Below are 72089 nucleotides of genomic sequence, written 5' to 3'. Positions count from 1 at the left end.
TCCTTCACACATTTTAATCGATTTCATAAGATGAAAAGTTGTTTCAGGTCCGTAGAATTCATAATTTCAAGGGCAATGTCATAAGCCGTCATTTTCGTGTACAAAGCCTATGGGGTTATAGCCGGGGAGGGGTCAGAGGCAAAAAAAGCGTTCCGCTTTGAAGATAACTAAATTGATGTCAAGTTAAACCTATAGAAGTTGTAGTCTGATATCTCCTTCACACATTTTAATCGATTTCATAAGATGAAAAGTTGTTTCAGGTCCGTAGAATTCATAATTTCAAGGGCAATGTCATAAGCCGTCATTTTCGTGTACAAAGCCTATGGGGTTATAGCCGGGGAGGGGTCAGAGGCAAAAAAAGCGTTCCGCTTTGAAGATAACTAAATTGATGTCAAGTTAAACCTATAGAAGTTGTAGTCTGATATCTCCTTCACACATTTTAATCGATTTCATAAGATGAAAAGTTGTTTCAGGTCCGTAGAATTCATAATTTCAAGGGCAATGTCATAAGCCGTCATTTTCGTGTACAAAGCCTATGGGGTTATAGCCGGGGAGGGGTCAGAGGCAAAAAAAGCGTTCCGCTTTGAAGATAACTAAATTGATGTCAAGTTAAACCTATAGACTTTGTAGTCTGATATCTCCTTCACACATTCTAATCGATTTCATAAGATGAAAAGTTGTTTCAGGTCCGTAGAATTCATAATTTCAAGGGCAATGTCATAAGCCGTCATTTTCGTGTACAAAGCCTATGGGGTTATAGCCGGGGAGGGGTCAGAGGCAAAAAAAGCGTTCCGCTTTGAAGATAACTAAATTGATGTCAAGTTAAACCTATAGAAGTTGTAGTCTGATATCTCCTTCACACATTTTAATCGATTTCATAAGATGAAAAGTTGTTTCAGGTCCGTAGAATTCATAATTTCAAGGGCAATGTCATAAGCCGTCATTTTCGTGTACAAAGCCTATGGGGTTATAGCCGGGGAGGGGTCAGAGGCAAAAAAAGCGTTCCGCTTTGAAGATAACTAAATTGATGTCAAGTTAAACCTATAGAAGTTGTAGTCTGATATCTCCTTCACACATTTTAATCGATTTCATAAGATGAAAAGTTGTTTCAGGTCCGTAGAATTCATAATTTCAAGGGCAATGTCATAAGCCGTCATTTTCGTGTACAAAGCCTATGGGGTTATAGCCGGGGAGGGGTCAGAGGCAAAAAAAGCGTTCCGCTTTGAAGATAACTAAATTGATGTCAAGTTAAACCTATAGAAGTTGTAGTCTGATATCTCCTTCACACATTCTAATCGATTTCATAAGATGAAAAGTTGTTTCAGGTCCGTAGAATTCATAATTTCAAGGGCAATGTCATAAGCCGTCATTTTCGTGTACAAAGCCTATGGGGTTATAGCCGGGGAGGGGTCAGAGGCAAAAAAAGCGTTCCGCTTTGAAGATAACTAAATTGATGTCAAGTTAAACCTATAGAAGTTGTAGTCTGATATCTCCTTCACACATTTTAATCGATTTCATAAGATGAAAAGTTGTTTCAGGTCCGTAGAATTCATAATTTCAAGGGCAATGTCATAAGCCGTCATTTTCGTGTACAAAGCCTATGGGGTTATAGCCGGGGAGGGGTCAGAGGCAAAAAAAGCGTTCCGCTTTGAAGATAACTAAATTGATGTCAAGTTAAACCTATAGAAGTTGTAGTCTGATATCTCCTTCACACATTTTAATCGATTTCATAAGATGAAAAGTTGTTTCAGGTCCGTAGAATTCATAATTTCAAGGGCAATGTCATAAGCCGTCATTTTCGTGTACAAAGCCTATGGGGTTATAGCCGGGGAGGGGTCAGAGGCAAAAAAAGCGTTCCGCTTTGAAGATAACTAAATTGATGTCAAGTTAAACCTATAGAAGTTGTAGTCTGATATCTCCTTCACACATTCTAATCGATTTCATAAGATGAAAAGTTGTTTCAGGTCCGTAGAATTCATAATTTCAAGGGCAATGTCATAAGCCGTCATTTTCGTGTACAAAGCCTATGGGGTTATAGCCGGGGAGGGGTCAGAGGCAAAAAAAGCGTTCCGCTTTGAAGATAACTAAATTGATGTCAAGTTAAACCTATAGACTTTGTAGTCTGATATCTCCTTCACACATTCTAATCGATTTCATAAGATGAAAAGTTGTTTCAGGTCCGTAGAATTCATAATTTCAAGGGCAATGTCATAAGCCGTCATTTTCGTGTACAAAGCCTATGGGGTTATAGCCGGGGAGGGGTCAGAGGCAAAAAAAGCGTTCCGCTTTGAAGATAACTAAATTGATGTCAAGTTAAACCTATAGAAGTTGTAGTCTGATATCTCCTTCACACATTTTAATCGATTTCATAAGATGAAAAGTTGTTTCAGGTCCGTAGAATTCATAATTTCAAGGGCAATGTCATAAGCCGTCATTTTCGTGTACAAAGCCTATGGGGTTATAGCCGGGGAGGGGTCAGAGGCAAAAAAAGCGTTCCGCTTTGAAGATAACTAAATTGATGTCAAGTTAAACCTATAGAAGTTGTAGTCTGATATCTCCTTCACACATTCTAATCGATTTCATAAGATGAAAAGTTGTTTCAGGTCCGTAGAATTCATAATTTCAAGGGCAATGTCATAAGCCGTCATTTTCGTGTACAAAGCCTATGGGGTTATAGCCGGGGAGGGGTCAGAGGCAAAAAAAGCGTTCCGCTTTGAAGATAACTAAATTGATGTCAAGTTAAACCTATAGAAGTTGTAGTCTGATATCTCCTTCACACATTCTAATCGATTTCATAAGATGAAAAGTTGTTTCAGGTCCGTAGAATTCATAATTTCAAGGGCAATGTCATAAGCCGTCATTTTCGTGTACAAAGCCTATGGGGTTATAGCCGGGGAGGGGTCAGAGGCAAAAAAAGCGTTCCGCTTTGAAGATAACTAAATTGATGTCAAGTTAAACCTATAGAAGTTGTAGTCTGATATCTCCTTCACACATTCTAATCGATTTCATAAGATGAAAAGTTGTTTCAGGTCCGTAGAATTCATAATTTCAAGGGCAATGTCATAAGCCGTCATTTTCGTGTACAAAGCCTATGGGGTTATAGCCGGGGAGGGGTCAGAGGCAAAAAAAGCGTTCCGCTTTGAAGATAACTAAATTGATGTCAAGTTAAACCTATAGAAGTTGTAGTCTGATATCTCCTTCACACATTTTAATCGATTTCATAAGATGAAAAGTTGTTTCAGGTCCGTAGAATTCATAATTTCAAGGGCAATGTCATAAGCCGTCATTTTCGTGTACAAAGCCTATGGGGTTATAGCCGGGGAGGGGTCAGAGGCAAAAAAAGCGTTCCGCTTTGAAGATAACTAAATTGATGTCAAGTTAAACCTATAGAAGTTGTAGTCTGATATCTCCTTCACACATTCTAATCGATTTCATAAGATGAAAAGTTGTTTCAGGTCCGTAGAATTCATAATTTCAAGGGCAATGTCATAAGCCGTCATTTTCGTGTACAAAGCCTATGGGGTTATAGCCGGGGAGGGGTCAGAGGCAAAAAAAGCGTTCCGCTTTGAAGATAACTAAATTGATGTCAAGTTAAACCTATAGAAGTTGTAGTCTGATATCTCCTTCACACATTTTAATCGATTTCATAAGATGAAAAGTTGTTTCAGGTCCGTAGAATTCATAATTTCAAGGGCAATGTCATAAGCCGTCATTTTCGTGTACAAAGCCTATGGGGTTATAGCCGGGGAGGGGTCAGAGGCAAAAAAAGCGTTCCGCTTTGAAGATAACTAAATTGATGTCAAGTTAAACCTATAGAAGTTGTAGTCTGATATCTCCTTCACACATTCTAATCGATTTCATAAGATGAAAAGTTGTTTCAGGTCCGTAGAATTCATAATTTCAAGGGCAATGTCATAAGCCGTCATTTTCGTGTACAAAGCCTATGGGGTTATAGCCGGGGAGGGGTCAGAGGCAAAAAAAGCGTTCCGCTTTGAAGATAACTAAATTGATGTCAAGTTAAACCTATAGAAGTTGTAGTCTGATATCTCCTTCACACATTTTAATCGATTTCATAAGATGAAAAGTTGTTTCAGGTCCGTAGAATTCATAATTTCAAGGGCAATGTCATAAGCCGTCATTTTCGTGTACAAAGCCTATGGGGTTATAGCCGGGGAGGGGTCAGAGGCAAAAAAAGCGTTCCGCTTTGAAGATAACTAAATTGATGTCAAGTTAAACCTATAGAAGTTGTAGTCTGATATCTCCTTCACACATTCTAATCGATTTCATAAGATGAAAAGTTGTTTCAGGTCCGTAGAATTCATAATTTCAAGGGCAATGTCATAAGCCGTCATTTTCGTGTACAAAGCCTATGGGGTTATAGCCGGGGAGGGGTCAGAGGCAAAAAAAGCGTTCCGCTTTGAAGATAACTAAATTGATGTCAAGTTAAACCTATAGACTTTGTAGTCTGATATCTCCTTCACACATTCTAATCGATTTCATAAGATGAAAAGTTGTTTCAGGTCCGTAGAATTCATAATTTCAAGGGCAATGTCATAAGCCGCCATTTTGGTGTACAAAGCCTATGTAATTGTAACGGGGGAGGGGTCAGGAGGAAAATAAAGCGTTTCGCTTTGAAGATAACTGCCTCTGACCCCTCCCCGGCTATAACCCCATAGGCTTTGTACACCAAAATGACGGCTTATGACATTGCTCTTGAAATTATGAATTCTACGGACCTGAAACAACTTTTCATCTTATGAAATCGATTAGAATGTGTGAAGGAGATATCAGACTACAACTTCTATAGGTTTACCTTGACATCAATTTAGTTATCTTCAATGCGGAACGCTTTTTTTGCCTCTGACCCCTCCCCGGCTATAACCCCTTAGGCTTTGTACACCAAAATGACGGCTTATGAAATTGCTCTTGAAATTATGAATTCTACGGACCTGAAACAACTTTTCATCTTATGAAATTGATTAGAATGTGTGAAGGAGATATCAGACTACAACTTCTATAGGTTTACCTTGACATCAATTTAGTTGTCTTCAAAGCGGAACGCTTTTTTTGCCTCTGACCCCTCCCCGGCTATAACCCCATAGGCTTTGTACACCAAAATGACGGCTTATGACATTGCTCTTGAAATTAATAATTCTACGGAATTGAAACAACTTTTCATCTTATGAAATCGATTAGAATGTGTGAAGGAGATATCAGACTACAACTTCTATAGGTTTATCTTGACATCAATTTACTTATCTTCAAAGCGGAACGCTTTTTTTGCCTCTGACCCCTCCCCCGTTACAACCCCTTAGGCTTTGTACACCAAAATGACGGCTTATGACATTGCCCTTGAAATTATGAATTCTACGGACCTGAAACAACTTTTCATCTCATGAAATCGATTAGAATGTGTGAAGGAGATATCAGACTACAACTTCTATAGGTTTATCTTGACATCAATTTAGTTATCTTCAAAGCGGAACGCTTTTTTTGCCTCTGACCCCTCCCCGGCTATAACCCCATAGGCTTTGTACACCAAAATGACGGCTTATGACATTGCCCTTGAAATTATGAATTCTACGGACCTGAAACAACTTTTCGTCTTATGAAATCGTTTAGAATGTGTGAAGGAGATATCAGACTACAACTTCTATAGGTTTAACTTTACATCAATTTAGTTATCTTCAAAGCGGAAAGCTTTTTTGCCTCTGACCCCTCCCCCGTTACAACCCCATAGGCTTTGTACACCAAAATGACGGCTAATGACATTGCTCTTGAAATTATGAATTCTACGGACCTGAAACAACTTTTCATCTCATGAAATCGATTAGAATGTGTGAAGGAGATATCAGACTACAACTTCTATAGGTTTATCTTGACATCAATTTAGCTATCTTCAAAGCGGAACGCTTTTTTTGCCTCTGACCCCTCCCCGGCTATAACCCCCTAGGCTTTGTACACCAAAATGACGGCTTATGACATTGCTCTTGAAATTATGAATTCTACGGACCTGAAACAACTTTTCATCTTATGAAATCGATTAGAATGTGTAAAGGAGATATCAGACTACAACTTCCATAGGTTTATCTTGACATCAATTTACTTATCTTCAAATCGGAACGCTTTTTTTGCCTCTGACCCCTCCCCCGTTACAACCCCATAGGCTTTGTACACAAAATGACGGCTTATGACATTGCCCTTGAAATTATGAATTCTACGGACCTGAAACAACTTTTCGTGGTATGAAATCGATTAGAATGTGTGAAGGAGATATCAGACTACAACTTCTATAGGTTTATCTTGACATCAATTTAGTTATTTTCAAAGCGGAACGCTTTTTTTGCCTCTGAAACCTCCCCGGCTATAACCCCATAGGCTTTGTACACTAAAATGACGGCTTATGACATTGCTCTTGAAATTATGAATTCTACGGACCTGAGACAACTTTTCATCGTATGAAATCGATTAGAATGTGTGAAGGAGATATCAGACTACAACTTCTATAGGTTTATCTTGACATCAATTTAGTTATCTTCAAAGCGGAACGCTTTTTTTGCCTCTGACCCCTCCCCGGCTATAACCCCATAGGCTTTGTACACCAAAATGACGGCTTATGACATTGCTCTTGAAATTATGAATTCTACGAACCTGAAACAACTTTTCATCTTATGAAATCGATTAGAATGTGTGAAGGAGATATCAGACTACAACTTCTATAGGTTTATCTTGACATCAATTTACTTATCTTCAAAGCGGAACGCTTTTTTGCCTCTGACCCCTCCCCCGTTACAACCCCTTAGGCTTTGTACACCAAAATGACGGCTTATGACATTGCCCTTGAAATTATGAATTCTACGGACCTGAAACAACTTTTCATCTCATGAAATCGATTAGAATGTGTGAAGGAGATATCAGACTACAACTTCTATAGGTTTATCTTGACATCAATTTAGTTATCTTCAAAGCGGAACGCTTTTTTTGCCTCTGACCCCTCCCCGGCTATAACCCCATAGGCTTTGTACACGAAAATGACGGCTTATGACATTGCCCTTGAAATTATGAATTCTACGGACCTGAAACAACTTTACGTCTTATGAAATCGATTAGAATGTGTGAAGGAGATATCAAACTACAACTTCTATAGGTTTATCTTGACATCAATTTAGTTATCTTCAAAGCGGAGCGCTTTTTTTGCCTCTGACCCCTCCCCGGCTATAACCCCTTAGGCTTTGTATACCAAAATGACGGCTTATGACATTGCCCTTGAAATTATGAATTCTACGGCCCTGAAACAACTTTTCATCTTATGAAATCGATTAGAATGTGTGAAGGAGATATCAGACTACAACGTCTATAGGTTTATCTTGACATCAATTTAGTTATCTTCAAAGCGGAACGCTTTTTTTGCCTCTGACCCCTCCCCGGCTATAACCCCTAGGCTTTGTACACGAAAATGACGGCTTATGACATTGCCCTTGAAATTATGAATTCTACGGACCTGAAACAACTTTTCGTCTTATGAAATCGTTTAGAATGTGTGAAGGAGATATCACACTACAACTTCTATAGGTTTAACTTTACATCAATTTAGTTATCTTCAAAGCGGAAAGCTTTTTTGCCTCTGACCCCTCCCCCGTTACAACCCCATAGGCTTTGTACACCAAAATGACGGCTAATGACATTGCTCTTGAAATTATGAATTCTACGGACCTGAAACAACTTTTCATCTCATGAAATCGATTAGAATGTGTGAAGGAGATATCAGACTACAACTTCTATAGGTTTATCTTGACATCAATTTAGTTATCTTCAAAGCGGAACGCTTTTTTTGCCTCTGACCCCTCCCCGGCTATAACCCCCTAGGCTTTGTACACCAAAATGACGGCTTATGACATTGCTCTTGAAATTATGAATTCTACGGACCTGAAACAACTTTTCATCTTATGAAATCGATTAGAATGTGTAAAGGAGATATCAGACTACAACTTCCATAGGTTTATCTTGACATCAATTTACTTATCTTCAAAGCGGAACGCTTTTTTTGCCTCTGACCCCTCCCCCGTTACAACCCCTTAGGCTTTGTACACAAAATGATTGCTTATGACATTGCCCTTGAAATTATGAATTCTACGGACCTGAAACAACTTTTCGTCGTATGAAATCGATTAGAATGTGTGAAGGAGATATCAGACTACAACTTCTATAGGTTTATCTTGACATCAATTTAGTTATCTTCAAAGCGGAACGCTTTTTTTGCCTCTGACCCCTCCCCGGCTATAACCCCATAGGCTTTGTACACGAAAATGACGGCTTATGACATTGCCCTTGAAATTATGAATTCTACGGACATGAAACAACTTTTCGTCGTATGAAATCGATTAGAATGTGTGAAGGAGATATCAGACTACAACTTCTATAGATTTATCTTGACATCAATTTAGTTATCTTCAAAGCGGAACGCTTTTTTTGCCTCTGACCCCTCCCCGGCTATAACCCCATAGGCTTTGTACACGAAAATGACGGCTTATGACATTGCCCTTGAAATTATGAATTTACGGACCTGAAACAACTTTTCGTCGTATGAAATCGATTAGAATGTGTGAAGGAGATATCAGACTACAACTTCTATAGGTTTATCTTGACATCAATTTAGTTATCTTCAAAGCGGAACGCTTTTTTTGCCTCTGACCCCTCCCCGGCTATAACCCCCTAGGCTTTGTACACCAAAATGACGGCTTATGACATTGCTCTTGAAATTATGAATTCTACGGACCTGAAACAACTTTTCATCTTATGAAATCGATTAGAATGTGTAAAGGAGATATCAGACTACAACTTCCATAGGTTTATCTTGACATCAATTTACTTATCTTCAAAGCGGAACGCTTTTTTTGCCTCTGACCCCTCCCCCGTTACAACCCCATAGGCTTTGTACACAAAATGACGGCTTATGACATTGCCCTTGAAATTATGAATTCTACGGACCTGAAACAACTTTTCGTCGTATGAAATCGATTAGAATGTGTGAAGGAGATATCAGACTACAACTTCTATAGGTTTATCTTGACATCAATTTAGTTATCTTCAAAGCGGAACGCTTTTTTTGCCTCTGAAACCTCCCCGGCTATAACCCCATAGGCTTTGTACACTAAAATGACGGCTTATGAGATTGCTCTTGAAATTATGAATTCTACGGACCTGAGACAACTTTTCATCGTATGAAATCGATTAGAATGTGTGAAGGAGATATCAGACTACAACTTCTATAGGTTTATCTTGACATCAATTTACTTATCTTCAAAGCGGAACGCTTTTTTGCCTCTGACCCCTCCCCCGTTACAACCCCTTAGGCTTTGTACACCAAAATGACGGCTTATGACATTGCCCTTGAAATTATGAATTCTACGGACCTGAAACAACTTTTCATCTCATGAAATCGATTAGAATGTGTGAAGGAGATATCAGACTACAACTTCTATAGGTTTATCTTGACATCAATTTAGTTATCTTCAAAGCGGAACGCTTTTTTTGCCTCTGACCCCTCCCCGGCTATAACCCCATAGGCTTTGTACACCAAAATGACGGCTTATGACATTGCCCTTGAAATTATGAATTCTACGGCCCTGAAACAACTTTTCATCTTATGAAATCGATTAGAATGTGTGGAGGAGATATCAGACTACAACTTCTATAGGTTTATCTTGACATCAATTTAGTTATCTTCAAAGCGAAACGCTTTTTTTTGCCTCTGACCCCTTCCCGGCTATAACCCCATAGGCTTTGTACACCAAAATGACGGCTTATGACATTGCCCTTGAAATTATGAATTCTACGGACCTGAAACAACTTTTCGTCTTATGAAATCGTTTAGATTGTGTGAAGGAGATATCACACTACAACTTCTATAGGTTTAACTTTACATCAATTTAGTTATCTGCAAAGCGGAACGCTTTTTTTGCCTCTGACCCCTCCCCCGTTACAACCCCATAGGCTTTGTACACGAAAATGACGGCTTATGACATTGCCCTTGAAATTATGAATTCTACGGACCTGAAACAACTTTTCGTCTTATGAAATCGATTAGAATGTGTGAAGGAGATTTCAGACTACAACTTCTATAGGTTTATCTTGCCATCAATTTAGTTATCTTCAAAGCGGAACGCTTTTCTTGCCTCTGACCCCTCCCCCGTTACAACCCCATAGGCTTTGTACACCAAAATGACGGCTTATGACATTGCCCTTGAAATTATGAATTCTACGGACCTGAAACAACTTTTCGTCTTATGAAATCGATTAGAATGTGTGAAGGAGATATCAGACTACAACTTCTATAGGTTTATCTTGACATCAATTTAGTTATCTTCAAATCGGAACGCTTTTTTTGCCTCTGACCCTTTCCCGGCTATAACCCCATAGGCTTTGTACACCAAAATGACGGCTTATGACATTGCCCTTGAAATTATGAATTCTACGGACCTGAAACAACTTTTCGTCTTATGAAATCGATTAGAATGTGTGAAGGAGATATCAGACTACAACTTCTATAGGTTTAACTTGACATCAATTTAGTTATCTTCAAAGCGGAAAGCTTTTTTTGCCTCTGACCCATCCCCCGTTACAACCCCATAGGCTTTGTACACCAAAATGACGGCTTATGACATTGCCCTTGAATTTATGAATTCTATGGACCTGAAACAACTTTTCATCTTATGAAATCGATTAGAATGTGTGAAGGAGATATCAGACTACAACTTCTATAGATTTATCTTGACATCAATTTAGTTATCTTCAAAGCGGAACGCTTTTTTTGCCTCTGACCCCTCCCCGGTTATAACCCCATAGGCTTTGTACACCAAAATGACGGCTTATGACATTGCTCTTGAAATTATGAATTCTACGGACCTGAAACAACTTTTCATCTTATGAAATCGATTAGAATGTGTGAAGGAGATATCAGACTACAACTTCTATAGGTTTATCTTGACATCAATTTACTTATCTTCAAAGCGGAACGCTTTTTTTGCCTCTGACCCCTCCCCCGTTACAACCCCTTAGGCTTTGTACACCAAAATGACGGCTTATGACATTGCCCTTGAAATTATGAATTCTACGGACCTGAAACAACTTTTCATCTCATGAAATCGATTAGAATGTGTGAAGGAGATATCAGACTACAACTTCTATAGGTTTATCTTGACATCAATTTAGTTATCTTCAAAGCGGAACGCTTTTTTTGCCTCTGACCCCTCCCCGGCTATAACCCCATAGGCTTTGTACACGAAAATGACGGCTTATGACATTGCCCTTGAAATTATGAATTCTACGGAACTGAAACAACTTTTCATCTTATGAAATCGATTAGAATGTGTGAAGGCGATATCAGACTACAACTTCTATAGGTTTATCTTGACATCAATTTAGTTATCTTCAAAGCGGAACGCTTTTTTTGCCTCTGACCCCTCCCCCGTTACAACCCCCTAGGCTATGTACACCAAAATGACGGCTTATGACCATGCTCTTGAAATTATGAATTCTACGGACCTGAAACAACTTTTCATCTTATGAAATCGATTAGAATGTGTGAAGGAGATATCAGACTACAACTTCAATAGGTTTATCTTGACATCAATTTACTTATCTTCAAAGCGGAACGCTTTTTTTGCCTCTGACCCCTCCCCCGTTACAACCCCATAGGCTTTGTACACCAAAATGACGGCTTATGACATTGCCCTTGAAATTATGAAATCTACGGACCTGAAACAACTTTTCGTCGCATGAAATCGATTAGAATGTGTGAAGGAGATATCAGACTACAACTTCTATAGGTTTATCTTGACATCAATTTAGTTATCTTCAAAGCGGAACGCTTTTTTTGCCTCTGACCCCTCCCCGGCTATAACCCCCTAGGCTTTGTACACCAAAATGACGGCTTATGACATTGCTCTTGAAATTATGAATTCTACGGACCTGAGACAACTTTTCATCTTATGAAATCGATTAGAATGTGTGAAGGAGATATCAGACTACAACTTCTATAGGTTTATCTTGACATCAATTTAGTTATCTTCAAAGCGGAACGCTTTTTTTGCCTCTGACCCCTCCCCGGCTATAACCCCATAGGCTTTGTACACCAAAATGACGGCTTATGACATTGCTCTTGAAATTATGAATTCTACGGACCTGAAACAACTTTTCATCTTATGAAATCGATTAGAATGTGTGAAGGAGATATCAGACTACAACTTCTATAGGTTTATCTTGACATCAATTTACTTATCTTCAAAGCGGAACGCTTTTTTGCCTCTGACCCCTCCCCCGTTACAACCCCTTAGGCTTTGTACACCAAAATGACGGCTTATGACATTGCCCTTGAAATTATGAATTCTACGGACCTGAAACAACTTTTCATCTCATGAAATCGATTAGAATGTGTGAAGGAGATATCAGACTACAACTTCTATAGGTTTATCTTGACATCAATTTAGTTATCTTCAAAGCGGAACGCTTTTTTTTGCCTCTGACCCCTCCCCGGCTATAACCCCTTAGGCTTTGTACACCAAAATGACGGCTTATGACATTGCTCTTGAAATTATGAAATCTACGGACCTGAAACAACTTTTCGTCGTATGAAATCGATTAGAATGTGTGAAGGAGATATCAGACTACAACTTCTATAGGTTTATCTTGACATCAATTTACTTATCTTCAAAGCGGAACGCTTTTTTTGCCTCTGACCCCTCCCCGGCTATAACCCCATAGGCTTTGTACACCAAAATGACGGCTTATGACATTGCTCTTGAAATTATGAATTCTACGGACCTGAAACAACTTTTCATCTTATGAAATCGATTAGAATGTGTGAAGGAGATATCAGACTACAACTTCCATAGGTTTATCTTGACATCAATTTAGTTATCTTCAAAGCGGAACGCTTTTTTTTTGCCTCTGACCCCTCCCCCGTTACAACCCCATAGGCTTTGTACACCAAAATGACGGCTTATGACATTGCCCTTGAAATTATTGATGAGTTTTCTTTTTGTTTTCTTTGCTGATGAACTATGCAGTGTCCGGGAATGCGATCTATTACTTTTTCATTGATGGTTCAATACAACAAGTTATTAAATACTAACGCCATACACAACTCCTCTGGTAATCCATGAAAATTCGTAGCACTCGAAAAAAAAATTCAAATTTTAATATGTTATGTTTTATTTTCTTCCTTTACAGAATATGCATGATAAATGTTTATGTGTAAGCCACGCGTCAATAGTCTAAATACAGTCTGAATGCGTAATACATGCGTGTCGTTGTACATCCTTCTGTGATATATAAAAAGAAACTCTGTCTGTATGTGTCAATAACACTTATAACATTCATTTGAATAAATTTATCATGATTACGCTTTACTAAACATTTTGTAATCCTGAAGTAGCAAACCTCCAATTCCTCCTGAATTAAAAAAAAATAAATGAAAGCATAATGAGTGAAAAGCAAAGCCCAACAACCACTGCCAAACGTTATGTCTTGACATGCAACGGACAGAGATAGAGAGGGAGTGTATGTGTGTGTGTGTGTGTGTGTAATTTTCACACGTTTTCCGAGGTTTTCATTGTTTGGCGCAGTACTTGTCATCAGCCTTTCACCTGCCTTCCATTATTTTATTGTCTTCTCTGATTATACTGCTATCATCTTGCTTTAGTTTCATTTGTTTTGTTTATTTGTTCGATGCACCTGCGCAAGTTATCTATCGCAACAGTCGGTAAAAATCATTCATCCCGACAAATGGTACAGGGTCTACTCTCCATGCACATCATAGTTCTCCATTGATAAACCATATCCTGAGTGATGGCTAGTCTTTTACAGCTGACATCACATTTGATATTTCTAGAATTGACTGACGAATTATTCTGAAGGGAGTCAATATTCCTGTTTGTTTTTGTTCTTTACTTTGTATTCGTGTGACAATAGTTAGTGACATCGGTCTATGCGAGAAAGATGACGGAGCTTATGGTCGTCTTGTTTTTAATAACGAAAAGTGTTCCCATACTGGCCATATTTCAATTTTTGTTCACGACCGTACGCAAAAGAAAAAAACACACTTCATATTCTTTGTTGAAAATAATCATTATTATCATTACCAATTTTGTTGTGAAGCTTAAGTAAGAAAAGACAGCTGTGTTTTACATAATTGGTTGGATGAAGTGAGAGGTTGCTTAAAACCAAAGTACAAATTTAAGTATTTTGACTCTATATGTATCTATCAGCCTTGGAGATCGAGAGCTTGTAGGCCCTACATAATTTGAAATTCGCAAGTGGGGATGCAAAGCTAAACATGTATAATTATGTAAGTCCCATTTATCATGTACCAGAGTACACGTGCCATCCTCTGTTCTCCTACATGCGTCCATGTGAGGTATATTGTGCTAACAGCAGACTAAACAGCCAGAAATAAAAAAATGACAGTTCAGTCAAAGTGTTTCATACAGTATGTTCAAGTTACGTTGTTCGGCGATTATATGTTAAGACATAGCCGTCATGAGTCTGCATGTCATGTCATTTGTGTGGAAAAGGTAAGTTTTTTCTCATAAGAGGATCTGTTGGGTTTTTTTCATGAAAACATAATTACGATATTATCATCCTGTGCCAAGAAAATGTGTTTTGTGCTAATTCGACTGATAAAAAAATAAATTAAAAAAAACCTTGCCATCGAAAGTTGCTCTTTCCCGCATTAATATTTTACTTATCTCTGTGTGGGTGCACGCTCATTATTTTGTGTATATACGATGTAATCATGTGCGTATGTGCTTGTGTGTGTCGGTTGGTACATGAGAACCAGAGATCGTACACAGATTTCCATATTGTCTTGTCGTAATGAATACCGTTCATGTATGCTGGTACATTAATACACACACACACACACACACACACACACACACACACACACACACACATATATATATATATATATATATATATATATATATATATATATATATATATATATATATATATATATATATATACAGACATTATGTATATATATATATACATATAATATGTGGGGGGTCCACACGTTTTTCTATTATATCTTTTAATGAATTTCTGTAAAGGCCTAGTAGGCCCTATATAGTGGGCAATTTTGAAATATTTTCTTCAGGTCTGGGTTTTCTGTTTTTGTTTTTGTTTTTCTTCGAAATATTTACAACGAAAAACCTAAAGCCATTATCATCATAGAGCACATCTCTATCCCATTTCTGTTATTCATTTCACTGATTGTGTCTACAAACATAAACCATATTATGCTCGTGTGGATGGACGCGAGTTTGCAGTTGCATGAACAGGCTCTGTGAATAACTACAGTGTATCAAATCCATGTCTAGGTGAGATATTGAGACTGGCAGAAGTGTTAACGATAATAACAGCCACGATCTTTCTACAAATCCATTACGTGCCATTGTCGTCAAACAATATTGTCTCGTTCTCACAAGCGAAGACTTATTTCTGTTTTTTAAATCAATTTCACTACCTTATATTTAAAACCTTATGAAGACGTTCTCCTGCATTTATGATTATAATGTATACACATCTTATATTCAAAACTTAATTCAAAGTATTATGGATTGTTCTATGTCTTTCATTTTCTTTCTCTCTCTCTCTCTCTCTCTCCCTCTTAATATGTTTCTCGTCCAATTTATCCATGAAATGAATTCATAAAACTATGCCGACACTTGGCTGGTTAATTTTTTTTTTAAATAACGTATTCACAATGACATGCAAAACAGAAACTTAGCTGATCCCATGGACATACTAGACGAAATATAAGAGTAGCTGTATTGGTAATTGCTGCCCTAAATTAGAATTAGACTTAATCGTAATATTGGCCGAAATGCACGCAGCATTCTATTCCCGCGTGCGCACTTTTGAACGATGAGGGCCGTCTTCGACTTTCTATTTCATATTCCAAATGAAAAATAGAACAATGGAAAATAGGGGTCGGTTTTGTACTTTCCTCTGTCTATTGAAACGCAAAGATGGAATTGCTTTTTGAACGTGTTGTGTTTTCAATTAAATGTAGAAAATGGAAAAAATATAATTGAGGGGTTAAATTGCAGTTTGTATGTTCTATTTGAAAAAAAAAAAAAGGTAGAGCAATTTTGGTCAATAATTTTTGCTTTCTACTCGAGTGAAAAGATTGAGTTATCTAAATATACCGCGCTTCGAACTGGAAACTAAACGAATTAACTTGTATCCACATGGAAATCAGACATTGCCATTACACAAGATGAAATTAGATTCTTCATAAAATGTGACCAAAACGGGTTTAGTTGACCAAACAATCATTACACAAACTGCCCATAAACCGAATGAAAAATAGGCTACTGAGCAAATAAAAATAAAACAAACTGGTAATACACCAATAATGTTACTGAGATGAAAAAGAAACAAACAAACAAGTTGACAAAATTGTAATTACTTCATCATCGTGTTAATTTCAAACAAACTTTGTCAGAAGCGTCTTTGTATCGTTTAGCAGAAAATGAGGGATATGTAAGCTATCTTCATTGAATACAGTGTACATGTACCTCAATTTCAATAAATATGGTATATTATAATTCGATAGGGGGGGGGGGGATCATTTCTATAGCTCTCAGAGACGTTACCCGAAGACAGTGGGCTTTATATAAAGGACTATTGTCCCAGAACAACGAGTCATTTCTGACTTTTTATTGCTGCCAACTATTCATATATATTTTTTTTCCAATCTTCACAAACGTCGTCCATTGTCAAGACAAGTATTTCCTATCGAATTCGGACGGATATGGTGTCACATAAGAAGAACCATTTCTTCCAAGGGAACTTTTAAACAGTTACATGCAGATACACTATCTCCACCTAATTTCTCCGCCGGCCCTTTATGCTTTCCCTGATTTCGTTCAAACATTGACAGAAAAATCTTGATATTCATGTCATAATCAACGGAAATTAGGGAATTTTCGAGATGCCATGTTAATTGTATAGGATTTGAAGGCATTATACCACTTGACAAGACAAAAATAAAAGTGTGTCTATAATATCTTCTTCTTCTTCTTCTTCTTCTTCTTCTTCTTCTTCTTCTTTGTCTTATAGCTCCCAAACTCAGTTCTGACGCTGAATGGCCGTCGTACATATTCGCCAATCTTTGCAAACTCATCTTTTAAGTATTTGATATTTCCACAGAATGAGGGGTTGACAAGATTTGAAGTTAGAACACAGGCATTATTTATTGATTTCTTTTGAGAACTCCCTTAAACAGGTTTCTTCCATTTTTGCTCTTATTTGAAGGAAAACTGTCAGGTACAGATTTGGCATTATAACACATCCTGCAAGTCCATCTGTTCTTTAGTAAAAAGGGATAGTGCTTATTGTTATAATGTTCTTTTTTAACCTTAAGATCTGTACATTCGACCTGCTAGCTAATACCCCAATAACATCTTTTCTTCATAATTAAGACACCATGTTTAATGAAAAACCGATTACCCGTTCTTGAGCTGTTGGGAGATTACTAGTAAGATTAGGTCTGTGGTCTCCGCATATTTGGTTTATAGATTAACGTAAAAAATAATTGCTCTTTCAGAACATATGAAAAAAAAATGACAAGGTTGGCACGTATTTTGAGTCCTGTGAGAGGACGATTTTTGTTAATTTTTACACATTTCAGGTACCGGTACTTGACCTTGGAACTCGAAATCATGACCCCCAAATTTTGCATCGAGTGAAAGAAAGATCACTATCATTGAATGTCAAGTTATGACCCCATACATGTCCTTTGATCTTTGACCTAATGACCCCCAACTGACCCTAAAATTAAATTGTTTCTTTCGCACTTGGGCCAAATCATTAAGACACTTTACTAGTGCACATGGTGGAAATCCGACCACTAACTCTTGAGTTATTGGGAGATTAAGCACATTTTATGTACTTATGACCTCTGTGACATTTGACCTTTGACCTTAATTTTCGTGACTCCCTAAATAAAAATGGTTTCTTCCTCACTTCATTGTTAACACACCCTGAGAGTTTTGTGAAAAAAATGATCCGTTCTTAAGTTAGGCCCTATACTGCATGGGAGATTTAACTTTCTTAATCATTTTAAGATCCACTTGACCTTTGGCCTTCGCCCCCAAAGTGATATTTTTTTCTTACTTCATTGAGAACAAACCCTGGAAGTGTGGTGAAAATCGGTTCACAATTACCATTACGATCCGCCATGATCAAAACAGCCGCCATTTTCCTGTGGTTCTTGGCCGCTTAAAGCCACCATACATAGGCGATGTCGGCGGATTGTGCGCTCACTTCAGTAGGGAGTGCACGTATACCAGGCGAATGCGTGCGCGCCGATGATGCTCAGCGATCGACGAACGAGTCTCGGTACATCGCTGTTTTCTAGTGCATCTGACAATATTTGTGGTTGTAAATTCAATTTTGTACGCTGCATTTGATCTGTAATGACGGCGCTAGGAAGCTGAAACATGTAAGAATACCGTTAAACAATTTTTATGATCAAATTATATTGTTGTAGGGTCACAATTGTCTTGTGCCCCTAAACTCCAGGCGGGCTTTTAGTGACCTTATCACTTGTCAAACGGCGGTCCATACAGCAAGAGAAGCTCGCCAGCTGATCAGTGCGTGGTGGTTCATGGGATATCACCCTGGCATACGGCGAATGAGGTACCGATAATAGGGCCGTAAAGTGCACAATTGCCGAATGTTTGATCTATGCTCACGTAATATCTGAAAGCTTTATATTGCTGTTTAATTGCTTTGATATGCCACGTCAACGCATATTTCATCAACCAGAAATTTAAAGTTATAAATCAACCGTTGGTAATAGTACTTGAGATCTTACCCAGATCTTCCCATCTTCGACAAAAGGTACATGTACCCGGTATTTATGATATGAATTTGGACAGCTGCTGAGTGCTGTCAGTAAGCGGCCAGTGCATGTTGTATGATGAAGTAAATTTAGTCTTTAGAGTCATTATCAATAGTGATCACTGAGTCTACTCGGACCAGGTGAATGTTTCGAACCAGTTTCTGTGGCGGTGAATTTAATATGACCGTACAATACACTTTGGTATGCTGACTAGGTCTAGATTCTTAATTTATAGATCTATGATTTTGAAGAGTTTGTAGAAATGTGCTTTGACTGTTTGATGCATTTTGCTACAAGAACAAAAAGTTGCAATTATAGTGTTTTGCAGCCCAATTTTAGCAGCTAAGCCTATAAATCAATCATCTATTCGACATGTCCGTCTTGTGTTGATCTTTCTTCTTTCTTTAAGTGAAAGACACACACAAAGCCATCTGTAGCTGTAACTATACACACAGCACAGCGTCTGGTCGGGCTACTGTAGCTGGGCTGAGCAACAGCTAGGGAACTGCAACCAGCCTGAACATGAAAGAGTTTACATCTTTACAATGAGTGCTGCGGGGTTAGGCAGACACAGAAGCAGCCAGTAATTGGGGGTAGTATAGAAAAAAATAATGATAAAGCATTCTGATAGGAGATATGACAGATTCAGGATGGTCCCATCTTGATAATTACTGTAAAAGTGGAAATCTTTGCAGTACAGAAATTTCTGCACATTTCCCATGACCAGAAACTAGTGCGATGAAAAATGAAAGCATATGAATATTTTTTGTTAAAGTAACACAAAGTGGAATTAGAACCATGTTAAATTATCTTATCCAGCCAAGCACGAAAAATCACTTACGCAAAAATGTCCACTATTTACAGTTAAAGAATACTTTCTGAGGCAGATATTCCCACTTTGCTTTGGGAATGAAGCTACCACAATATTGATGAACTGTCACGTTAGATTTTAAATCAGGTCAAATTAAATGCAGAACCATACTCATTGATTAGGCACATGCATTTTCACTTAGGAATATCATGCCATATTTTGAAATAAATATTGAGAAACTCTTATATCTCTTTTTTTCAATGCAAGAATCATGGCAAGCCAATCATCGGAGGACCTCTCCGACAGGGACTTGACTCATCTCGCTGTAGAAATCAGCAAAGATCAGAGCAAGTTCTGGCTGCTTGGTGATGAACTGGGGTTTAGGATCGATGCCTTGGAGACCATGATGAAGGAGAGCAACGATAACGTGATGCGAGCAACGCTAAAACTTCTCACAAGATGGAGGACCACCAATCAAACACCCGACAGTGATCTCAGGTCTGATCTGGCAGTAATATGTGAGAAACAGGGCTGGAATAGAGCGATGAATTCACTATTGCAAGGTATGACATCCATGATATGGCCTTATCCTCATTTAAACTCCAGTTTCATTTTTCTCCTTTTTGTTTTTATTTCAAAAAATCTGTGAACACAAAATGTGCTTGATGGACATTTGGGATATTTTGGGAAATATTCCTGAAACTTGCTTCAAGCCCAGAAAAAGAGGTTTTCATGGTGTAATTGATGCTGCAATGTCATGTTATGTACATTATTTTAAACAATGTAGATTATGATAGAGGATTACATTTGTTTTTCTTTGTTCATGTGAGTCTTTTTGTTTCAGGTATAGGGTTGTTGTTTTGGTTACAGTAATTTGCTAGAGGTCCTTATATTTGCTGAATTTATATCTGATGCTTATCTGAGCTGAGTAGAGATAGGCCTATGTGTCTCTCAAGCATGTTGATTTTTGTAGATTTATTTCTGTTTTGAGCTGATAAATCTAACTGCTTGTATGTCTACTCTTCTTTGATGAAAAAAATTCTGTGAAATTCAGAGATACCGATTTAATGAAGTTAAAAACAAGATGTTGATATCGTTAATGAAGTTCACCCAGTGCTTGATGGATTATGTACTGTACTATCCAGCACTTTGATGCAACACCCCAAATGGTTGTTTTTCATGATTACTTTTAAGCTATCAAAATCATTTCTATCAAATGTAGTTCTCCCTATCTTATAATACATCCAGTCACGGAGGGGTCAACCATATCCAGCGGGAAGTACTCGCGTCTCACTGTCCAGGTCGCGTCCTCTGAAACTTCTTCCAGCGTCAGGAAAGACGACATCTTCCAGCGCCTTGAAGAGGAGACGGAAGAAAGCAGGAGCGAAATGATGAGCATGGTGACATCAGTCACATCATCCGGAGATCGAGAGAGTGTATCCGTTGCCAAGGAGACCAAATCGTTTGATAGCAGTGGACCTTCTGGTGTCCCAAGGTCAGGTGAGTTTGTAGAATGGGTAGCGAGAAACCTGCGATCTCATTGGTCGAGAGCTATGTGTTGATTTTTATTGGCCGCACGCTGAGTCACAGTGGTAAACATGTTATCGCGCATTTGTAGCAAGAGTACGCGTGCTTGTAACAAAGGTTCGCGCACTAAGCAATCGTTTGCGCACTCAGTACGAGACGCCTATTGGCTAAAACAACCGTGCATCAGTTTTTACTGATGCATGGTTGGCCATGCGTACAGTAAAAACTAATGCACGGTTGGCCATGCGTACAGTAAAAACTGATGCATGGTTTGCAGGCTCTCGTTTACGGCAAGCCAAAAGGAAATGCATCCAGTAATTTTGTCATCGGGTAACACGATAGAAAAATGGGTTTTTGGCAAGAAAATTACCCATTCTATAAATCAGATGATGCACATGTCTTTTCGTGTGTCAGTCGGAATACAGTGTGCATGCGGTAACTATGAAATTTAGCCTAAACCTACTCGGCTTCGCCTCGTGGGTTAAGCATTCCATAGTTACCTTATGCACACAATTCTGACTGACGCACTCAGACCTGTGCGTCATTTGTATAGTATCTGATATGCGCTTTGTGCCTCAAATCAGTAATCCGTTCACATTTACTCTCTTATTGTCTCACATGGATGGTTATGTAGGAATTTGGTGATTTTGGTTGTTGCATTGTAATTTCATGATTTGTAAGGTGACACGAAGAGAAATTTCACAGGAAGTGATGTCCAAGCAATTGTTCTCTCAATATTAAACTTGTGAAATGATCTACCTTGTATTTTCTACTGGGGGGGGGGGGGGGAGGACATGAAAAGATACAACTTGTACATGAGGTGTTGAGTTACATGTATGTTATTTGAATTTGTCAGTGATCTTAAGAGAAATAGAAATGATAATAACGATGATGATGATAATAATATAACGATGATATTAGAAATAGTAGTAGTAGTAGTAGTAGTAGTAATGATAATAATAATAATAATGATGATAATAATTCTGAACAGCTTAATTGCACACAAAAAGTAGCGATACTTGACCAAGCCTGTGTTGAAATATCAGTTAGCACCAGAGCTGGAAAAATGCTGTTTGCACCATCTTTTTGTGATAATCAATGATGATCATTAAATGATTATTGACCAGGGAAAGGAATTTTATTTACACAAATTTTAGTTGCATTGATGGATATTGATGATTCCTACATAACAATTATTCCTAAATAACAATTTATTCACCTCTCTTTTTTTTCCACCGGAACAGGTCAAAATTTACATAGGGTTCGTTTTATCAGAATACTGTAAAAGTAGATATTTTCGCGCGAGTAATATTTTGCGCTCGGCTGGATAAGATGGATTTTGTATGTTTTTAATTCCGCAAAATCAGGACATTAACTACTGGAATATTGGGCATGCAAAAATATTTGCATGCTTTTATTTTCGCGCTAGCTGCTGGTTACGTGGAATGCGCGAAAATTACCACTTTTACAGTGCGCCATTACAGCCAGTGCCTACTACTTGTCTGCACAAAGTGTACAGACAATGTTCAATATTTGAAATGATTTCCCTTTTGTTAGGAATTCTTCTGTATATTTCCTTCTTTTTTAATGGCCCAAAGACTGTATGGCCTCTTTGAAAAGCCAAAGGAAAGATTTTTGTTTTCAAATTTGTTGGAAGAAAGAAAAAAACAAACAAACTACATTTTGATACATTCTGCTTGACAACTAGCTACATAATTATTTCGATGGTTACTGTAAAACATGATATATTCGCGGCATGAAATTTTCGCGAATTGGAGCCGACAGCCGTTTTCGTGGCATGAAATTTTCGCGAATTGCCACTGGCGTTCAATGCATGTAGTGTAGACAAAAACTTTCACGTGCATTTTAATTTCGCGAATTTCAGCGCTCGCGAAATTCGCGAAATTAAAATGCACTCGAAAATTCCTCGTTTTACAGTATGTAGGCAAGATAAAATTAAAGCACATAGGATGTTTTCCTTTTTCTTAGAACACATTATTCCTTTTAATTCATTGGTGTCTTTCGTGTACCTGCACTATGATTCATAGAGATGTGGAAGCATTGCAATGAAGAATTACTCTCCAAAATGTCTTTCGTTCAAGGTGATGCCCAAAGTTCCACTGGATTGTCTGCTGCTATGGGTCAGGTGCTACTTAAATCTCAACGACGTACTGGTGAGTACCAAGGGTCTATGAGAAAATCTACTGACACTACCACAGATTTACTCAATCGTATAAAACTGTGAAGCATTTGCAAAGATTTACTGGCTCTTGCTAAACTGTGTAATTTTTTAAAGCAAGAGAATATTGAGCGGAGGGGTGAGAGTTGAGCTGTGAATTTTCTTCAATTTGTCTTCCTCTAACAAATGTTTTTAACAAAGATGTTCCTCTAACATATAACAAATCTTACAAAGTTCATTTGTTGGAGGGAGACAAATTGGAGGAAATTGACAAGTTAACATGTGATTTTTGTTTTTCAATTTTCTAGGGAGGTGTAAATCAATTCAAAAAATAATATCAGTCTTACATTTGTGGTATTCTTGACCACATAAAGAGATATATGGTTCTGATGAGTTGTGGGCAGGCAAAAACAGCCACTAAATTAAAGACAAAAGGGACTTTTTTCCCTTAACCTCTATGTTGAGGAAAGTTTGATTTTGCTGCAACATGTATTTCTAATAGACACTTGCCAGAGTATTATACTCAGGACTCATCCTCAACAGGTTAAGAGATAATTCATTCACATGTTAAATGTTTTGCTTTTACTCACACTGCAACTCGAAGAAATCCTGCAATAACAAACTGCTGCTTTCACATTTTTTCATGAAGGTGCTGCCCGTCCTTCCACTGGGTTGTCTGCTGTTATGGGACAAGTCCAACTTCGGTCTCTACACCGTCACAGTGAGTCACAAAGACTTATCATTCTTAAAGAATTTATGTTTCCTGATTGAAAAGAAAGTATGTTGTGTGATGCCTACTGCTCACTGTATGACATCTGATATGTGTGAAAGAGAAATGTCAGCATTATGATTTTATTTAATTGCAGAATATGTTCATAGTGAGATAATGTAGTGATAATAAAGATGACTAACATGATGATGATGATGATGGTAATGACAGTGATAATGATTATGTTAATAATGATGATAACAATGATAGTATGACAAAATTATGATGAAGATAATAGCAAGCATAATAATGATGATACTACCAATGACCAGGGATGATATTCTTTAGATTTTAATCTGATTTCAGATTTTTTTCTTAAGTCTGCATATAGCACATTTTGCTATTTTCATGTATCAAAATCACCTGATAATTTTGATTTCCGATTTTTTCAAAAAAACCTCAATATCATCCCTCCAATGACAGTCATTACTCTTTTTATCATTATTACAATTGTTATTATCACCTTCATTTTCATATGTGAGCCGTATGGATGAGGTATAGAAGTAGTATTACAAGTAGTTGTGGTAGTAGTAGTAGTAGTAGTAGTAGTAGTAGTAGTAATGATAATAATGATAAAAATAAAAAAATAATGACTATGATTATGATAATAGAAGTGCAAGATATTTGTTGTTGTTGTTGTGGGGGGGGGGGGTTAATAGTATATTAAGTGCATTATATATTTGTACAAAATGCAAATATGACAACTAATGATGTCTTATGACAGACTCAATGGATCCAACTGAGCGAGTGACAAACTGGATGACCTCTGACGCTCAGGCCCAGGGAGGACGTAGGGGAGCCCCTGCTGCTGATATTCTATCACAGTCAGGTGAGTCCAAATGTGACCCACCACAACAAAAGGATCCGAAAGTTGCTGACGGCTGAGCTAAGAAAATCAAGTTTAAAATCAGATCATCAAAGTCAGTCAAAACCATCCAATTTCTGTTGTTGGCATATTATGCTGTAGTATCATGTCTCCTCTATACATCTGCTGAAATTTCGAAACTTAATGATCTTTAAGGATACGCATGAAATAGTGTTTTTCTGGGCCATGATATTTTGACTTTCAATGTACCGTACCAGAAACGTGTCAGAAGATTTGGATTTAGCACCAAAGATAGACTCTGACCCTGGCAACAAGGGAGTGATCTTATTGGTCAATGCGTGGCATCCTGTTTACTGATTGGTTGTGTGTAGACCGCATGTGAGTTACAAATTAGTATGAAAGGATAGAATAAACGAACAATAGTTACCTATCATGTACCATGTAGATATACTCCTGTATTTTGAGTGATATGATTGGAATAAATGTATCTTGAATTGAATTAAAATGAATGAAATTGGATGAAATGAAATTATATTGTATTGAATTGTGTTACACTCAATCTTAAATGCCTTGTTCTAGCAATATGTATGTATATTGTATATGATTACGTACAGGAGTAATACAGAAGGAGAGTCTGTCATTGAAAGACTACCAAAGGGAGTTAGCGGAGCCTGCCATCAGTGGCCAGAACACTGTCATTGTTGCCCCCACTGGGTCAGGCAAGACGTACGTCTCTGTGGCCGTGGCTCTAGAAGTCCTCAGGAAGACCAAAGGAGAAGGGAAGATCGTCTTTGTGGTGAATCAGGTTGGTTGCTTAGCAACAGACTCACTTTCAAATTGTAAATCAAATATCAATGGACCAGTGTGAGGTAAAGATTATGCAAAGTATATAATCCTGTTCATGTGTTACGGTGTGTGATGATCTGTACAAATCTTTATGGTTGATTTAACACTGTATTTACTGATATTTGCATCTTTCTGGCTCAGAATTTTGCCTGCATTATTTGTTGTTGTTCGATATGAAGTACAATTTATCAATTATTAAAGCTGAAGCTTTCCATATTAGATATCCATACAGACACTTTAAGTTACACCATTGATTCATCATGTCATTTTATGTCCACTCTTTGATAACGCATGTTAATGATAATCATACTATTATTGCCGTTTCTTGTGGGGGGGGGGGGGGGACTCCAGAAAGAAAGTGCTTTTTAATTAATCTGCAGACCGCTTTAAAGGGAGAAATTCATAGAGAGAAGTCTTTCATACTGTAAAGACATGCATAGTTGGTATTTGATGAAAGTATCGTTATATCCTCTTTATACTTTTTCTTATGAGGCAGAAGGACAAAAAGAAATATTGGATGAGAGAAAGAGATTAAAAATCTTCATTGTGGTCTCACCAAAAGTGTGTGCAGCAGAGGAAAAACTTCCATAAAACTTTGTAATGTTGGTTGTAGGAATTTCAGGTGAACAGAAAAAAAAAAATCAACAAAAATATGTACCAAACATGAAATCGTTCTTTTAAGTATTTCTCTATCTTGAGAAGATATCAAACTATAATGTGTGAATTTCACAAATTCATGTCATGAGATAGATCCCTTCCTTGTACAACTTCATATCAACAATTAATCTTTAAAACCTGCTTCAATATGACTGACAGAATTATGATGTAAGCCATCGCTGTATCTCTTATGTCATTGTTCTTACTGTAAAAGTGGTTAATTACGCATGATTTTTATTTTTTTTTTTTGGCGCTCAGCTGGGTAAGAAAAATTTTGTGTGTTTTTTGCTTCTGCGGAATCAAGACATTTAATAGTAGAACATATGTGTAAAGAAATTCACATCTTTATTTTCGCTTTAGTTCCTGGGTGGCGCGAAATGCGAGAATATTTCCACTTTTACAGTATTGCATGATATCAATATCATTGCTTTGTTGTGTGTTTTTTTTTTTAATTGTCTCATTTTCCAATGCATGTATGGGAAACTTGGTGAATCATTTCTGTAGGTACCTCTCGTGCATCAACAAAGCACCGTCTTCAGAAAGTACATAGACAAGGTTACCTACGTCTGTGGTGATCATGGGCTCTCCGCCTCCACTCGCCTGCCCCTGGCGGTGCTGCTGAAGGAGAACAGTGTGGTGGTGCTGACAGCTCAGATTCTGGTGGACGCGCTGGCCAAATGTCAAGTCTTCTTAAAGGACATTGACCTCATCATCTTTGACGAGTGTCACGAAACCAAGGTAGGGTGTTTATGATGGGCAGCTGGAGAAGGAGCACTGCCCAGTAATCATATTGACATCAATCCTTCTTCAAACCATAACATGGTTCTCAGAAGGGCTCAAAATGCATCAGCTTCCACCATTTGAAATTTGATTTGCAATATATCAGAAGGGTCTACCAAGAATCTTAATTGTCGGGCTGACACAATTTAATTGCCAGGATAATGAGTTGTTTAGGAGTATTTTTAGATAAAAAATGTAGAATAAGTTTGCTTGTAGTACACAACTTTTATTCATGAAGCGCCCTCCCCATTTAGCTGTGGGTTGGTACAATGTTATTCCTAGTACCGGTATGTGATGAATGAATCAGGTCCTGGTTGTCTAGTATGGAATCGCATGCAGCCAACAATTAGCTTAGATGCAATTTGCTCTAGCATGAGGGATACTGCTATGGTCTGATAAATTGTAATTGAATTGAAAACATCACATAGCAACCACGGGCATGCTCTGAGACTGCAATACTTCCAGTGTACTTTTGTGGGTAATATTTTTGCATTTTTGTGGTTACCCAACTGAAAATGTGTTAGCACAGTGTTTTCTCACACATTTATTATGCATATGTCTCTATTTTAGAGTAAGATTCAACAGTCTTTGCAGGGGTATGAGAACTATGTTTTGCCTTTTAGTCTTAGTGTTGATCAGCAAACATTTATTAGCCTGATTTCTCAGCTGATTCTCACAAATGCCATGAATGGTGGGCTTTTTGTCGCACCAGAACGGCACCAGAATCATCTCTTCATTATAAATTCATTTCAAACCAGGAGATTCTATCAGTAGAGATTAGTGATCAGCCGACTGAAAAGCTGGAAGGGAATTACATAATCACGTCCTCTAATTTGCTTATCATAGCTGATGCCTTTTTTGTTTTGTTTGTGTGTGTGAAAACCATTGAATTTTTGAGTCCACAAGTTTCCATATTGCTTTCAGATTTCTCTTGATTTCATATTCTTACAATCTTATTGAATAGGAATCAGAATTTGATTTCTAAACCGTCTTCAAGTTTCAAGTTTCAAGTTTCAAGTTTATTCAAAGTTTCCACAATACAAAAATTACATAAGAACAATAATATGTAACAAGGAATACATTGTTGAATATATGTGATTAAAACAATTTGCAGAATTGAATATAAATTGACAATGCATGTAGATGCATATAGATGTAAAGTGGAGGGGTCTTAGAAAAGCAAGCTTGTATAATAAGAACCCCTGGAAAGGCAAGTTAAGACATGTAATATAACAACTCACTACTATATACAAACATTAAAGCCATAGAATAATTCTAGTGGAATTCCTCAATCCCTCACACACACACACACACACACTACCTATGGAATTTTAAAGCAAAACATAATTGGCATTAGACTATGTTACTCAAATGGAAAGTGATGAGATGAAGTCATGTGTGTAGAATTTAAAAGGAGCAGCATCAATGAGACTGAGAATATCGATGAAGCAAATACTTCCGAGCCAACACTTTAAATCTGGAAAAAGTGGTACTATCTTTAACATCTGAGGGTAACATGTTCCATTCTTTTATGCAAGACACATAAAAAGAATTTAGGGCAATACTGGTAGCTACACGAGGTAGCCATGGATCCATGTTAGAGCTGGGCCATGATATCAACATTTTGTGTTATTCTGCGTGATGTACCCCCTCTGCACAAAACTGCCATTTTTTAACGTCTGCCAAGGGAGGAGGTCATGTTTTCATCAGTGTTGGTTTTTTTGTTTGTCTGTTTTTCCATGTGCAAAATAACTCAAAATGTTGGGAATGGATTTGGATGAAACTTACAGGAAAGGTTGAGAATGACACAAGGAACATATGACCAATTTTTGGTAGTGATCTGGGATTTTTTATGGATTTTATGTGGATTTTTGATATTTTGGCAGTTAGGGTCAATGAACTTGGGAGTTCAAGCTGCACTTTTATTTTTAGGTTTTCATATGTGCACTAAAGTGTGTGCTCTAATTTATGCTAGGATGAGGCATGCCACACAGCTGGAAGTTGATGATGTAACAAAAGGCTTCTATATTTGGAAATCAGACAATTTTCAGCATGCATACGTATGGGTGGAATTCACTGATATCTATGGAAGAACAAGATCACAGTGGTGGAAATGACCTGCTTGGGGGAGGTCTGCACTCTCAGAGTGCTTCTCTAGTTTATGAATGCTACACCATGTCTTGATTTATATATAAGTTTTTAGTACAATTTCCCAACCTCCTTACACATTGGTGGTTTTTTTTTTATTTGTTTTGCAGAAAGACAGCCAGTACAACAAGGTAATGGAGAAGTATTTTGAGGTGAAGTGGAACTTGAAGAGAGATGGAGCAGCCGTTGCCAAGTCCCTTCCCCAGGTGAGTTTGGAATCTCTGGAAGTGTAAATCTTGATTTGGAAGATTTGTTAGTTGCCATGATGGTAATTCTACCTTATGCTTTGTGTTAGGGACATCCTATATCAGCTGAAGAAAAGATCACATCTTTGTAGGAATACTACTATATTATGTGCTGACGTTTATATCTAATTCCCATGTATTTCAGAAATTTGCAAAGTTAGCCATTGCATTCAAAATCATCATATGAACTTGAAGACTACACTACGTTTCCAGTATCTCATTATAGACCTACAAGACCTTAGAAGGAGAATCAAGATGTTGGCTTTGCCATAACCATCATGCACAGTTGGGTCATATATGCCAGAAGAGTTGTCACAACTTTTAACACTGCAACATGTGTATCAAAATGTTGTTGTTGTTTTTTTTTTAGATGAAATTTGTGTGATGTAAACTCAACACTGCTCATCAATATTTGCGTGCCATTGTTGTGAATTGACTTTTCTGTCTAATTTCCAAAGATTTTTTGTTTCTAAATGATGTATAAATATGTTTTTTCGCATGTAGGGCCTACTAGTAGATAAATGTATTTTACTTTTGAGTAACATTTGTTATGTGTATCTTCATGTTGAAGGGACCATTAAATCATGATATACATGCATGCATCTTCCCTTTGAAAAGATCTTGGGAATGACTGCTTCGTTGGGGGTGGGACATGCGCTCAAGAAAAACGAAGCGTTGACGTACATGGTCAACATTTGCGCCAACTTGGATGCAGTCAGAGTGTCCACTGTGAAGAGACACAGGAAGAGCCTGGCTGATGTCGAGAACAAACCGAAAGAAGGTAGGGAAGCAATGACATAAACCAAAACCTCTTGCAATTTAGGCTGAATGTTCAGTTTGGGGTGGCCAGAGTTTGTCATCCTGAAGTCACTCCACCCTCACTGTGGTTAATGCATGCAATTTTGACTGAAGTAAGAGGCTGCTGTATGCTGTATGGTGTCTTTGAAGACAAGATCGATGTAATAAATACATGCTTTACAAAATTTGCTCAGTGTTTTAGTTGACTGTTGTGAATAAAATGAAACTTAGCAAAAAAAAAAAGACCTATTGGAATTCAAAAATTCCCAGAGTGATAGCTGTCTTATATGCAAATAAGATGAAGAGAATTAAGATGCCATAGCATCTTTATCCTTCTTTGCATCTCAAATCTTCATTTTATTATATGTAATTTTCCATTTTTGACATAAAATCAAGAAGAGGATGAAAAAGCAATTTATTCAGGAGTGATGGGCTACTTTTATGTTGACACAAATCAGGGCAATTATGTAATATACAATACAATCAATACATGTGTATTTACATATAATTTGAATGAAAATGTCTTTCTTTGAAGTGTAAGCATGTGTACTGTAGGTGTTTCTCATGAATTTATTTTGTCCTTTCTTTCTTCTTTTTTTTTTTGGTACCTCCCAGATTGCCACACTGTTAAAGGAAGAGAGAAAGATGCCTTTGGGGGAGAGATCCAAGATGTTATGTTTAAAATCATCGTTTTGATCAATCAAACTCCTGGTAAGTCAACCATGGCAACAACTACTACTCAGAGTAATTATCCCTGAGGGTCATTGTCCTGGGGTAACTGTCCTAGGAGATAGTTGTCCTGGGGTACCTGTCCTAGGAAATAGTTGTCCTGGGGGATCTGTCCTAGGAGGTAGTTGTCCTGGGGCTGTCCTAGGAGATATAGTTGTCCTGTGGTACTGGTATCTCTCCTATGAGATAGTTGTCCTAGGAGGTAGTTGTCCTTGGGGATCTGTCCTTGGAGAGAGTTGTCCTTGGGTGTCTGTCCCAGGAGATAGTTGTCCTGGGGTATCTGTCCTAGGAGATAGTTGTCCTGGGGTGTCTGTCCTAGGAGTTAGTTGTCCTGGCGTATCTGTCCTCAGGAAATAGTTGTCCTGGGGATAATTAATTGTTCAAATACTAGTTGAGATTATCCATACCAAGCAGAGAAAAATTATTCATTGCTACCAGCAAAAAGAAGATCGAAATTCCCCTCTTAGTAAATGAGCAGTTTGCTGTATAATATCTATATTTCTCAAAGTGATTACTAACACTGTAAAAGTGGATATTTTCGCGCGACTAATTTTTTGCGCTTGGCCGGGTAAGAAGAGTTTGCGTGTTTTTAATTCGGTGGAATCAAGACATCACGCACAGGAACATATGGCAAGCAAAAATTTTCTCGTGCTTTTATTTTCGCGCTAGTTTCTGGTTGCGCGAAATGCGCGAAAGTTTTAACACTGCGAAAATGTCCACTTTTACAGTACTGTAATAGTGTGGAAATTTCACTATATTAATATCCTGCAGCCAAAGCTAGCGTGAAAAAATAAAAGCACACAAATATTTTTGCATGCCATACTGTATGTTCCCATACTTTAATATCTTAATTTTGAATTAAAGGGGATGGCTAGTAACAGATCAGTGGGAATCAGTGGGAATGCTGAGGGATGATTGTTCCAATCCTTGTGGGATTTATTTAAGAGTACATTATATATCTATTCTTGTGTGAAAATTATGTGCTTCAGAATGGTCTCATATTCAAGTAATGTGCAGTTTAATGCTTCCAGGTAAGCGTCCCTGGTCAGTGACGGGGCATTAATCTGCACATTACTTGAATATGAGACCGTTCTGAAGCAAATAATTTTCACACAACAGTAGATATATAATGTACTCTTAAATTAATCACACAAGGATTGGAACAATCATCCCACAGCATTCCCACTGATTCCCACTGATCGGTTACTAGCCATCCCTTTTAAAAACACAGGAAATTTGTCTTACCCAGCAGAGCGTGAAAAATTACTCGCTCGAAAAATATCTACTTTTACAGTATATTTGCAATTTTATTAATTCTCATTTGCAAGTGATGTGTTTTTGATACTCCATATGAAGTCATTTGACTAATGATTCTGTGATTGAGCAATAATATCTGGGACCATATCATTAGGCCTACTTAAAAAATTGGCACATCAATACGAAGCACCTGCGAATTTTTGAATGCATAAAATGCATTCAAAAAACTATGGTAATTTTACAAGATTATTGATAGGCATTCATTATGCCTCTGCCACAAAGTTATGTTTTCGGGTTGTCCGTCCGTACGTAGGTATGTCTGTCCGCATTCGTTTAAGCGATAACTTGAGTAATATTGACTGGAATTTTACCAAACTTGGTCAAAGTATAAAGTATGATGGGGCAATTACTTGATTAGATTTTGGGTGAAATCAACCAAAGGTCAAAGGTCAAGGTCAAATCATGAAATTGTATCTGTTTACACGATATCTGAAGACTGGATCATGCAAATTTCACCAAACTTTGTCCGAGGATAATGTATGGTGGGACAATTACTTGATTGATTTTTGAGTGAAATTGGACAGAGGTCAAAGGTCAAAGGTGACGGTCAAATTCTAAAATTTATCTGTTTACATGATAACTCAAAACTGGATGGAGCAGCTTTCCCCAAACTTGGTCCAAGGATGATGTATGATAGTTGAGTAGATTTTAGTGACATTCTCAAGAGGTCAAAGGTCAAAAGGTCAAATGCTAAAAATGTTGCTATTTCCCCCATATCCATGCCATGCCCAAAGGTATTTTACTGAAACTTAGTGTAGACATGTACTACTGCATAAAGATTCTCCAGAGAGAGTTTCATGTCATAAGGTCAAAGGTCAGGTGAAAATGTTACAATTTCACTTTTCTCGCAAATGGTTCAATGTATCTTCATGGAACTTGGTACATACGCATGTACTGACTGGCAGGGATTATCTAGGGAATATAGGGGTCATGGGTCAATAGTCAGGGGGTGAAAGGCCAAGGTCAACTCCTCAGTATTTTACTATTTCCCTCATATACTAGTGTATATATGCAATGCTTGCATTATCATTTTTAAAATTCAATATACAATATGTACATGTATTACCTAATGGAGATTCTCTTGGAAATTTCCTGCCAGAAGGTCAAAGGTCAAAGGTTAAGGGTCAAAGCAAGGTTTTAATGCAAAAAAATATATATTTTGCACTGTTATTACACTCTTTCTTCATACCTTTAAAATTACTCAATGCATAAACTTGTAAAAGGGTCAGTCAGATGAAGTTAAGTAAAAATCCTCAATTCCCCAAATACATGTACCTGAACTCTATAGACAATTATAGCAAACCTAGTTCAAGGAAAGTGAACATTCAAGATATTTGTGACAAACCTGTCATTTCAATATTTTGCCAGTTATGTGAATCTGTCATCACACATTGTGAAGACATTGTACTATACACCCATTGGGAGAATCATGCATTATGGCGGAGGCATCAGTTGCCATAGCTACATTTGTAGTTTTTTAATTTGATTTTTATTCTTTTATTCTTCTATTCATATTTCACACAACAATCATTGGAAATATTGACACTGAATTTCAAAGACAAAGTTCTATGGTGCTGATTGATCTTTAGATGAGCATTTTCATATAAGAATGTGATGTATTATTTGCATGAACTTTATCTTTGTTGGTCCAAATCGTGCATCTTTCCTTTTAGTCTTCTTTGTACAGTTTGGTACGCTGTACTTGACAAAGTCAATTCATTCTTATCTTTCATTAATCATTTCTTGAAGTTTGTAGTTGTCTTTTTCTATATGTGTTATGCAAAATTACATAAAAGACAAATGTTTACATGAACAAGAAATCCTGGTGAATGGTGTGAATAGATAGTTTACATTTCGCGATTGCAATCCTGTGATATTATTGGCAATTTTTCCCATTATAACAGGATCTTTTTCTCTGTGAAAGGCATAATTAACCATTTTTCACATGAAACAAAATCCCAGCCTAAGTGCTTTAAAATAATTCTAAAATGTGAGTTAGGGATAGAAACAACCACTGTAAATATTTGAATCCGTGTAATCGATGTTAAGTATTGTTAAATGCACAAAATATGAACAATAGTTATAATAAAAATGTTTCCAAACTAAACCGTCTACAGGTATGGTTTATTGAGAGAATTACTAATATATCTTCATATTTTAGGCTTTATTACAGTTCAGTTTTACATGGTGGAATGTTTTGTGATACAACAGACCTACACATATGCATCAAATGTGATATTTTAAACATTTTTCATATCACTGCTCCCAAAAGTAAACTGGACCTTTAAATTCTGACTTTATAGAATGTGAACTCTTCAACGGCACCGTGAGCGCACTCTCCAAACTCCGAAGCAGCTCCCACGCCTGCGAGAACTTCAACCACATGCTGTGCAGGCTGAATGGTCAGATCTCAGAGCAAGCTAAAGATAGCAAACGACATCGCAGACTCAAAACTTGCACAGAGTATCTCAAAGTATGCTGAAATCAAAAGTATTTCTTTATGCTCCAATATTTCAACATTGGTGTCTATGCAACCCCATGATACAATTTAATTAAGAATGCATTATGTTTTTGACTTTCTGATGAAAACATGAATGATTTTTTTTGTGCCTCATGAAAAAAACTTGTAAGGAATTTGATCTAATGCTGATCAAATTGAACTCATCACTTAACAAAATACCAACTTTCCATTTAGGACTATCACACAAAGTGTGCCACAAACTATCTACAAGTCCGTCATTTCACCGCTGAAGAATTCAGCCGTATATATGATATAATAAATCTTTGACCAGCGTTTGCCATTTTCATATTCACAGTTTTGTTTGTCAAGAGATTGGATAATTTTAACCTTCAACATATTTTCACTTTTTGTAGCATAATGAAAGATCACTTGACTTACCTCTTTCAGAAAACAGGAGAACAAAATTAACCTTAAAATATGTCAATAACAAGTCGATGGCAATTGTAGTTTTCGTTAAAAATGAAACTGTGGAATTCTCCATATATTATCGTTTTATTGTTGGCATAGTGACGTCTTGGACTGTTAGTCGTCTTCTTATCCAGCAATGATAGCACCAAACTTTAAAAATTCATAACTTTCCAATCAATTATCAAATTCTCCTCAAACCTTCACTGATATATTCTATATTGCTGCTTTCACTCAATCCACATTACTTCAGTAACCTGTAAAGATGTCAGACATGGCACATACTTACAATATATAATCAGCGATGTTTGACAATGACATTGATATGACTTTGCACTTGTTATATTTTAATTGGCAGGAGTACAGCACTGCTCTGTCCATACACGAAACGGCGCGAACCATAGATGCTCTACTCTACCTTCAAAACTTCATCAAGAAAGAGGAGGAAAAGGAACCCAATCTGACTGAAATTGACCGCAAGCTGATCAGGCTATTCAGGGGTCAGCTTCATCTTCATGTCTTCATGAATTAATTTCAGTTACATTAAACTAGTTTAAAAGAAGATGGCTTTGTATTTATAGTTAGTTTGGAATAAGATTCAAATTGATGATACTTGGAGTTGTTTTGCTTTCATACGTAACTTAATTTGAATGGATTTGAATTATGTAATAAGAATGTTTTCTGGTATATGAAATCTGACTTATGCCAAATAAATAATGATATGCATTATTAGATCAATAAAATACATATTAATAGATTCATTATTTCTTTGTTTTCCATAGATTTCATCACTGTCATCCATAGAGCCATTCCTATAGGTGCACATCATGAGGAATTGTTATTGTTATTTTATTGGGCAGAAGACAAACAATATAAAATCAAATGCAAAACTGAAAATAATTAGTCATGAAACACATTATGCAATATATTACTTATCACATTACATTGGTCACATACATTGTAGAATATAATTGTTTGATGTCAATTATCATTGAAAAAATCTATTTTGTACATATTCTTGTCATTTGAATCATTCTAGCACACTAAAAGATGAGAGTTCAATGATTGATCTAGTATGCCTATCCCTTGTTTTGATGGATGCTGTAAGCATATCTTAATCAAACATATTATAATTGAATACCTTATTCTGTTCAGCCTGCATGCTTTAGGTCACATACAGTGTATAGCCCACCATGCCGATACTAGTAATTGATTTCAAAATGAACATTACAAATTGACATTTTCCTCTGTGAAGCTTTGTTAAGTATTCCTTATGGTGAACAAGAAAATTGATTCCCTATTAAGAAAAGCTAAAGGTATCACAGAAATTTTCTCTGTTGCCTTGGTTACAGAGAAAGAGGCAAAGCTTGAGAGACTCAGCAAGAGTCGAGAGAGCGAGAACCCTGGTCTTCTAAAGCTTCAAGAACTCCTGGGAGAAGCTTGTCACTCCCTGGAGGGAGGCCTGGCCAACTTCCGTGGGATCCTCTTCACTCAGACCATTGCCTCCACCCACGCGCTCAAGGCCTGGACTATGGACGTGCCAGGGTTGCAGGAATTCAACGCCGAGGCTGTGGTGGGCTCCAGAAACCCAGGTGCGAAAAGGATTTTTGTAGTGAACTGGACCCAAAGAGCTCTTGTATTGAGTAGGTACACATACTAGGGTTCCTACTCATCATACGCCCTGTATAATTCTGTGATTGCATGGAGAGACGTGAAGTGTCAGAGGCTCACCCCTCATGCGAACACAGAAGCATACAAACAACCGAGGAGCAGCCAAATCGAGAAGTTTATACTGTATATGCTGAATATTTTGAGATGTTTTTATTTTCGCAAATTTTGCGAGTCAGATGCTATTCGCAAAAGTAGAGACATGCTAAGATATTGACTCTGATCCTGATGTCGATGGGATGTACGTGTGTACATTTCTCCGTTCAGTTCTAGACTCGATCCACAACTGCGAATTTAACCACTCGCAAAACCATTGGGAATTTCTGATTTGCGAAAATTTAGGCTCGCGTAATATAGGCGCATACAGTACTTGTGTAAAAGTTCAAAAAGTTCAAATATGCCCTGTAAAAATGTTACTTGAGCTTATAAAGTGAAGTGTGCCATTACTTTAAATGGTAACATGCAGGGTATGATATAGTTCACCCTCTATAGGTAGTGACAAAAATCTCTTTGACTTGGCCGCATTCCTGAAAAAGTTGCTATGATAGCAACCCTGTAACGGGAGTGGCAAATGTCGTGGTAATGACAAGAATTCACCTTCCTGATTGGCTGTTGCTATGGGAAGTTGCTTATTCTAATTGGAAATGATAAGTGAAATAGTCCGTCAGTGCAAAGCAAAGGTTTGAATCGTCAAGGCCTGTCATCAAGATCAATGACTAAATGTATGAGGAGAAACGTATAGGCCTATATATTTCATTTCATTTTTGTACTTGTCCAAAGTGTGTAAACGTATAGTGGGATCATGGACCTTGTAGGTCCATGGTGGGATAAAAAGATTGTAATAAAACAGCTAGAGGCAACCTGATTAATTCTGAGCTTCATTTAAGTTGCTTTATTTCTTTTTTGTTTGCATTACATTGTCCCATGTCCAACAGGGATGAGTTTGCGTCACCAAGCAGACATCCTTGACAGGTTCCGCCATGGAGAACACAAGCTGCTCATTGCTACATCCGTAGTGCAGCAAGGCATCGACGTGCCAGCCTGCAACTTTGTGTTCCGCTACAACTACATCAGCGATGCTGTGGGACGCATTCAGGCCAGAGGTATGAACAGAGATCAAAGTTAACCTGTGGAGTTTTGGGGGAATTTTGTTTCGGAAATTATCATCTTGTCTTCATTAAAGAAGAATGCTACTATGATGTGGATTGAATGAATGCAACAATGTTAGTTGAACATATCAGTGAAGTTTGAGGAAAATTTGACAATCGATTTAAAAGTTACAAATTTTTAAAGTTTCGGCAGTGCCATCGCTGGATGAGAAGACTGCAACAGTTTGTGAAGTCACTGCAGGACAACTATATAAAGAGAATTCAACATATTTCATGTATTTACTTTTTGTTGCATGATGAAGACATCTTGAAGAAAGCAGACCATAATAATGTCAGTCAAGAGAATGTGTACTTTTTCCCCAAAAAAATTGTGGAATTCTCTTTATATTTTCTTTGTATTGTTGTCCTGCAGAGACATCACAAACTGTAGTAGTCTTTTATCCAGCGATAGCAGCACCAAAACTGAAAAAATCTCAACTTTTGAACAAATTGATGGATTTTGCGCAAACTTCACTAATGTGTTCTGCCAGTGTTGCTGCATTCACTCAATTTGCAAATATATTTGGATATATTATTCCTTTAAGTTGGCACCCCTCTATTCCACCATGTGTTTTGTATTGCAGAAAATAAAGTGGAATGTTATAGCAAAACAGTGTATAGTAACAGTTACACAGAGAAATTGTGTTACTTCCTCTGGTGCTTCAGGAAGTGTATGTCAAAATGCTGTATAATCACTTTTTCAATAATTCAGAGCTGATTTAGTCCATCCATTAGTTTTCCGCTTTAATTTACCTCGGGTCCACACACCCATACAGCATGGTGGTCACAGCTATTCTCTATCATTGTCCCCATTTTCTGAAATGATTATCAACCCTTAACCCGTTCCTTACGGGAACCTGGTTTACCAGGTTCCTGTGGGAGCAACTGATATACGGGAACCTGGTTTACCAGGTTCCCAAAATGAAGACAAGGGTGCTTACTTCAGTGGCCTAAATTCATGTTTCTTTGTGTTAAAATGCTCAGAAAAGTGGGTTTGATAAAAAGATCACAGTTTATTCTATCAGGATTTGTTCTCCTGCTGTTTAAAAAAGGGGGTTTTACAGTATTATGTACCTTTTCCTGATTTAGTTTTTTTGCTTGTTCTGCTGTAAACTCGTACGAACATGTACATAATGATCAAGGCTGAGATCAGTTAGAAATGCGGGTTCGCTGACCCCAGTCACCTCATTCAGGTACCTGGTGTTGTGTAGAACAAAAGATTCTGAGAGCTCATCAGCGCACGCTCTATTCATACCTCGCACCCGATCGATATTTCCATTGTTCACGGGCACATGTAGTTGACCGTAGAAAGGGGGACACAATGAACTGCTTGACTGCCTTCACACAGCTGGATTTATACCAACCTGTGTGCCTCTCTGTCGATGGGCGAAAAGAATCTCGTCTGGGGGCAGTAAAGGCACTCAGAGAATTGCGGAAGGAATGGGTTAATTAATCAAAGATGCCTCCATTCTAGGTTAAGATTGCTCCAAATAAAAGCTGAGAAATATATTTGTTTTGGTTAAACTTTGAGCGACCCTTATAAGATCTTTTTGCACCTTTATGTTGGTATGTATACTTTTGTCTGAATCGTAAAGTTCCTTGAAACATTATATAACGGGTCATATCCGTAATATTTATCTTTGAGACACTATTATCACCACCATTATCATCAAATGTCATGTCTCCAGGACGCACCCGGGCCCCGGGAGGCCGATTTGAGCTGGTGGTCCACCAAGAGAGAGGTCTGGAGAAGAAAGACCAACTTGGTAAGCAGCAGGAGAAAGTGATGAGGGAAGCTACGGAGGAACTCAGTGAACTCCCGGAGGAGATGCTCAGCGAGAAGGTGAGTGGTAAGGTGACGTCTGTCCGTCACAGTTGTAGTATGATGCAGAAAACTTTCATCAGTTTAAGAGATCATACAATAATAGGGGCGGATCCAGGATTTCCGAAACTATTTCTAGTGCCACTTCCAGGTTTTATCAGTTGACAAGCAACAAAAAAAAACATGCTTCAATGCCCAATTTTTTCGTTCCTTGACTTCCGGGATTCATCGGCTGACAGGCAAGAAAAAAAATTTTCTGCTGCCACTCCAAACAGCTGACAAAGATAGTTTCTTCGAAAATTAAAGGGGGGGGGGGGTGCCCTTGCCCCCTTTCATTTTTTTTTCTTATGTTTCTTTTGTTTAAAAAAAATTAAGGCCACTTATGAATAAGAGATTCAGACTTCTACCAACCATTGGTAATTTGCTGGCGAGCTTTTGTCCTCTCGATCGTGTGGGCTATTTCAAGCCAAAGTGGATACACCGTTTTTTTCACCACTTTCTGCTTTTTTCTTGATCACTGGAATGAAGATTGGTGATAAATTGTATCCGGAATCCCTATTCTCCATGAGATGGACTCTTTCACTTTTCTTGGCCAAAATGCAAGCAGGCAGTAATTTGGTAAAAGCCTGAATCTCCTATTGTAGATGTGGTATGCCTTCAGTGTATACCCCCCCCCCCCCAACCTCCATAACCCTATAGCCCAGGTTATTATTTTTGAAATGGTATGGGGGGGGGGGGGCGCTTTGGTCTCCCCCTCGGTCTTGGCCATCCATTACACCATCACAGTGAAATCTCAAAGAATCAATCATGAACCATTCACCAGAACATAATTGTTTTCTCTAAATTCTGGTAATTATGCTAATTTTTATGCCTCCACCAACGAAGTGGCTGGAGGCATTATGTTTTCGGGTCGTCCGTCCGTCCGTACGTCCGTCCGTCCCGTTTTGTTTTTGTCGATATCTCAAGAACCGTGTGGTGGTTTTACATCAAACTTGGTATGAGGGTATAACCTGGGGGGATAATATTTTGTTTAGATTTTAGGGTTTACGGGGTCAAAGGTCAAAGGTCACAGGTTATTTTGTGAAAAAAGGTTGAAATTTCATGTTTCTCGCAAATGGTTCAAGGTATCTTCATGGAACTTAGTATATGTGACCCTGCACCTCAAAACAAACAAAAAGTCGCCAGACATGAATTTTTAGTTAAGACCATATTCTGAAAGAGCAGATTTTAAGCTTTAAAATGATGTATAACTCAAATCAAATGGACTCTCCTAACCTATCTAAATATTGAAAAGAAAGCACAAACTCAGGAAAAGTGTGAACTGAGAAAAGAGGCTCTGAAGTACAGTGTCTATTCAAGCGCTTAATCTTTACCAAACCGTGCTGGCTGTGCGATGAATGGGACAAAAAACAGGAAGTAAACCATCAGAGTAACAACAATGAAGGGATTATTAGATTAAACTGAAATTAAGCATGCCTCATTAACACATTCTGTCCATAATTAGTGCCAACTTTCAAAGCAGTAGCACAATCCTTTCAAAAGTTATTAGAGTTAAAAGTGAAGAGTGTGGACAAGGTTTTTCAAAAATGAAAAAGGGATTCTAAAGACACACCTAATTACACTATTCTATCAAAAATGTTCGAGATAAGCTGCTAAAAAACACACTTTCCTGCCCGTTTTATGATCCCAAATTTTAGCATAATGTAAAAGAAGACCCGCTCTTTCAGAAAATATGAAAAAGTCAAGTTCGGCTAGGTTGACCCATTTCACTTATTTTCAGTCCTCACGCAAAATCAGTGTGTGCGACTTTATGTTCGTTTTGAGGTGCACTGTCACATATATGCATGTACTGATGGGCAGTGATTATCTAGGGAAGTTGGGGGTCATGGGTCAAAGGTCAGGGGGTCAAAGGTCAAGGTCAACTCCTCAAAATATCACTAATTTCCTTATATTTATGCAATGCCTGAAGGATTTTTTTTTAACTTGATGTATGCATGTATAACCCAATATATATTCTATGGGAAGTTTCTTGCCAAAAGGTCAAAGGTCAAAAGGTCAAAGGTCAAGTGAAAGTGCTAAATTGCACTTCTTCCTCCATATCTCAAAAGTAACTCAAGGTATTATCATGAAACTTACATATTTATGCATGTTCTACCTAACAGTGATTCTCTTTGGAACTGTGAGGTCAAAGGTCAAAGGCCAGGTTTAGATGATACTATTTTACCATTTGATACTGAAATTATACTTTTTCTCAATACCTTGAAAATTACTCAATGCATAAACTTATAAAAGGGTCAAAAGTCAAGTAAAAATCATCAGTTCCCCCAAATACCTGCACTCTGACGTTTTCATCATTCATCCAATTGAACCTAGTTCTAGGAAAGTGAACATTCAGCACATTTGTGGCAAACCTATCATTTTAATATTTTGCCACTTGTGTGAAACTGTCATCACACATTGTCAAGACATTGTACTATAGACCTATTAGGAGAACCATGCATTATTGCGGAGGCATACACCAGTCGCCGTAGCAACATTTCTATAGTTACATCATACTTTTTATGCATCAGATTTTAAGGTCTAAGTCCCTAAATAAAGCTACAAATGAGCTAATTTCTAGTCAAGATATTTTTTGTAGTATTTTGATTAATAATAATTGCTGTATCCAATTGAATTTCTTACAATTGTATGTACTTAATTGTTCATTTTATTCCTTGTGTAATTTCTTTTTTTTGGTATTATGTATCTATGGGGAGAGTGTTCTTGATCTTTTTCATCTAGTATAGTGTATAGCTGATAATAACCAAAAGGGATGTAACCTAAGACAAGCAAGGAAAAAAAATCATCTGACAACACTGATCCCTGTGTCACATGTAAGAATATAGGGAGTTGTTATAGTATGGAAGAATTGACTATTAGCAAAGGAGGTTATAACTGTCTCATCTCTTTCAGATCACAACCATCCAAAGAAGACGACAGATGCAATCTCGCTTCTACCGGCTACCTTCGGGCAAGAAATCTGTGGATCTTATGAACCATGAGTTCCGCTGCCAGAAGTGTTGGGTTCTTGTCTGTCGGTCAAGCGACATCAGGGTGATACCTGGTGGTCATCACGTCGTCATCGCCCCTGAATTCCTGGCCAAGAAAGTGGTCAGACCTTGCAGTGACCGCCAATCACCCGAAACAAGGAAATGGGCAAGAATGAAGAAGAGCGAGCGGAAGCTAGCGTGCAAAGATTGTCACATCAAGTGGGGCAGTGTTCTGAAGTTCCGAGAAGATTTCATCCTCGCCATCTCGGTGAAGTATTTCCTCGTGACACGCAACAACAGCAAGTCCAAGCGCTACCGGAAGTGGAGTTTACTGCCCTTCACCTTTGAGGAGGCATCACTTGAAGATGTTGCCCGCCCAGAAGAATATATCTACTAAGTGGGTTACCCCCATTCTCTTGCATATCATTTGGAGAAGATGTACATTCTATCTCTTTGATTCCTTCGCAATTTGTATAGCAGAGAATGGAGATAAACATATCGTCGTACAGTGGCGGATCCAGGGGGAGCGTACCGGGTGCGTGCCCCCGTCCCCCTTTATTGTGTGTTGAAACTAAAGAAATAAAAAGAACAAAATTGGGAGAGGGGTGTGTCCCCCCCCCCCCCTTAATTTTGTAAAGGCGCCCCCTCATCACGGAATTCCCGGATCCGCCCCTGTTGTGGTACAACACATCAATCTCCACAGCACCGTACTGATGGTGCAATATACCACCAGCCAGTCTCTCTAGTACTCTTAAGTCTTTCTCATTCTTTCCTTCTTTTCCCATCAGCAAAAAAAAAAAAAAAAACCAAAACAAGCAAACAAAAAACAAAACAAAACAAAACAGAACAACAGCAAAAATCTTACAGATCATCATCTACTTTTTCAAGCAGTGTGTCCGTACATGATTTCTTACCACTCCTTAGTGCAACTTTTGTACAAGTACAATTCCTGTAAAATGTCTTTTGTATTGTTCCATGATCAAAACAACACATACAAAATTAGTAATCTGATATTCATCCTCTTTCATTGAAACTGAGTGAAGGGTTTTGGTAGATCTTAAGGATGCAACCAGGACTTCAGTCAGATATCTTTTCTTGTATATTTGTTTCACAGATTATTTTACTTGACCTGAATATATTTCTACTTCCAAGTATTTAAGTTTGTTAAGCCTGCAATCTCAAGAGAGCCAAACTACTTTGTGTACTCAGTAGTAATTTTTCGTCTAATCAAGATTTCAGGAACCTATGCACTCAGATATACTTTCCATGTAATCAAGATGTTATATTCCTGTGCAGTTACAAAACTTAGAATGTCAAATTTGTGTAGGTTTGAAAGTGTAAGCAGCTAGTGAACAATCTTGAAAGGTGTATGACCTGAATGCTGAAAGTATACATGGCATCTTTGCTTGAAACAATTTGGAAGTGGAACACTGATGTTACAGCAAGCTAAACTCTTCTCATATATGCTAGCATATGCTAACATAATATTATGGTGTCTGAGTGGATAAACCTTGCAGTCTTTGGTGTTGTTACACATTGAAAAATGGTTTTACGAGCAAGTCATTTTGTAATGAAAGGAAGACCCAAGAGAAGTTTCTTCTTTTTTTTTTGCCAGATTGAAATCTGTGTTTAAGAAAAGAAAAGCACCAATGTCCATTCTTTTTTCCATCATTACATGATGAATACACAAACTATGAGTACAATGATTTCCTACTTACAATAATTTGCATCATTTGTGACTGTAGCTACAAAGGGTAATTCGTAAATACTGTATATATATTTTTTTTTACTCTAAAAGTCTATTTACACTGTATAAAGAGCTTCAAATACTTGAAAGAGGTCTGCTGGGTATCAGCCAAACTGAACAGAATGTCCCTGTTAAAAGATGTTGTGAATAAATGAAAATGAATAGATAAGTAAACTTAAAAGTGCTTTGACACAGGAGTTATGACAATGAAATTATTTATATAATCTATGTGATGTTTTATAATCAACCATATGTTCCAAGTTTTGTGTAACTTACCTTTTTAGAAGACATGGTCTTCTCTTTTGTGAACATACCAATAAAAAAGTACAATAATTAGCCTCTCCCAAGGAAATCATTTTCTGAATTTTAATCATTGTACCATATCGATTAATCAAATTTAAGGATCTATTGATGTCCACATAATCTACTCCTCAATGTCTTTTCATCTCTTGTCTTCATTCATTGATAATTTGAAAAAGATCTGAACAATTTCAATATGTGTGCATTTTAATGAATGTTGAAAGTATTGGTGTCTTACTTTACAATGCTGTGCTCATGTATGTCTGAGAAGAGAAACAAGAATTTTGAGGAATTTTGATAAAATCGACATCACATTCATTGTCACGGCAATGTTCAGTCAAACTGAAATAAGAAGCTGTATATTTTACATTCCAAGTGTAGTGAACATCGCAGTTGAACATTAATTATGTGAATTTGAAAATTGGTATCATTTTGTAACAGCAAAATGTGCTCATACGTTGGCTTAAAGTCATAATGTAGGAACATTTCATCTATTATCTTTGTGATGTGAATTCTAGGAAATTGAGCAGAATAGACTTGTACATACCAACATATTTGGGTTGGCTGATTTTTTTTTTTTTTTCGAAGGAGACCCAGTAAATCTTCAGTGTGCTTTTTTTTTTTATAGTTGTGAAGATAGGCTTTCTGAAATGCAAAAAGCTTTGAATCATTTATTTTGTTTTGTAGTCATATTTTGTATGATCTCTCATGTTCAGTAACATGAAGGAATGATGAGTCATATTCTGCTTGATGTCCTGTGGTGTTTTTAGCAATAAGGAAACCAGTGAAATTTGATTTCACTCTTAAGCTGCAGGTTTTCTTTTTGAAACATAAAATGGCAATCCCACATCAAGCCCAACTTGGCCTTTAAGATCAAAAGCAGGAAAACAAAATAGGAGAAGTTTCATTCATGATTGACCAAAAATTTGCATCGCAAATGATTAGTCGCTCTGTATTTGGCGTTGCGTAGAATAAGAAAATGTATTCTGTCGACTGCGCACACAAAAAATGTCAATGTTTCACTGGGTATTGTTTACCTTGTGGTTTCATGAAAATGTTCTTTTAAAGGTAGAACATACTCACTTAAGAAACACTAATTGTCCAATTGATCATTTTTATCCAATAAAATCTGACCGGTATCTGATTAACCCATCTGATTAGACATAACCGTGATTACTCTAACAGGACTTCATCCACCCAGCTGAGTTTACTTATCTTTGCTGGATATGGAAGTGAACGCATTTCACTTCAAGTTAGCTTTGTTTTGTGGAATGTACCAAGGACTATCAAGCTTCTCTTTAAATGCTGCCGTAGTATTCTGTGCCAAAGTTGAAGTGAACTTTACAGATGTCTCTCCAGATTGTTTTGCATAGCTGCGTCTTGCTAAGATGGCTATGAGTATGACTCGTGTATGGAATGTTTGCATGGAGACAAATGAGGGGGTCGGTGCAATATAGTGCTAACCCACACTTTTGTCAAAATTGAGTTACAGGCATTTTCATAATCCTTATCCTTCACTCTAACCTCCGTAAAAAATATATTTGAATTCAACCAATAAGATGGTAAAAAATGCATGCATTCATGTTTTATCAATGTACAATGTATGGACTTTCCAAACCTTCAACAGCGATTATCTCAAAATGACTATTGTGTGGGTTAGCACTATATTGCACCGACCCCCTCAAATATACATTCATTAACGAATTTGACTTGCTCTTTTGACATACGAAATAAAGATATGCAAATGTACCCATTGTGATATAGTGAATTCTTTTTAAATAATATATACTTATTTAAGTTTGTTCCAAATGAGAGAGAAATGCAGATTTGTGTGTGTGTGTGGGGGGGGGGGGGGGGGGGGAGGGGGTAGAGCTCGTGGCTGGTTGAGTAAAGGGTTGACAATTACTCCATCCCTGCAATGTCTTTTGATAGTCATACATGTATTAGTAACATGGATACATGCAGGTTATATAACGTTCTGTCTAGGGGAAGGTGCATTGTGTCTTTTGTTAAGTAGTAGTACTTAAAGGGGAACTCCAGTCAAAATATAAGTTAGTCCAATAAGAAAGAGTAAAATATTACGAGTTCAACGGTATAAATTTGATCGAAATTGGATGAAAAATAACAAGTTATGACATTTTGAAGTTTCGCTATTTTTTTTTATTTTTATTTATTTTTATTTTTTTAATTTTTTTTATTTGTTTATTTTTTTTTTATTTATTTATTTTTTTTTTGGGGGGGAGAACAGTTCTTGAACAGTCAATATGAATATGCAAATGACGAAGTTAGCATGTCATCCCCTCACAATTTGCCACATATTTTGTACATAAAATTTTGAAATTTCCAGTTTTTCATTCAAATGCAGTTATAGAAATGATGCCCGAGGCTCAAATCCTCATACATCTAACTGATCACTATTCTGAAGTTATTCAACCAGAAATAACGTCATGTTTTAGACTTCAATGTCAGAAACATTGAATTTTCGTCATTTTTTTGTACACTATCAATGGAAAATTGTGAGGGTATGACATGGTTAGCTAACTCATTTACATATTCATACCCACTGTACAAGAACTGTTTAGGAGAACTTATCAGAACTTCAAAATTTCATAACTTCCTTATTTTTCATCCAATTTCAGTCAAATTTTTACCGTTGAACTCCTAAAATTTTGCTCTTTTTTATCAGACTAACTTATATTTGGACTGGATTTCCTCTTTAAAGGGCACTCAAACCCAAAGAGCAATGTGGATTGAGTGAAAGTAGCAACATTAGTAGAAGACATCAGTGAAAGTTTGAGGAAAATCGGAAAATCGATGAAAAAATTATGAATGTTTAAAGTTTTGGATGATGAGACTACTAGAGGTTATGACGTATGAGTGGACAACAATATAAAGAAAATATAGAGGGATTTCCACCAAAATTAATTTTTCATGAAAATTACACATTCCATCAACTTGATACTGACATATGTTAAGGGTAGCAATTATTCCCCCTGCTTTCTGAAAGTGGTTAGTCAAGTGCTCTTTCATTATGCTAGAAAAGATTGACAGATAGAATCTAGATTTGGAATTTTTTATGGGCGTATCCAAGTAAAGATAGAAGAAAAAATATTATGAAAATATATGAAACATGTTAAAATATCGTTTTCGTCATAAGAGATTACCAGTATCTTGAATCGACACAAGTCAATATGCATGTTCACCGAATATCTCTCTAAAAAAGATCGAGTGAAAATATTCACTCTTAAAGGAGTGAATACAAAAAAAGAGTGAATTTAGAGTGAAATTGGAGTGAATGTTCATTTTCACTCGTTTTAGAGTGACCTCATCACTCCAAAATGAGTGAAAATGAACATTTTCACTCAAAATTCACTTCAATTTCACTTTAAATTCACTCTTTTTTGTATTCACTCCTTTAAGAGTGAATATTTTCACTCGATTTTTTTTTAGAGAGTAGGTCCTTTAAGGAGAGTCTCATTGAAGCCTTTCCCAAGGGACAGAAAGCTTTACAGATCTTTCAAATTACCCAATAAGTGAAATTTTCAGCTAAAGATCCAGTACGTGATCATGTCTCAAATCTTATCCCACGGAGTAATCACAGTTGATCGAAATTATCCTTCTCCATACAAATACCTAAACACACGTGCACACAAAGCAAGAAACTTTTGTGTATTCGATAGGCCCACTAAAGCATGCCCGAAATCAAGGGTGCGTGGAAAAAGAGGGAAAAGAAGAAGATGATTAAAAAGAACAGTGATGAGAAGAAGTTCTATATGTGGGACTAATTGAACACCATGCCATTCACTCCTATTGACACAACTATGAAAGTTGCGCTCACAAGAAATTACACCAACACAGTGTAAATTTGTTGGTTCACGGCTCTGCTGGGTATATAGGCCAGTTGTATTTACTCTCAACAAAAGAGGGCAGAAGTGGCTTTGTCAAGACCCCCTTAATTGTAGCTATATTATAGAGAGGGAGAGAGGGAGCGAAATGATCCAAATCAGAAGTAATAATATTTCTTAGCGATGTTTCCAGAAAATTCTGGGCTGCATTGGTCATATACATGTACATGGTATCAGGAGTGTCTGCTGTGTGTGAAATTTAAGCCATGAGGAAGTTCATTGCTATTGAAAATTATCGAGTTGTTAATGACAGAGTTGATTTTCATAACTCGCTGTTGAAAAGGAGGATCAAGTGGTATTCCCCGATACTCTGGGATTCCCCAAGAGCATCGTGCTTACACCAGCTGGCCTAGTATTGATCAGACATATTGGTATTCGCGTTGTGACAAGTGCAAATTGCGAACGTACAAGAGTGAGGTTAAGCGAGAACACTGCTTGCTGAAAGCTCATTCTGTAGTATTGTTGTAAATAGATACATGTAGGCCTACTTTGATAGATTTGGACTAACGAATGAGTGACAGTCGCCACTTTGTTCTTGAATGTTTGCATGTTGAATCCTTCTGCCAGGTTTAAGTACCTTATTGCTATTCCAGTGGACGGAGAATTTTAACGGAAAAGGGAACCAACCAAGGTATTTCACCACTCCATTTGTTTGTTCATATAGCGAGGTGAGTTCACAGTTCATGTTGCTTCGGCTGTTGATTGGCTTTTAACCAAGATCGGGATCAACGAGACAGTGTGACGTTACCCTAAAAAGAACAGACATAAGACGCTATTATACTGATTGCATACTGCTGTCTGTGTGACGTGTTTGATATAGCCGCCCAACACAAAATCAATAATATAGGCCCTCCTTTCCGATATTGGCGTATTGGCGTATAATCCCCCCCCTGAAACCCCCTTGCCTTTGAACTCAGATATAAAATTTTCAACTGCAATTTGATCAGCAAAATGAAAAAAAAATATCACGCAACAATTTAAGAAGTTAGTTATTTTGTTTTTGTTTTGTTTTTTTGCTACTGTCAATTAACTACATTGATTAATTTTGTCACATCTCTTTATCCTAGTGTTTTTATCGTAATAAGTGCAATGACACAACTCCATGCACTGGTGTTTTTTTTGTCATTGCCGGTGAGCCCTCCACCTCCAGAGACTGTGTACCTAGGAACGCATCAGTGAAGACAGACGAGCAGGACAAGAGGTGATACCACGATTTAGCCATGCACATTATCCCTGGATATACGTTTTTTTTTTTCCTTACTTTTTTATTGAAAATTTTCTAGATATTTCAGCAAAAGTGTGCATTAGATTGTTGAATTTCAGCTCTACAAACGCAAAAGCTCCGTCGTGTGTGCGTGTGTGTGTGTGTGTGTGTGGGGGGGGGGTCGGGGTAGGGGGAATACCCCCCACGCACACCCTCAACCTAATTTATTTTCATACACTTTAGTACACAATGATGGCTGCATCCGCGGAACAAGAGGTGACAAATTCTACTATTTATAGCCATTCACATTGTCCCCGCTTCTTACTTTTCTATCGAAAAATTTCCAGATATTCCACAAAAGTATACACCACATCGTTCAATATTGATTCTACAAATGCAAAAGCCCCCCCCCCCCCCCCACCTCCACCCCCATCGGTTCATCCTCTATATACACGCGCATAGCAAAAGGTTAAAAATACCACTTAGATATTAACATTATGGTCATTCACATTGCCCCTGAATATTCATTTTTTTTTCGTATTTTTTCATTCAAAATCTCCCACATATTCTACCAAAAAGTGAGTACCGGATCGTTGAATTTCAATATAATGCAGCATCCCCGCTCAGGGTTTCACTCCCGGTCCCCCACAAAATCGTACCACCACTTTAAGTTCCTTCCATCCGGCCTGCACAAGCTAATGACTTGATCAAGAAAACATTATCAAATATTGTGAAAACATCAGCTGCTGACAAAAGGCAGTGAAAGGGTGGAAGAGGTCAGTTGATTTATGATGAAGTGGAATCATTGCATCTATAAAGCACTAATATGTTTGTTGATAGTTTGTACAAAATAATGTCCTGTTACTGTTCTATGTATGGTAAGAACAGGGGCCCGTTTCATAAAACTTGTCATCTGTGACAACTGCCACATTTCTATGACAAATTTGCTCTCAGCCAATCAGATGCAAGGATTTCAGTAGCTTGTCACATCTATGACAACTTGTCACTGATGACAAGTTTTATGGAACGGGCCCCAGAAGTAGGTTTTATAGGTAGTATTATACAGCTCAATATCTAGTAGAAGATTTGGTGCAGAGATAAAGAATTTAAACAGCTCCATCTAATTTTTCTGCAATATAAGATATGCAGTGGAATTCAGAGGTGCCACATTCGTTTAATTTCATGACTGTAGATGATAGCGAAATTCACCCAGAAATTGATGGATGAAGTATTACAACATGACAGAGAATTTGCTTGCCCATGCACAAAATCTATACTGGCCCATGTTGAAAACTTGTTGGCCCATGTACATTATTTCCTGCTCCACACAAAAACAAAACGAAAACACAAAACAAAATAAAAGCAAAACAAACGCACAAATATTGGCTCTTGAAAAGCCAAACAAAATATTGTCTTTCTTCGTTTTCTAAGAGGAAGGAAAAAAGCGCTACGTTTGAGATGAATTCTACATTACTATACGTTGCGATGAAAATGGATATGGACGGAAGATATAACGATTATACACAAGAACTTTTTTCCTAAAACACATTTTTTACATATAAATTAATTTGTTTATTTCTTATACTTGTGTTGTTGTTCACAGAAATGTGGAAATCCTTCTATACTGTATATTTTTCTTCAATTTTCAATGGTATTAATTAATCTAAAATGATAGTCTTACATTTTGTAATACTCTTCACCACATAAAGAGGTATATAGCGCTGATGAGGTGTGAGTAGGCAAAAACATTCACTGTTAGGGCAAAAGGGGCTTTTATCTCATGCAAGATACATTTTACGGGCTAATTGATCAGTGTCTTACTTATGCTTACAATACAACTCAAAAAAACTTGCAATAAAGAATTGTTGCATTCCTCTTTCCCTGAAGGTGCTGTTCGTAGTTCCAATGAATTGTTTGTTGCTATGGATCAAGTGCAACTGCAGTCCCTACAACATAATGGTGAGTACATACAAAAAGACATGTCATCCTGTGGAAATTTAAGTTCCTGATTAAAAAGAAAATATGTTTTATGATGTCTGCTCATAATTATGGCTTAACTTCAGTGAAACTAGAATGACAACAGTATGATTTGATTTAGTTGCAGAGTGATATGATCATAAATGAGATGAGCTTTTTATGTTAAATGTCAAGGATATTATGTCTCAGCATCTGCTTGTAGTGAAACCAGCTTGTGCACTTCCCTTACAAAGGACGATTGTTTGCTGTTTAAGAATAGAAGAAAAACGTTTATGTAAGAAGTCTCTTATTACCAGTACGTTTTGACTGACTTGATTCCTTAATCTGAGTCTGTGTAAATGATCTTTACTATCATGTACATATTGCTTGAGGAAGTAATCTCATTTGATTCTCTCTTTTTTTGTGTGCATTTATTCCAATAATGATAGTAGTAGTAGCAGTAGTAATGATAATAATACTATTAATAACATAAACAATATTTTTTTTTATCATTATCATCATCATAATCATTATTATCATAATATGTATCAAATCTATACAGTATGAGAGATATGAGGAAAGAGAAAACTGTGTGAAGCTTTGTAATAAGCCAGTTCGGAGATAGCTCATGTGCACAAGTGGGTACAAATGACCTTTCATTTTTCTCAGCTGGTTAGGCACTTCCCTCGATTCAAAGCGACATAATGCATCAGCTTGCCCAACATAGCAATAAATATGGAACTCGTATTCAAACAAAGAATGAACCTGCGTAGATCAAGTGACGAGATCCATTTCATTGTGCAGTTACGAATGCATTTTGTTGTTATATCTTGAATTATGGTATAATTTGTTTGTTTGTTTGTAAAGCGCACTGAAATTCTTTTCAAGTCTGAAATGCGCTATATAAGAATTTGTTATTATTATTATTATTATTATCATTATCATTAACATTTTTTTTTCTGTCAACGTTGCCAAATACCAGGCTTGCTGTCAGGTGGATGTACTGGCAGGCACCGTTACTAAGGATTACATGAATAATCATTGCCTCACAGATGCTCATCTCGGTGAATTTAAAAACCAACCTGTCTCTCAAAATAAATGAACTTTTTCTGCTCATGCTCAAATTGGAACACCGAACTGCATGGCTTATTATTATTCGTCGTACAGTTCCTCCTTTTTGGGGAAAATGCTGTGGAGTTAAAGAGTTGGTCTCCGCCGGAAAATATGTGATATATGATATATACACATAATTCTGAATCCATCCAGCTTTATGAGAAATTTTGTAGATAAGCAATGTCAGCAGTAAAGCATGCGATTGACTGGCATATACAATGTAATGTAGTTTAGAACGTTAAGGAGACACAAATTATGGTCGTATGTCTCATTAATAAAACAATGAGCATACAATATTTCCCTAAGGCTTGATCCATATACATATGCACACACGCACACACACACGCACACACACACATATATATATATATGTGTGTGTGTATATATATATATATATGATATATATATGTATACACACACATATATATATATATATATATATACATACATATACACACACACGCACACACACACACACGTGTGTGCGTGTGTGTGTGTGTGTACTTATAACATACATATATGTACAGGAGCAGTACAGAAGGAGACTCTGACGTTGGAAGACTACCAAAGGGAGTTAGCGGAGCCCGCCATCAGTGGCCAGAACGCTGTCATTGTTGCCCCCACTGGGTCAGGCAAGACTTACGTTTCTGTGGCCGTGGCTCTAGAGGTCCTCAGGAAGACCAAAGGAGAAGGGAAGATCGTCTTTGTGGTGAATCAGGTTGGTTGCTTAGCAACAGACTCACTTTGTTGTTGTTGGTTTTTTTTCACTATTGGATATTGGTATTGCTAGTATTAGGTATAACCTACGTTCAGTGGACCAGTGTGAGGTGAAGATTAAGCAAAATATAACAGTTTCATGTGTGCAAGTAACTCTGATGATTTATCATGTCATTGTATATATGTTCACTTTCTGATATGAGAGATATTGATAGTGATCATAGTGTTGTAAATTCTTGAAAAAAAAAACTCTCACAGAATCAAAGTGCTCATTTAGCTCCCACTTAGCCGAGTTATAGTCTCGAGTGAGGGCGAGCTAGAGCGAGATTTCACTCGAGTGAACTCGCGTGAAAATTTCTTTCCGCCTAGCAGAATTGTAGTGGCGAGTCATGGCGAGTTGGGACGAGTTGCCTAATAAAGGAGGCACTCGTGATAACTCGGGTAAAACTCTTCATGTAACTCGCGACAACTCGACACGGCTTGGCGTAACTCGGTACAACTGTGTCAATTCTTTAGCACGTTAAAAAATAGCAACTTGTTACACCTCGTGGTACTCGTAATACACTCGCATCACTCGTCACTAGCTCGAGATGAACTCTATGTAACTCGTAATAATTCATCACCTTCCAAGAGTGGAGTACGAGCACTAGAAGGTGTTGCGAGTCAGGATGAGTTGTCCATGGGATACGCGCGAGTTTAGAACGAGTACAGCGACTTACAGCGACTTCGCATGAACCTACCCCGAGATACAGCGAGTTTATTTCATTTTCGAATTAACGAATATCTAATTAGGTATGGGGAATTTGTGTGTTTAGTTGATTTATTTTTAATGAAAACATGTGAGTCATCTCAATATTTGCATGCCCTTTTGCTGTTTCATGAAAAGTGAAAATCAATTACTCCGATTGACAAAAAATCATCATAATATTATATTTCGTGAAATTTACCCATATATCTTAATCAGTTGTCTCATTTTCCAGTGCAAAAGTGAGTAATTTAGTTTTGATTCATCCAGGTACTAGATGAAATCTCTTCATCCGGTGTCTGGACTTTATACTGTTTTAATTCCGTGAATGGGACGTCCGATCCTGGACGGTAAAAGTCGTTGTCGATCAGCTCAGACGAACTGTCGGTGTTATTGTCCGGAGTCAGTCGTGGAGAAATTCTCCGGATGGCAGAGCTGTACACCCAGGAGAGGTTGTGTCGCAGACCACTACCCTTATCAAGGGTGGGGTTCTCGGAGTTGACGTAGAAGGCTTCCCGGACCCCTCTTTAACCAACAGAGGCTCTTTGTCTATAGGATAATTCAATTCAGTTCAAGTCAGTTTGATTTTACTGTCCGTTTCTGGAAATTTGTGTGGTTTACATGGATACATACATCAATACATACATATACAAAACACACCTATAACATACATGTTAGACACACAAGATATATACAGCAATACAATATCAATATCATTCTCAAAAAAACCCATAACATTAAAAGAAATACTAATCTGTATGAGTCAACATTGTGTTAGATGTGATGTGTATACTATAACATGTACGTGCGTGTAAATACGCATCAAATCAATGATAATTATATAGGACAAATGAATGCATGTTTATGTCTAGATAAATGATTGTATATGCATAAAAATCTTGAAGGTTATATAAGCACATCTATTCACATTCACCAGCTATTCACCCACGAAAACGTCAGCATCGTGACAATGAAACATGTCCAGCAGAGCAACGCCGGGGCATAGGTGTCTCAATCGGTGCCTTATGTCAGCGGGCTTTCGGAGAAAATCCAACGAATCCCTTCAGGCTGGCGCGTTCTCTTTCACTTCAAACCGGCTGAGAAAAAAAAACACAATAGCAGAAACTTGCACCCTGAAGAATAAGGTGCCAAAGAAGAAGAAGAAAAAAAAAAGAAAGAAAGAAAAGAAAGTCGTCTACGCCATTTAATGTCAAGAGGAGGATTGCAAGAGAAGTACCTTTGTGAAACTAAGCAGCCTCCTTATAAGCGGTCACATCGAAGACTGGGTACATTGGGCATTGATTCGGCCGTCTTCTCCCACCTGGAGACCTTCAAACACAACTTCCCCTGACAAAAATGTAAGCTAGACAAGGGGCCTGGGTGCCGGTTTGAGAGGGGGTCCGGGAAGCCGTCTTACGTCACTCAACTCCGAGAACCCCACCCTTAATAAGGGTAGGGGACTGCGACACAACCTCTCCTGGGTGAACAGCTCTGTCATCCGGAGAATTTCTCAACGACATCGACCGAGTGTCTACGCCGATCGGCAACGGCGCTTTCCCGCCATCGGGAGTCAGACGAGCTGACGAAGCATCCCAAATCGGACGTGAAAACGTTCTCGAAATTAAACAGTAAGTCCAGATGAAGTAATTTAATTTTGTGCCTTAATCATTAGTGAGAAACTTTATTAATTGATTCTGAAGGTACCTCTTGTGCATCAGAAAAGTACTCTCTTCAAGAAGTATATAGACAAGGTTGCCTACGTCTGTGGTGATCACGGACTCTCCGCCCCCACTCGGCTTCCCCTGGAGGTTCTCTTGGACGAAAACAGTGTGGTGGTGCTGACAGCCCAAATTCTGGTGGACGCGCTGGTCAAAGGTCAAGTCTTCTTAAAGGACATTGACCTCATCATCTTTGACGAGTGTCATGAAACCAAGGTAGGGTGTTTATGATGGGCAGCTGGAGAAGCAGCATTGTCTAGTATGCATGTTGACATCAATCATAAATGAGTTTTTGTGTTGATCAGCACACATTCATTGGCCTGATTTCTTTGCTGGTTATAACATTGTCATGAACTGAGGGCTTTTACTCCCACCAGAATGGGACCAGAATCCTCTTTTTGTATGGAATTATTTTCAAATAACAGTAGAGATTATTAATCGGGCCGGCCAATTGGAAAGCTGGAACTTGGAAGGGAATGACACATCGTCACTTCCTATAATTTGCATAGTGATTGCAGTTGATATTTTGTACATGTAATATGTGTGTGTGTGTGTGTGTGTGTGTGTGAAAACAAGTAGATTTAGCACTTTGATTACTTTCTGATTTGTTTTAGATTTTTTGATTTAAATGATACTTCTTTTTCTTTGTTTGTTTTTATATCTGTTGCAGTCAACTTAAAGGTGATGTCTTATTTCAATTTCTAAGTCATTATACAACCATACATCCACAAAGCTCTGCAATTTTAGCGTACAATGTTTTTATGTGTTACACCCCTCCTCCCAATTATACTATGTATATATATATATATATATATATATATATATATATATATATATAAAGCTACAGTGCCACAATAGATTTGAGTTTTTAGCATCACTTTCCAACCTCTTTACCTACTGTACGTCTTTTTCAGCCAGACCGCAGCGCGCTGAAAATCGCTCAATATGTGTTGTGCCTGCACGTACACTCTGGGCATGTAACCGAACGAGGTTTGTATTACTAAACTTTTCGCGAGCTCCTCATTATGTAATAAGGCGTTACGGTCTTGTTTGTTTTGCAGAAGGATAGCCAATACAACAAGGTGATGAAGAAGTACTTTGAGATGAAGTCGACCTTGCAAGAAAAAGGAGAAAACTTTAACAAGTCCCTTCCTCAAGTGAGTTTCGAATATTTGAAAGTGTGAGATGTAACTTTCTGTGTAAGATATTCATTGGTTGCCATGGTAATGCTACCTTACGTCTTACGTTAGGGACATCCCATGTCAGCACAGGAATAGTTCACATATCCTTGTAGGAAGACTACAGGTGCACATGTCTATACATATTGTGTTTGTGTGCGTCGGTATGTGTGCGCACGTTTTATTCTAACTATATTTTATGCAAGGCTCGGTAGTCAACTTTTTTTTTTTTTTTTACTATAGTGACCCGTTTAGATCATCAAATTTCATATTTTGATTGCCAGACAAAGAAATTTGGTGGTCCGAAAAATGAAGAAAAAAGGAAATTAAATTATGTAGCCCTCATAGAACATCAAGATAACACAACAAACCATGATAAATTGTTATCAAATTGGTAGGTATGAGAAAGTGTTTCAAATACCACGTACACTCTGACTAAAGAAGTATAAAAAAGAAAGAAAAACGTTAAAAATGAACAGATGATTTTATAAACATCAAAATCTAAACCTTGAAAAATATAGGTATGTGTAATGGACGCGTATGATAAAGGGTTTCAGTTACATGTACTGTAACTAAATTCACTTAGTATAGCGTTTTATGCAATATTGAATTGAGACATAAGCATCAATTTTCCAGGGTACATAGTATATTCGTCAACTTATCGTATTCGGCGTAGTGGTGTACCTACTTCTATTGTATTACTTTATATGGAAATAAAATCATTTTGAATTGAATTGAATTGTAGATGGATAAAAATTTGGCGTGAGAAAAAAACTCGTCATAATTTGGCTACGAAGTAGACAGAGTTTAGCCATGAATACTAGTGTCCATTTGGCAACCCTGGTCGCGACAGCCAGCTTTAAGCACACGTATACACACAGACAAACAAGCCACTATACCACTACACAACCACCACACATGCACACAGTTTCCACATATTGTATTATTATACTCCAAACACACACACACACACACACACACACACACACACACACACACAGCTTTGCGCAAACGCATGCACAAGTCACATAATACACACCTAGAGTATAACATAACACCGGAGCAACCACCCCAAACACACAATTCATAGTGCATGGCCGACGACAATTTGTGCAGCTACGTTTCATTTTGCCAGCACAAAATGTCGCCATCGAGGTCAAAATTTTATGGGAACTGCACAAGCAGCACAAATTGTCGCCAGGCGACAATTTGTGCAGGGGCGACAATTTGTGCCGTAACACCCCGTCCCCTTTCTCTGATATAATCATTATGTACAACCTTAACCATATATACGACTACACCATGTGTATGTTTATATACTTTTTTTTTGGCAATTGACAAAGTATGATGATTTGTACTTACATTATTTACAATGTATATCCCATTATGAGAAATATGACAATTAACTAAATTGAATAGAATTGAATTTGGTGTCTACGTGGTAAAATGACCATTTATTCATGATGATGATGACTCCTGATTGCAAAGATCTTGGGAATGACAGCTTCGTTTGGATTGGGACACGCACTCAAGAAGAATGAGGCATTGAGGTACATGATCAACATTTGCGCCAACTTGGATGCAGTCAGAGTGTCCACAGTGAAGAGACACAGGAAGAGTCTGGCTGATGTCGAGAACAAACCGAAAGATGGTGAGCAAGTGACATACGGCAGAAACTCGTGTAATTTAGCCTCAGCATTCAGTTTGTGGTGTTATCCTACACTCACTCAACTCTCACTGTTTGATGAATGCATGTTTGCCTGAAGTAAGAGGCTGCATGTTGTGGGCTCTATGGTGTCTGTGAAGGGAAGATGTAGTGTATAAATTTGTTCCATGTTTGACTTGACTGTAATGAATGGAATAGTAGCAAGCAGACAAAAAGAAAAGAGCGTTACGGATTTCAAAAATTATACTTGTATTCCCATACTGTCTACTAAGCAAATTAGAAGAAGAGGTGATATTATGGTCTCTCATAAATCTCTGACTTGTTTGCTCACGAATCTTCACTTATTTCCCATTTTTAAAAACAAAATCAAGAAGAAGAAGAAGAAGTGGTTCCTTATGGACTTAATATATTACTGACACAAAACAGCACACTTGATTATGTAGGTATCTTAACGAAGAAGCCTTGCTTTGAAGTCTATATCATGCATGTAAGTGTTTCTGTTTGTTCTTTCTTCTGTATTCCATCCAGATTGTCACACTGCCAGAGGACGAGAAAAAGATGCCTTTGGGGAAGAGATCCAAGATATCATGATTAAAATCATAATTTTGATTAACAAGATTCCGGGTTAGTTAAACACATTCTCTGGTATACAAATAATGAATGTTTAAGAGTGCAATGGACAGACAGAATATTTCATGAGGTGAAAGATTAGATGATCCACCTTTCACCGAATTAAATATTCCGTCCATTGCACGAATGAAAAAAAAATCATTTGTTTTATGTCACCTAAAATAGATCCTTGTCATTTGATGTTTTCTGAATTTAGAAAGAATAGAGACTGTGTAAGATCTGAGATTGAGAGAGTGCTCACTGAGCGCTTTACACTTAGAATAGCTCACTGTCGCATACACACTGCAAACACCAGCGTTTTACAAGCGTAGTGCAGTGGCGGATCCAGGGTGCAGCGCACTGGGCGCCCCCCTTATTTTTTTTTTAAATAAAAGAAATAAAAAGAAAAAACGGGGAGGGGTGCGTACGCCCCCCCCCCCCACCTCATTTTGTAAAGGCGCACCCTCTTTACAAAATTCCTGGATCCGCCCCTGGTAGTGTGCCGGGCTTTTGGCGTGCGTGCAGTGGATCAAATCGTATGGATCAAAGATTGCACGGTAAATGGAGCCGCGCTGCATGAATGATGACCCAACGATAAAATGAGACCATGGAGATGAGACGAATGATCAATAGCAAATAACCCATCAAATGACAAGGATCTATCTGGGTGTTAACTCATGTGCATGAAGCAATCATTCGAAGTCTTGCGAAAATATAGAAAGAAATCAGTAATTACTACCAGAAAATAGACGAAAATCTACATAGAATGTATTATGCCCCAAGTGGGGAAACGTGCCCACTTACACAAGTATGATAGGCCCTATTCTATCACACTCTAGTGATAATACCTGCCTGGTTTGGTGAAAATGTGACCATGCCTTTTCAAGAACAAGATGAAAATGTAAAATTGGGCCCTAATTTGCTCCCCCAAGTTTGCTTTATTCTTAGGTAAAATAGTCTTCAAGAACGCGTGGAAGGCGAACTTGCTGCATGTGCTCATTGTGAGCACTGGACCCCTGGGGGTGTTTCATAAAGCTGTTCGTAAACTTACGAACAGCTTACGAGCGACTGGTGATCAGTCCTTGTGCTGAATTATGGAAATTCTGATAGGTATAGCACATCAGAACTGATCACCAGTCGCTCGTAAGTTGTTCGTAACTTTTCGTAACTTTACGAACAGCTTTATGAAACAGGGCCCCTGTCGTGTTTGTACAATTCTGACTTCAGGGTGTGAACTCCTCAGTAGCACCCGGAGCGCCCTCTCCGAACTGCTGAGCAGCTCCCACTCCTGTGAGAAATTTAACCACAAGCTGTGCAGACTGAACGTACAGATCTCAGAGCAACAAGACTGCAGACTGCGCCACCGCAAACTAAAAACTTACACAGAGTATCTCAAGGTATGTTCCATTGATCGTTCTGAAATCGCAAGTATTTCTTTATGCTTCCACATACCAAGTAATATCTTGTTTTTTGTTTGTTTTTTATTGTTCCACATTTCAACATATAGATAAACCATAAACATAACAATACAAAAGCATGGATGGATTGTCAAGTACAGCATTTAAGACAATTTAACATGTGAAATATGAGGAATCTACATAGAAGCATTGCTTGTAGGGTGTAGATTCCCAGATGCGGATGTGAAGTTAATTCTCGATATTTACAAGTGAAAGGAATGACAATATGTGAATTCGGCAAATATAAACGTCGAATAATAATAAAAAAAGACAAAGAAAAAACAAAGAAAACAATATCCGCGTCACAAAACTTCTGGAGAGTTGCGTGATCATCCGAGCGAGGTACAAGTCAGATACAGTGTACAATAGCAGAAATACAACATGCATAGAGAACGTCCAGGAGATACTAAGAAATCGCGAGCGAGGCATAATGTCACATAATCGATAATGACAGAAATACGAAGTATGAACAGAGAATATCGAGGAGGATTGAAGAATAGCTAGAAGTATGAATTCAGAAACACTATATCTTAACATCGGTGACTAAACAACCCCATGACAGGCCCATACCATGTATTCTTAAAGTTAATTGTATCTGAGAATTGTGAAACAAAATAACGTGTTTGCCTCATGCCTTAATTTGTGGAGAATTTCATGTTATAATGCTGAGTTGAAGTCATCCCATGCACTGCAATAAAAAAAAAATACCAATATTCCATTTAGGACTATCACATAAAGTGTGCCTCACACACATGACACCATCTACCAATCGGTCATTTTACTAATGAAGAACCAGCTTTTAAATAATAAATCTTTGGCTAGAATCTGCTTATTTTCATATGAGAAGAATTAATATAAATTGAATTTGCACTTGTTATATCCCACTGGCAGGAGTACAGCACTGCTCTGTCCATACACGAAACGGCGCGAACCATAGACGCTCTACTATACCTTCAGAACTTCATCAAAAATGAGGAGGAAAAGGGGTCCGATCGGACCAGTGCTGACTGCGAGCTAATCGGGCTATTCAGGGGTCAGCTTTTCTATGATGTCTTCTTAGGGTATATTATCATTTCAGTTGAATTAAAGTGGATGAAAGGAGACTTTTTTTACATAAGTAGACTTTTTTACATAAGTCCTCCTAAGACTTTTTTACATAAGTCCTCCTAAGTATGTCCCTGTCTGTGTTCTAAATATAACGATGTGTTTTTCTCTTTCTCCTGCATTCTTACCAACATAACTACGTGTAAAAAATGTTTTGCATTACATTCAACCCAGCTTGTATTTTATTACTTATTTTACATTATGAAATCTAGATTGCTTGCGTCCACGATGGCACATGCTGTAGTTCCCTCTTTTTTCTCCTTTTTTCCTCTTTTTTTCCCTTTCCTTTTCTCTCTTTTTCTCTTCCCAGTCATTTTGATGTCAGTTGACATCGGTTCGTTTATTGTGTTTTTTTGTATTGATGTTTTGTGTATTTTCTGAGGGTCCCATATCGTACAAGCTCTGCTTCTTAGTGGGACCCTCCACTTCCATCCTCATCCTTAGTTGACTTGTATTATACGCTTTATGTATTTAACAAAGATGTAATCGCATCTACTTTTCATTTTCATAATTTTCTTATGTACCTTTTCAAATTTTGTTCTGTATCACAAAATCCCGTGTATATGCAATGTACATAATTTCTTTGTTCATTTTGATGGAGGTGAAAATAAAGTTGAAAGTTGAAAGTTGACTGCATTGTTTTAAATTACTTAGGAATAGATTTAATGATATTTTGATTTGCTTTGTTTCATGTAGCTTGATGTGAATGGATTTTTAGTCACATCTAATGGGAATATTATCAAGACAATAGTGAAGTGCATCAAATTAATGGCAAGTCAATACTGAAACGTATTTCATGATCAGTGAAATACGTGGAATGGAATGTGTTGTTTGTTTGTTGTTTGTTTGTTTGTTTTTCAAAGCTTTAATCATTGTCATCCACAGAGCTATTAGTAGGTGACATTATATATTATGTAACATATCATTATACATGGTCACATTATATTGGTCACACAAAACATAATTATTTCATTTTATCCATCATTATTGTACATTTCTCAAATTCAATACTGACTTATACTGGACATGTCCTTGTGTTATGAATTATTCTAGCATGTTGGATGATGGAAGTTTAATATTAAGTATGATTGTGAGATTCGTGAATGGCTCGAGACAAGACATTCGAGAATGTCTTATTCAAACATGACGACATAATATTCAACATGCATGCCTTATTAGGTCACAATGTCATGTAGTCCACCATGCCTTTTGAAAGTTAATATCAAAGTGAACATCAGAAATGTAAAGAACTTTCTTTATCAATCTCTGTTGTGTCTTTCCTTGTGGACATTCAGTGAAGAAAGTAATCCCCTGACGCTAAAGGTGTCATATAAAGTTTCTCTGTTGCCTTTCTTACAGAGAGAGAAGTGAAGCTTGAGGAACTCAGCAAGAATCCATACAGCAAGAACCCTGGTCTGGTAAAGCTTCAGGAGCTCATAGAAGGAGCTTGTCACTCCCTGGAGGGAGGCCTGGCCAACTTCCGTGGGATCCTCTTCACTCAGACCATTGCCTCCACCAAGGCACTCAAGTCGTGGATCATGGACACTCCAGGGTTGCAGGAATTCAATGCCGAGGAATTGGTTGGCTCCAGAAACCCAGGTGGGGAAATGATAGTTGTATGATGTGCCAGTGTGATTAGGAGTGAGCTGGCAAAATTGATAGTTTGTCTGCTTTTTAATCATGCAGTTTGTATTATGTTCTTGTTCTGTTCTTGTTCTTATTATTCTGTTCTTATTCCTGTTCTCTGATTGGTCTATACATAGCATCATGTGATCAAACAAACGTCGTTACGTTGAAGACAAAATGCCGATTGAGAAAAATGTGCCATATCGTGACGTAATATTCATGGAATCTTTGTGGCATAGTCAACTGCATGAGAAGCTGCAGGGCAGAAGCGGATCTAGGGGGGGGGGGTGGGGGGGGGGTGGGGGGGGGGGGTTGCAACCCTCCCCCCCCCCAAAAAAAAAAAAAAACAAAACAAAACAACAAAAAAAACCCGGGGACCATCTCCCTCGCATGCCGCCCCAACCCCCCAACCCCTTTATAAAAAGCTAGATCCGCCCCTGCAGGGGCGCACCAGTTATTGACTGTGAGCTTCACATCTGCTGTGAATTTGCTCTTTAGCTCTTAGCGGGGGAACTGAGAAGTTACAGAAATCCTCACACTGTCCCATTTCCAACAGGAATGAGTTTGCGGCACCAAAGGGATATCCTTAACAAGTTCCGCGACGGGGAACACAAGCTGCTCATTGCAACATTTGTGCAGCAAGGCATCGACGTGCCAGCCTGCAACTTTGTGTTCCGCTACAACTACATCTGTGACGGTGAAGGATGCCTTCAGGCCAGAGGTATGAACAAAGATCAAAGTTAACCCGTCGAGTTCTGGGGGATTTCCCCGGGGGAATTTTTGCTTTGCCCGGGAAAAATTGTCAACATTGAATTGGCACCTTTCAATTTCACTGTGTATCTTATATTGGGAAAAAAATAGATGGAGCTGGTTAAAGTCATTAAATCTGCACAAAATTAGAGAGAAAATTTTCAAAGTGTTGCCAATTTGATAGAGAGAGAGAGAGAGAGAGAGAGAGGAATTTTAGTCTTTGAGAATGCATAACAATTTTAAGATTTGGTTATAAAGTCAGCAATTAAGAGGCTATTGAAAATTCTGCAACCAAGATAAATAATCATTATAAGTAACAAAGGGCTCGAAAGCGAGTGAACATTTTATTCCACTTGAGACTGATGTAAGAATGAATAGTAAAAATGATAATGCAAAGATACAGCACCAAACCTCAGAAATGTAGAGTCTGACTCTGGATTAAAGGGAATTCCTCCCCACATTTTGGTCACTTTAGTAAAAAGAGTTTTAAAAAAGTCATTTCCTTACAACAATTCTGGGGTCTGTTTATCAGAAATCTTTTAAGAGCTTTCTCGTCCATGATTCAGCAGCTAGCTGACCTAGTTCATATATTTGTGTTCCCCTTCAACAGCTGAGGTCCACATACCCAAACAGTGTGGTGGTCATGCATTTTTCTTTGTTGGTCATCTTCTGTGAGAATCACCCCTTTCCCCCCCCCCCCCCACCCACGGCGTTGTGCCCCTGGGGGCCCCCAAGTGAGGAATGGGTCCATTTGCATAGATACATACTTTATCACCCTAACGATGATACCCGCCAAGTTTGGTGACAATCTGATCAGCGTTTTCAAGAAGTTCTTTCTAGGTTTTTGTAATAAAGGCTGGAAACACAACATCCTCTGAGATCCCGATACATAATTTTGCATCCTTATATTGATATGCTTACATTTGTGTGGGTTGTAGAGCACCTAGAAACATGATAATTTTTATCATTAACATCATCATTATTACCACCATTATCATCAATGTCCCCAGGACGCACCCGGGCCCCAGGAGGCCGGTTTGAGCTGGTGGTCCACCAAGAGAGAGGTCTGGAGAAGAAGGACCAACTTGGTAAACAGCAGGAGAAAGTGATGAGGGAAGCTACGGAGGAACTCAGTGAACTCCCGGAGGAGATGCTCAAGCAGAAGGTAAGAAGAATTTGTTGCTGTCTCCAAAGACTTCACGTACATCAGGTATATTTTAGTTTAATTTTTGCAGTGCAGTTATGGTATGCCTACAGTAGCTTTGTTAGTTGGCATTTTTATGATTACTAGTACCGTATGTCCCCCCCAAAAAATACAACGGGACCCTCTGCAATGATATCTTTGAAAATAGTGAATCCATCTAAATACAAATTCTGGGTATGATAACTCACTGCCCACATCTAACAGAAAACCCCATTCGATTTGCTTCAGTAATCAAAGAGAAATGACGAATTTTGTGGAGGATGTCAGGAATCTCTTCCCTCCAAGTTCTGTCTATTGTATTCACACACAAGAGCATCGAAGTGCTAAAATTGGATCACAAGAATCAGACTCATGACATGCTTTACAACAATCTACATTTCTCTGTGACCGCTTAACCAAATTGAATGAGGTTTTCTGTAAGATGTGGGCAATGAGTTATAGTTTCATACCCTGAATTTGTATTTAGATTGATTCACTTAATAGAGCTAACATGTTATATTTTAAGACCCTAAAGTAGCATTTAGACAGGCCAATGTTTGGGTGTTATCAATTCGAAAATCTGATTGTAATTTTTTTGGGACATACTGTACTACAGAGTCACCTAGCCAGTAAGTGCATCTCTTCTTCAGTCCTTTGTGTGCCAATGAGTCAAATATGCACAAATCCACACACAAACCAATGGACAAGAAATTGATATGGCATGCCGAGGATTAACATGGTATTTTGGAAGTATCTTGTTTGTTTGTTTTTTTTTTTGCTAGAAGAAAAAGGATCATTTTGAATTGATGTAATTGCAAGGTGTTTATAAATATGGTAAAAGGCTTGTAGAAAGACTAGCACAGAGCATGACGAACAAACACATCAAGGACTATATAGGGTTGATTGGACAAAGTTTTTGGCCATTGTACCATGTACATTAAAATTCGCCTGGTCTTTGTCATATTCCAAGTACCATCCTCACAAAATTTACACACAACACTGATGCTGAGCATACTGGTGTTATATGTCCGGCAATTTATGATGTATAGGATCATAAACAATTTCATGGCAGAATTTTCGTCCGTTTATAAGCAGGATGTGTATGTGAGTAGATGAGAAATGAAGGGTGATTATTTTGTGAGACTTATTGATCCCTGTGAGACATACAGACAATATATAGGGAGTTGTTATGGTATGGAAAAGTTGACTAGTGAGTACTAAAGGTAGCTGTCTCATCTCTTTCTGTCAGATAACAGTCATCCAAGGAAGGCACTTGGGACGAAAATCATTGGCCCATGAACATGTTGAATTGAACCATGAGTTCCGGTGCCAGAAGTGTCGGGTTCTTGTCTGTCGGTCAAGTGACATCAGGGTGATACCGGGAGGTCACCACGTCATTATAGCCCCTGATTTTCTCGAGAAGAAAGTGGTCAGAGTTTCCACTGACCGCCACTCGCCCGAGAAGAGGGAATGGGCGAGCGTGAGGAAGAGTGAGCACGAACTAGCATGCAAGGATTGTCACATCAAGTGGGGTATAGTTCTGAAATTCAGAGAAGCTTACATCCTTGCCATCTCGGTGAAGTATTTCCTTGTAATAGACAATGACGCCAAGTCCAAGCACTACCAAAAGTGGAGTTCACTGCCTTTCACCTTCGAGGAGGCATCACTTGAAGAGGTTGCCCACCCAGAAGAGAATATCTCGTAGTGTGTTACCCCCCCCCCCCCCCCCATTTTTTTTGCATAATAATTCTAATTATGGAGAGGGTGTACATCCCATCTCTTTGACTCCTTTCGATAGAAACAGAGAACGGAAATATTGTACAGTGCAACACACCAATCTCTACGGCACCTCACTGTTGGTGGTGCGATATACCACCAGCCAGTCTCTCAGGGACTTTTAAGTCTGTCTCATTCTTTCCTTCCATTCCTTTTAAAATCATGTTTTTAAAAGTTATATTTGTATTATTTGCATGCAATCTTGAACTTGTTGATTGCCATGTTTCAATTTATATACATGAAATATCATTCCTGTCATGTCCATGCATACTTTTGTATAATTATGTACATCTGTGCAATTCGACCTTTGGTCGCCAGTCAGATTTTGATAAAGACCTTTACAATTCTTTGCATCAGAAAAGGAATTCTTACAAATCATCATCCACTTCATTAAAAAAGAAAGTTCTTCAGAACTCTCCACAAGAACAAATTTTGGCACAAATACAAGTACAATTCATGCAAAGTGTCTATCGTATTGTACACATTATTTTAACACCAAACACTTAATTAGTAATTTAATATTCAGGTCTTTCATTGAAAATGAATGAGAGGATTCGGTAGATTTTAAGGGCGCAACCAAGGCTAGAGTGAAATATCATTTCATGTCCTTTGTTTCAATGCACTTAAACCAGATATACTTGTACTCATATACTTGTTTAATCTGTAATCTCTAGAGCCCTGAATTATTTTGTGTACTAAAAGAAAAATCTTTCATTAATAAAGAGTTTAGACACCTATGGACATAAATAACACTTTCCATGCAGTACAGATATCAAATTCTTATGCAGTAACAAAATTTAGGATGTCAGGATTGTGTCTAGTTTTGACAATGTAAGCAACTGATGAACATGCACTCATGGAAGGCTTCTCACCTGAAAGCAGAAATTGTGTATTATGACACCTATGAAGGGAACAAACTGAGTGAGGAACACAGATGTCACAGCTATATTGCAAACTTACTCGTCTCACGTACACCGCTGGAATATACATGGTGTCTGAGTGGATAAACCTTGCCATCTTTTGTGTCATTACACATCGAAAAGTGGTTATCCAAGCAGTTCTCTTTTTTTTTGCCAAATTAGAACCCTTTTCTTATGAAAAGAAAAAAGGAAAAAAGTTATGTGTTTGTTTTGTTTTGATTTTACTCTTAAAACCTATGTGCACTTTATAAAGGGCTTAATATTCCTTGAAAAGCAGGTCTGCTGGATATCAGCAGAACTGGAAAGAATGTCCCTGTTAAAAGATGTTATGAATGAATAAAAATGTATAAATGAGGAAAATTATGAATACTTTGACGCAAGAATTTAGACAAACAATAACCATTTTTTTTTTCATTATGTGATGTTTTATAATCAACCCCTATGTTCCAAGTTTTGTGTTAAATACCTTTCTAGAAGACATGATCTCTTCTTTTGTAATGATTGTTACACCAGCCAAAAAGAAGTTTAAAAGAAGTCATTTTCAGAATTTTAATCACCGATATTGATAAATGTTTAAAGCTTCATTGATGTCCACATACTTCTTCGATGTCTTTTCATATCTTGTCTTAATTCAGAGATAATTTGAAAAACATCCGGACAATTTCAATATGTGTGCATTTTAATGGATGTTGAAAGTATTGGTGTCTTATTTCACAATGCTGTGCTCATGTGTGTCTGATAAGAGAAGCAAGAATTTTAAGAAAATTTCGATAAAATGGACATTACATTCATTGCCACGGCAATGGTCAGTCAAACTGAAATAAGGAGCTGTAAATTTTACATTCCAAGTGTAGTGAACATTGCAGTTGAACATTAATTGTGAACATTTGAAAATTGGTATTATTTTGTAACAGCAAAATGTGCACATATGTTGGCTTAAAGTCATAATGTAGAAACGTTAACATTTTCATCTATTATCTTTGTGATGTGAATTCTAGGAAATTCAGCAGAATAGACTTGTACATACCAAAATATTTGGGTTGGCTCATTTTTTTTTTCAAAGAAGACCCAGTAAATGTTCAGTGTACTTTTTCATAGTTGTGAAGATAAGCTTTCTGAAATGTAAAAGCTTTGAATCATTTGTTTTGTAATCATATTTTGTACGATCTCTCATGTTCAGTAACATGAATGATTGTACTTGATGTCCTGTGGTGTTTTTAGCAAAAGGGAAACCAGTAGAATTTGATTTTATTCTCAGCTGCAGGTATCCTTCTAAGACATGCATAGTTTAATGGCAGTTCCACACTTTACTCAAGTTAGATTTAAGATATAGGGCAAAATTAGATGAACAAAACAGGAGAAGTTTTATTCATATTGGACCAAAAGTTTGCATCGTATATGATCACTTGCTCTGATTTTAGCATTGCACAGAATTGAAAAATGTATTCTGATGATTGCACAAAAGAAAAAAATATATAGCTATATCACTACTGTAGGTATTGTTTCACATTTGTTTACATGAAAATGTCCGTTTGAGGGCAGAACACACTCATGTAGAAAACATTAATTGTTCATTATACGTGATTATCACGGTAACCCGGTTTGAAGTAGGCTTACTGCCAATACACAAATGCCTTCTATAGCCAGCCCAGTTTCAAGATGCATTGTGGGATGTCTTGGTAGCAAAGTTGAATCCGGTCTGGGCTGCATCTCATGCAGCAGACCAGTGCACAAACAGTTATATTCTATTACGCGTGGCCAAAATAAGTCGGGAAAGAAGCAAGTCGCGAGCGGTAGAGATTGCCAACCAACTCATCCAGGGCCCCGCATGCCGTCAATCCCTCGTTTGAGGCGAGTCCCCAACTGGGGCATACCCAAAGTGGGGTGCGTATATTTGTCGTTTGGGAGTTGGGAGTCGAAGGACTTGTCCATTGCAAATAAACTTTCTGCTCAGGCGTGACAAACCTGGAGGCCAAGCCAGGGTTTGATGACTCCAGCAGCTGTCGTATTACGTAAGAGCATGATAAGGATATCTGCCTGTGGCAGACCATTCAAAGTGAACTCAATTTTCTCTATCCTTTCTAAAGTTTTCAATTTTATATTCTATTGAGAAATTCTATGGTCATCCATTTTACATTTCGAACGAAAAAAATTGACCCGTAAATAACGAAAATACAGGAATAAGAAGGAGAGCATTGCTAGTTTGCCGGTGCTGACAATGTGCTATTTGGCAGTGAGTTACAACGGGGAGGTGAGACTACCTCCCTGGTTACAATCAGCCTGCTGACTGGATCATTGAGAAAGCAGCTGTCGTATTACGTAAGAGCATGATAAGGATATCTGCCTGTGGCAGACCATTCAAAGTGAACTCAATTTTCTCTATCTTTTCTAAAGTTTTCAATTTTATATTCTATTGAGAAATTCTATGGTCATCCATTTTACATTTCGAACGAAAAAAATCGACCCGTAAATAACGAAAATACAGGAATAAGAAGGAGAGCATTGCCAGTTTGCCGGTGCTGACAATGTGCTATTTGGCAGTGAGTTACAACGGGGAGGTGAGACTACCTCCCTGGTTACAATCAGCCTGCTGACTGGATCATTGAGAAAGAGAGAGAGAGGGAGAGAGAGAGAGAGAGGGGGGGGGGGGGGGAGCGAGGGGGAGAGAGGGAGGGAGAGGGGGGAGAGATGGGGGAGGGAGAAGGGGAGAGCAAAATGGAATGACAATAGTTCCGGTCACTACAGTACAGGCATGCTCTGTCTGCATACGCTGAATGTCTACACTCACACACACACACGTACACACACACACGCACCATGGAGCTACATGGCCCATGCCAAAACCAAAACAATCTCCTCCTCTCGCGGTGCCCCCCCCCCCCCCCCTCCTGTGGCGCTGTGGCGATGACTGATGCTTAGATTAGGCCAGGGTCAAGAAACAGGTGTTTTATATCTTTGACTTTAAGTCATTGATTGCCAAGATATGCACTGGCATTATTTACTGGGGTGTAGCCTCTTCAAACGAGAGATTTGCGTCATGGTTTCATAAAAAGTTGATATGATAGCGAGTATTGCTGGAATGGCAATTGCCATAGTAACGACAAGAACCCAGCTTTCTGATTGACTGTTGCTATGGGAATTCGCATTCCAGCAAGAGTTGCTAACACCTAACACCTTTTATGAAACGGGGCCCTGGGTCACTTCTTTCTTCCAGGGATATTTTTCGAAAGTTTAATTCTTTGCTTATCATTCAGTGACCAGCTCTATCAGTCTG

The 72089-nt window shown here is 37.8% G+C and overlaps 3 protein-coding genes across 3 annotated transcripts; all 3 read left to right on the top strand.

The window, feature by feature from the left end:
* The first annotated feature begins 19998 nt into the window (after positions 1-19998).
* LOC139729344 (uncharacterized) lies at positions 19999-27284 on the top strand. Its single transcript, XM_071640272.1, has 7 exons — positions 19999-20290; positions 20976-21227; positions 23357-23428; positions 24083-24154; positions 24927-25031; positions 25643-25833; positions 27036-27284. Exons 1-7 carry the CDS (start codon positions 19999-20001, stop codon positions 27282-27284), a joined length of 1233 nt encoding a protein of 410 aa, XP_071496373.1.
* LOC139729305 (interferon-induced helicase C domain-containing protein 1-like) lies at positions 27041-43657 on the top strand. Its single transcript, XM_071640233.1, has 10 exons — positions 27041-27269; positions 29570-29665; positions 30323-30485; positions 31118-31213; positions 34852-35021; positions 35833-35974; positions 36827-37066; positions 38078-38245; positions 39979-40133; positions 43065-43657. Exons 2-10 carry the CDS (start codon positions 29594-29596, stop codon positions 43536-43538), a joined length of 1680 nt encoding a protein of 559 aa, XP_071496334.1. The 5' UTR covers positions 27041-27269; positions 29570-29593; the 3' UTR covers positions 43539-43657.
* An 8562-nt stretch (positions 43658-52219) lies between these two features.
* LOC139729343 (antiviral innate immune response receptor RIG-I-like) lies at positions 52220-67824 on the top strand. Its single transcript, XM_071640271.1, has 12 exons — positions 52220-52256; positions 53894-54084; positions 56529-56762; positions 57608-57703; positions 59213-59375; positions 59919-60014; positions 61227-61396; positions 62348-62489; positions 63920-64159; positions 64743-64907; positions 65947-66101; positions 67369-67824. Exons 1-12 carry the CDS (start codon positions 52220-52222, stop codon positions 67822-67824), a joined length of 2145 nt encoding a protein of 714 aa, XP_071496372.1.
* The last annotated feature ends 4265 nt before the right edge of the window (positions 67825-72089 follow it).

This window comes from Diadema antillarum, unplaced genomic scaffold (assembly GCF_040938485.1).
Source record: "Diadema antillarum isolate AM-2024a unplaced genomic scaffold, OU_Dant_1.0 seq00000234_RagTag, whole genome shotgun sequence".
In the NCBI taxonomy this organism is placed as follows: domain Eukaryota; kingdom Metazoa; phylum Echinodermata; class Echinoidea; order Diadematoida; family Diadematidae; genus Diadema; species Diadema antillarum.
Note: the sequence above shows the minus strand (reverse complement) of the source record. Positions and strands in the feature narration are given on the sequence as shown.

Bases quoted from the DNA above. Each gene is read 5' to 3' on its own strand.
- LOC139729343 (XM_071640271.1), top strand. From the start codon at position 52,220: ATGGATCAAGTGCAACTGCAGTCCCTACAACATAATG. The intron at 52,257-53,893 runs GTGAGTACATAC...ATATATGTACAG, and splicing joins GCAGTCCCTACAACATAATG to GAGCAGTACAGAAGGAGACT. The intron at 66,102-67,368 runs GTAAGAAGAATT...TCTTTCTGTCAG, and splicing joins AGGAGATGCTCAAGCAGAAG to ATAACAGTCATCCAAGGAAG.
- LOC139729344 (XM_071640272.1), top strand. From the start codon at position 19,999: ATGGCAAGCCAATCATCGGAGGACCTCTCCGACAGGGACTTGACTCAT. The intron at 20,291-20,975 runs GTATGACATCCA...TAATACATCCAG, and splicing joins GATGAATTCACTATTGCAAG to TCACGGAGGGGTCAACCATA. The intron at 21,228-23,356 runs GTGAGTTTGTAG...CTTTCGTTCAAG, and splicing joins TTCTGGTGTCCCAAGGTCAG to GTGATGCCCAAAGTTCCACT.
- LOC139729305 (XM_071640233.1), top strand. From the start codon at position 29,594: ATGGAGAAGTATTTTGAGGTGAAGTGGAACTTGAAGAGAGATGGAGCA. The intron at 31,214-34,851 runs GTAAGTCAACCA...CTGACTTTATAG, and splicing joins TTTGATCAATCAAACTCCTG to AATGTGAACTCTTCAACGGC. The intron at 40,134-43,064 runs GTGAGTGGTAAG...CATCTCTTTCAG, and splicing joins AGGAGATGCTCAGCGAGAAG to ATCACAACCATCCAAAGAAG.